The following is a 60,948-nucleotide window of genomic DNA, read 5'->3' as shown; positions in this document are numbered from 1 at the left end:
ACCCCTTTTTCTCCCCAATGAAGTCGTTATGCCAATTAATTCCTCCCCACACATTTGTGTGTTGTGCCAGTGAGGTTCCCCCACCGGGAGAACGTAGAGCCTTCGTCCTACTCTTCCCGCCCAACACTCCCTGCTGACAGGTGCCGCTCCCCCCCCCAGCCCAAAGGAGTACGACGTGCAATGACAAATATCTCACACTCTTCCCAGCTTATCTCCCCCGAACACGGGCCAATTGTGTTTGTATTGACGCTCAAGTTGGTGGAAAGTAACTAAGTACATTTACTTAAGTACTGTACTTAAGTGCAATTTTTTGGTATTTGTACTTTACTTGAGTATTTCCAATTTCCAATACTTTTACTACTCCACTACATCTCAAGAGGCAAATATTGTACTTTTACTCCACTACAATTATTTGAAAACTTTAGTTACTAGTTACTTTTCAGATGTAAATCATGATATTCTAAAACATACATTAACCACTTTAGCCCTATTTTATACCGAGGCTATTTGAAAAATAGCCGATCTACAAGCTCACAACGCGTCGCAGCGCAGCACGACGCGTTGTGATCTGCCATTTTCACTTTTGGTACTTTAAGTACATTTTGATACCAGTGCTTTTGTACTTTTACTCAAGTAAATTTTGAATTCCGGACTTTTACTTGTAACAGAGTACTTCTACATTGCAGAATTGATACTTTTACTTAAGTAAAACATTTGAGTACTCTTTCCACCACTGTTGACGCTCAACAAAGCCGGAAGCACCACAGTAGATTCAAACCCACAACCTCCGTGGCAGGCCACCCGAGCACAAAAGAAAATCGTGTTTATTTTGTTGTTGTTTTTTTTACATTTGAACAACACAAATCTTGGTATGTGAGTATCTGGCACAAATATTTTCAGATGGGGGGCCCTGATATGAAAACGTTTGAGAACCCACTGGTCTAGTGGTTTAGCACTTTGAGATTTCTAAAGATGTAAAGTGCGTTACCAAATCAAATGTATTATTATTATTATTATTATTGTCTATGTATACAAAGGACAATATGGACTCTATGGCTGATTCTGTGAATGCATAAGTCTACTTACTCAACAAGCTGTTAGGAGCACAAAAGCTTATCTCATATGACTTAAATAATACCAAACATATTTACATTAAAAGTAGATATTTTGGGTTAAAACAAAAGTTTTTTTGTTGGAAGGTTAAAGTTCTATAATCTGATAATCCTTAAAGGGATAGTTCACCCCCAATATGACTTTTTTTCTATGGATTACACACCCCATGGAGACTTGAATTCATGGAGATGTTTTTGTCTTTGTCGCATTCCTAAGTCAATGATTTGATGAGTGGAGGCTCCTCCGGTAAGAGACTTCAAAGTGTCAACTTTGAGTCTCCTACCGGATACATTAGCATCTTTCCGCTGGTCAAAATTATTGGCTGAGGAATGCGACAAAACCCAAAAAATCTCCATGAATTCAAGGCTTCATGGGGTGTGTAATTGATAGAAAATAAGTAATTTTTGGGGTGAACTATCCCTTTGATCCCAACAAAAACTACAGTACAGACTATTAGAGTATTTGTTCAGTAACAGGGGTCTCCCCATCTCTCTAGCCCCAGAATGTCTGTGATCTTACATACATTTCATGTATTCCAAATACACAGCCATAGATCGGTCCTATCCCCCCCCCCCCCCGCCCGGTTAGCAGACTGATCTGGGCGGCCTTTGGTGTGATTAATTACCCCACACCAATCGCAACGCACCTGTCAATTGTGTGCCCCCCAAAGGAAGTTTTGATGTGTTCAGTCCTGCACTCATAGAGCACCGAAGTCCTGACGTCACTCGTTCATCCCCAGGTTTGCGGAAGTAATTTCTCTATGGAGAATAACATTGGGTCATCTTAGAATCGTCTCATATAAGAATTGTGGTCCAAAAATAAACACCGCGTGTCGGCGTTATTGTCAGGGAGGAGGTTCTGTATAGTTTATGATAGTCAGTCACTTATATTTGATACAGTCTGTTTCTGGCGAAAATGTAACTAATTTGGCGGAAGTAACATTAGCGTTTTCTCACCGTCAGTTGATGCTTCATATCCATAAGAGTCAACCCGCCGTGGTCATTTGTTTATTTTTGGAACACAGTTCTTATTTGACGCGATATTAAATACGTCTATGGGATTCAGAACGGGGGTGGAAAACTGCGAACCAGGTAGACAAACAAAGGATGTGTAAATGACGTCAGACTTCGGCGGTCTATTCCGGGCCTCGTCCGTGTGCAGCTCGTGGAAAAGTGGAGATATTTTACTAGACCAGGGGTATAGGGCAACTATGATGATGGAGAGGGCCACTACATTTCCACACTCACTCCAGAGGGCCACATTGCATATACTGTCGGGCCATTCTATGTCACTCAAAAGTAGCAAAAAGAGCCGATCTACAAGCTCAAAACGCGTCACAGTACGACACGTTTTGAGCTTGTAGATCTGCTATTTTTGCTATTTTTGAATTGGAATCCTGAAAAGTAAATTTTTTATTTAATTTCAAATGCATTTAGTTAACTTAGTAACTTTATGAACTTAAATACAAATACATTGGACATAAAAAATATAGAATTTTAATACTAATCATTAAGCTACTAATATAGACTGAAGTAATTAAAGCGGGTCATGTTTGGAATTGTAACAGCTGAAATCAATAACATATCAGTAATCCGATATTAATCTGCGGGCCGCATTAAGTGAAGGTGGGGGCCGCATGTTGCCCATGTATGTACTAGACACACGTTTACTGCCAGAAATTTCAAATGGATATGAAACTAGAGGACAAGATCTGACTCCAAGTCTTCTTAGGAATTAATTATTGGGTGAGTACACACGCAGCGTGACACATTTAAAGGCCGCCCAGATCTGCAGTCTGCTAACCGGGCGGGGATAGGACCGATCTATGGCTGTGTATTTGGAATACATGAAATGTATGTAAGATCACAGACATTCTAGGGCTAGAGAGATGAGGAGACCCCATGTTACTGAACAAACACTCTAGTCTATAGGCTACTGTAGTTTAAGGCAGGGGTTCCCAAAGTTGGGGTCGCGAAATTATTTTGGGTCATAAAAAAAGAAAAAAAGAAAAAAAAAACTTTTTTTATTTATTTTTTATTTTAATTTAAATTCAACAGAATGGATTAAATACAACCTAAAATGATTACAAATAGTACATTTTACCATTTTAATACATTTTAAATGCGCACCGAACGTGCAAGTTTATGTGCATAAATTACCTCCAGGTTTGGGTGGGGTCGCGAGTCAATGGCCCCCTTATTTTGGGGTCGCGGGCTGAAAAGTTTGGGAACCCATGGTTTAAGGGATAGTTCACCCAAAAAATTAGTTATTTTTCATCAATTACACACCCCATGAAGCCTTGAATTCATGGATATTTTTTAGTTTTTGTCGCATTCCTAAGCCAATAATTTGATGACCGGCAGAAAGTTGCTAATGTTCTGGTAGGAGACTCAAAGTTTACACTTTCACACTGATCACAGACATTCTAGCAGTGGTGGAAAAAGTACTCAAATGTTTTACTTAAGTAAAAGTATCAATACTGCAATGTAGAAGTACTCTGTTACAAGTAAAAGTCCGGAATTCAAAATGTACTTGAGTAAAAGTATAAAAGTATTGATATCAAAATGTACTTAAAGTACCAAAAGTAAAAGTACTAAAATGTTTGAAAATAGCAGATCTACAAGCTCACAACGCGTCGCGATGCGACGCGTTGTGAGCTTGTAGATCTGCTATTTTCAAATAGCCTATGTATAAAATAGGGCTAAAGTGGTTCATGTATGTTTTATAATGTAATAATTTATATCTGCAAAGCAATGAGTAACTAAAGTTTTCAAATAATTGTAGTGGAGTAAAAGTACAGTATTTGCCTCTGAGATGTAGTGGAGTAGAAGTAAAAGTACTGAAAATTGGAAATACTCCAGTCAAGTAAAAGTACCCCAAAATTGTACATAAGTACAGTACTTGAGTAAACGTACTTAGTTACTTTACACCACTGCATTCTAGAGCTACCATCTCTCCAGCTCTTCAATACAAAGAAAATACATTTTCAGGCGTGAAACCAATTTCATAAATCAGGAGAGAGAACCCAATAATCAGATTTAATTTCATAGTGTTCTAATTCTGATTAAGTCTGCTCATTTTTTTTTGTCTCATCATTTCCAATTTCACTTGTTTATCCTATATCCTGTATGAGTTGAGTTCTCTCTTCTGATTGGGTGAAATTGGTATCCAGACCTGAAAATGTATTTCCTATTTTCTAAAGAGCTGGAGAGATGGGGGACACCTTATTTTAACATAAGTGTTTTTAAATAATTATATTTCTTAAAAAGCCATTTATATCATTTTGAGGCTCATAGCTACACTAGTTTTATTGTAGGTGGCCCAGATGAAACAATTAACTTGCTTAACAACAGCTTTATTATCATTATTATTAATTTTTAATGTTCAGATTCATTTTTTTTAATGTTAATGCCTAATTTGCCTATCACGAAATGTTGATACATAATGTGGAAGGAGGCACGGTCACAAGATAGTAATACACATGAAATGTGAGTGCACAGGTAATGAAATATATTCATCAAATCTATCACACACACACACACACACACACACACACACACACACACACACACACACACACACTCTCCCTCTCAGTCCTCTATCTCTCTCTCTCTCTCTCTCTCTCTCTCTCTCAGTCCTCTATCTCTCTCTCCCAGTTATCCCCCCCTCTCTCTCCCCCTTCTCTCTCTCAGTCTGTCCTAAATCTCTCTCTCTCTCTCTCTCTCTCTCTCTCTCTCTCTCTCTCTCTCTCTCTCTCTGAGAGGAAAGGTACCCTATTCTTAAAGAAGCGCGTAGTGCGCATGCCCAGTATCCTCATTTGGCCTCTTCATGGCGATGCGCTGAAAGGTTGCCGTGCTGCTGCTCTGCTTCTGGAAGCCCTCAACGCTCTCCAACGGTTTACTCTGTCCATTCATCTTCCGAGGGGGCTCGAACCGTCTCTACCGCGGTGACAACGAACCTCCTCCATGTGTGGAACACACCGGGAACGACCGTAAGAGACAATTCAGAGGCTCGTGTTTGATCAGACTGGTGCTTCAGCTCAGCAGGCTGACGTTATCTTTTAGCTTTAGCTTACATACACACAGCTAGCTAACGGTCTAGGACGGCGAGCGAGCCGAGGATGCGTCGGTGACGTCACAACCACGCGTCGTTTAGTATTGTGAAGCAGTGTTGCCAGATTCTGTGAGAGAAACAAGCAACCAGGTCTAGGAAAACCAGCCCAAAAAGAAGCGACTATGGGCCACATGAGCACTTTAACATAGACATCAGCTATTTGAAAATAGCAGATCTACAAGCTCACAACGCGTCGCGATGTGACGCGATGTGAGCTTGTAGATCGGCTATTTTCAAATAAAATCTTGCGGGGAAATTATAATAAGCAGATCTGGCAACCCTGGTGGGAAGTGAAAGTGTTTTTCACCCCAAACCGAAAAAGGCGTCTAGTTGAAAAAATGCTCCTTTTTTGTTACTGTTAAATATATTGTTTAATGACGTTTAATATTCGCTAATTTATTTATTTTTAAATCAAATTCAAAATGATGTTGTTGTTATGGTTTTTGGTGGTACATACGTCACTTCTCAGTTTGACAGTGATGGAAAAAGTACTCACATTTTATACATAAGTAAAAGTATCAATACTGTAATGTAGAAATATTGTCACAAGTAAAAGGCATTGAATTCTTAATTTACTTTAGCAAAAGTATAAAAGTATTGGTATCAAAATGTACTCAAAGTACCAAAGTACTCATTATGTAATGTCCCATTTCACAAGTTTTCAAATGTTATAAAATCTTTTGAAAATAGCCGATCTACAATGCGTCGCGCGCATTGTGAGCTTGCAGATCTGCTATTTTCAAATGGCCAAAATGTATATAGGGCTGAAGTAGTTAATGTATGTGTAATAATAATCTAAATCATCTAAATCAACAAAGTAACTAGTAACTAAAGTTTTCAAATAATTGTAGTGGAGTGAAAGTACAACATTTGCCTCCGAGATGTAGTGGAGTAGAAGTAAAAAATATTGGAAATTGGACACAGTACAGTACTTGAGTAAATGTACTTAGTTACTTTCCACATAACGTTATGTACAGTTATGTACATTATCTGCGTCATGGCCTCGTGACACTACGCATTTCTTGCGGTGACGTCACCATCGCGTCCTTGATGTGTGTTCGATGCTAATCTTTAGCCACAAAGCTAGTATGTTTCTACTGCTGGAACAGCGTCCTCGCTTCAACTGCTAAACTAAACGGACGTAACGTTTCAGGTGCGTCAATGGCGATGTTGTATTGTATTAATTAAACGGCTAACTGCCCTGTGGCGCGATAGTGGCGTTATTTCAGTGTGTTAGCAAGATGTAGCTAGTCCGTTGAGCTAAAAGTGAAGTTGTACACAGGTGTCGCACAGGCATTAGTGACCTGTCGAATTCTGTGACGCCCAGAGGTCGCTGTTTGACGAGCCTTATTTCATGTTAAAATGCATGGCATTATTGGCATTATTGGGGGGGGGGGGAGAATGACAGTGAAGTGACAATTTAAGGACTCTTCAGACATTTTTAATACCTAAAAAAAAAAAAAAAGACCATTACTGCATCTAAAGTAATCAACTAACTATACTATAAAAACTGGTCAAACATTGGCCAAAGGGTCAAATAATATAAGAAAGTGGCTGAAATTGTGAAAATAGATGATCTACTTGCTACATTGTGAGCTTGTAGATCAGCTATTTTCACAATATTTATCTGGGGACCTGAGTCAAACTAAATGTTATCCTCCTCAAGGTTGAGAACCACTGTTCTATAACATATTAAAAAACACAATGGCAATGCAGAATGCTTTACATATGACGGTGTTAAATGGTATATAAAGGAGTAGTAAAGTTGACACCAGCGAGAGGATGGCTCAATGATTATTCAATTGATATTTGAGTTTGGCTTATAAGTTGTTGTTAGAGCTATTATTATTATTACAGTATATAAAGGTGGTTGTGGTGGTGGTTGTTGTTTAGTTTTATATGTAAGTTACAGTTACCGGGTGTTCTGTAAGACATTGGTTCTCAAAGTGGGGTCCGGGGACCCCCAGGGGTCCTTGAGGGGGTTCAAGGGGGTACCCAGCAAAATGTGTGAATATAGCATCAGAATAATTATGACCTTTTAAACTTTGGCTATTCAAAAATAGCAGATCTACAAGCTCATAAGTGCCGCGCTATGAGCTTTTAGATCTGCTATTTTTGAAAAATCTTGAAAATTTGTGCAAACCTTTGAGAACCACAGCCACTGCTGTAAGAGGTGACCTGTGCGCGGTCACATATTTCGATAGCTCGCCACTTTCCGTGTGACACCGGAACTGGACATTACGGCCAAGCTAACGCCAACGGTTAGCGCGGCCGTCGCATCGCCATCCATTTTTACACCTTTTTAATAGATACATCAGCTATAGTGGTTCATAACAAATGTGAACACTTAATTTACCATGTGAAAATGTTTCACCAACGGTTTTAGCCTTATAGTACAGTCAGTGGTGGAAGAAGTACTCACTTGTTTTACATAAGTATCAATACCACAAATGTTTACACTCACTCTGTTACAAGTAAAAGTTCAGTATTAAAAATGTACTTGAATAAAAGTATTGGCATAAAAATGTACTGAAAGTACCTAAAGTAAAAGTACTTATTATGCAGAATGTACAATTTCGAGTTTTCAAATGTGTAAAAAATCTTTTGAAAATAGCAGATACAAGCTCACAACGTGACGTGTTGAGAGCTTGTAGATCTGCTATTTTCAAATAGCCAAAGTATGTATATAGGGCTGAAGTGGTTAATGTATGTTTTGTATAATATAATAATCGAAAGTAAAAGTACAATATTTGCCTGTGAGATGTTGTGTAAAAGTATTGAAAATGGGAATTACTCCAGTAAAGTAAAAGTACCTCAAACTTGTACTCAAGTACAGTACTTGAGTAAATGTGCTTAGTTACTTACCCCACTGTACAGGTATAAACGAGCTTGCGTGTAGCAGAGGGCCTGGCCGGTCGCACAAAACCTCCTCAGTACAAATGATTGGTATTTCACATTAGGCAATTATTGAATATAATCTAGAAGTTTCTACAAAGTAAATCTAAAAAGTGATTTTTAAGGGAAATCTTGATTTAACCCATTAAGACCATGTCATTTTAAGATGTCTTTGACTATTCAAAAATAGCAGATGTACAAGCTCATGAGTGCCGCACTATGATCATTAGATCTGCAAAAAAAAAAGTATCTTGAAAATTTGTGCAAATCTTTGAATATATATATTTTGAAAGCAAATATTTGTAACTCAAATCTTTCCTTCTGGGGGGTCCCTGGAACTGAATAACTGATACATAGCAACATACGTTTTTTTTTTAACTGTTAGGATTTAGAAGACATTTGTAGAATCCCTTGAAGCAAAGATTTGAGTCACAAATGTTCGGTTTAAAAAAATATATGTTCAAAGATTCACACGATTTTTCAAAAATAGCAGATCTACAAGCTCATAGCGTGGCAGCTTGTAGATCTGCTATTTTTGAAATGGCAAAGAAATCTTAAAATGACACAGATGTGTTCCCAGTCTTTATGGGATAAGTAGCTTCATGCAGTAGGTAAAATCTTCCTGTGCTTTGCCATGTTTTGGTCGACTGTTCTGTTTTGGGAAGTGGCACACAGTGGGTAAAACTTTTGGCTAATCCTTTATGGATCCTCAGAGGGTAATTCAGGTGTCATAGCTAGCACCAACAGCAGTGAAAATGAAACGCAGGCGAACGACGTACCAGTCAAGAAGCAAACCCAAGATGAATGAACAAGAATGAAAAATAATAATAAATGAACTGTCTGAAGGCACTAGTTATCTGCACTGGATCTTTGAATGGGTTTGAATGGGAACATTTGTACAGGTAGACTGTCATCCCCAAAACATTACATTTATACATATTTTTTAAATAAAATAAAGACTTAATGTCTGATCTTGCCATCTGCATTTGGACTGATTTTGCACAATGTATAAGTTACATACATGTGCAAGTGCACCATGCAGGAGTCGCTATAGTCAAACGTCAGTAACACACAGACAGTACAGGTCTTAAAGTTCTAATATCGGAGTCAAGCTTGAGTGTGTTTTTCCATTGGACATTGGAACACAATTTCAGTTTGGCTTTTAAGGTTCATAAACAAAACTTGCACGGGGCAGATATGACAAATAACTTAAATATACAAAGAAATGGCTTTCCATGACGATATCAATAATAAATAAATAATTACTAGGGTTAGGCTTGTCACACCACCCTACGAAGCTCTTCACCGGGGCACTGTACTACAATGGAGGAGTCATCGGACAACTTCTGTAGGTGGCACACACCTGAGTTGGAGGTGTGGTGGGTGAACAGGAAAGGTGACAGTAAAATTCCTTGAGGGCTCCTCAAGGAATTGTACCGTCACCTTTCTTGATGTTTTTCCAGCACATATGGTCTATCTTCAAGTATGTGTAGTTCTCAACAATTACATTGTTTTATTTCTTTATTAATATTAGAATAAGTTAAATTTTTGGTTAAAACAAAACAGTTTTTTTTTTTTGGATTATTTATATTGTGACAGTAATCATTGCTTTATAGTGTTTGTTCAGTAACGGGGGTCTCCTTGTCTCTACAGCTCTTTAATAAACTGAAAATACATTTTCAGGTAGTTGCCAATCAGGAGAGACTAGTACCCATTTATCGGCTTCAATTTGATAGGTTCAAATTTTGTCTGCTCATCACTTCCATCACTTGTGCCATCACTTCCAATTTCACTTGTTTAATCTGTATCCTGATTGGATACTAGCCTGGCATGGCCAGACTAATATCACTGAGTAGATATGAGTCTGGAATCTCTGTGGAACCTGCATTTCCAAGGGGCGAATTAAAAAAATGCCTCTGGTGGTCCCTCACTACTTCGGAGGGAGTGAAATCCAATCACAACCGAGCGGTGCCAGACCAAATCTGCCGAGGGCTATATTCTTTTTTTGCAATGGCAGATTCATCTTCAGGTTTCCAGGCTAATGGAGATGTAGGGAGACTCCTGTTACTGAACAAACACTAAACGACTATAGAAATGAGTACTATCAGAATACAGATCTATTTGACACTTATTTTTTACCCCAAAATATCACTTACCCTAAGTGTCCGGGTAGCTCGGTCAGTAAAGCCCTCGCCTTTGGACCACAAGGTTCTGGGTTCGATCACGGGCACTGCCAACTCGGCGTATAAGTAGCATGGCATGGTTGTCTGATGTTTGGTGTTGCGCTGCACCTCAGCAGTCCATCTCCCAGGGGTCAAGCACATTTAACCCATTAAGGCCTGAGGCCGATTAACATTTTTTTTCCTAAATCCTAACAGTTTTTAGAAAAAAAATTGAAGAAAACTTTTTTCAAGATTTTTCAAAAATAGCAGATCTACAAGCTCATAGCTCATAGCATATGAGCTTGTATATCTGCTATTTTTGAATAGCCAAATAAATCTAAAGTGACACAGATGCGTTCCAGGTCTTGATGGGTGAAAAGGGGATAGACATCCTCGTTCTCGGGGCTGATACCGACAGTAAGCCACTACAAACTACTGTTTGTTTATTTATTTATTTGTTTATTTATTTATAATTATTCTATTCAGGTACAATCCCATTTGAAATCAAACATATTTTGCAAGGGAAACCTGTGGAAACGAAAAAGTCATGCATTGGAAATTATGTTGAATTTTTTAAGATTTTTATACAAAACATAAGCGATATGTTATGATCGTGGGAATTTTTGGGTGATTGGCTATAGCCAGGTAACATTCCATTTGGCTTGCTAACGAGCCAAATGGTTTGAGTTGACTAGACTAAAGTGCCCTTCACACCGAACACTAAAACCATAACATGAAATTATAGTTTTTTTAAAAAGTGACGTGGAATGCAGAGTTCACACCAACTATACAAAAATACAATTGTAAATGACAGGGTTTTCGGCAGTCCATTCGCCGGGCCTGACATTTTTACCGCAGAGCCAAACATTCTCTGGTGAAAATGACAGGGTTTCCGGCGCCGGGCCTGAAATCTTTACCACTGAGCCAAACATTCTCTGGTGAAAATGACAGGGTTTCCGGCGCTGGGCCTGAAATCTTTACCGCTGAGCCAAAAAAAATCTGGTGAAAATGTTGCAGTGCACGACTCAGGAATGTTTTTAATAAATAAAAATAGCCACCCATATTACAGTAAAGGCATCTGCTATTATATTTATTATTATATATTATATATTTCCAATATATTATGCAGCTTATAGGATTATATCCCCATAATATTATTCATATTATTTCCGCAATTGAGTTTGACGAGAAGCGTCATCGGAACGTGGTAACCGGAACCACGTTCCACGGCACTTGATGCCGCGCTATGAGCGTGTATATCTGCTATTTTATGCGTTCCCGGTCTCAAAGGGTTAATAGCTGACATTGTAGACACAAGTATTTGTATCGTCCTTATTGGCGTTGCTGTAAACTGCAGCACTTTACGTCGTCTACGGATGTATGGATAGTAAAAAGTGCCTCAGGGGCTCCGTATGGTGGCAGCCCTGCCAGAAAGGCTGAAGTCATTTGGGATAGGAGGAGTGGAGGAGCTGCTGTATAGCCATGCAGCCAAAAGTGTGTTCCTTTGTGTCTGAGGAAATGGAAACGGTACATTGTTATGGTTTGCTCTGTACCCCAACATTTCACTGGAGGCTTCTTTTTCTTTTCTTTTAATAAGTGTGTCTGCTTGTGTGTCATGTATGTGTGTCGACCCAATGTTCGTCGACTACCTTTTTTTTCACTGACGAAAACAAAAGAAAGACAAAATAAAAAACTAAGCTATACGATGACTAAAACTATGACTAAATATATTGACAATTTTGTCAACAAATAGACTAAAATGTTAAGGAGGGACTAGTGGAGAAGAGATCCAGTAGAACTAAAAGGCAAGACATTTTATGTTTGGTTGCACTCGGGTGTCGCGCTGCGACGCGTTGTGAGCTTGTAGATCGGCTATTTTCAACCGAGTGTAAAATCAGCCATTACGACGCCATCAAGGCACCGCCAACATACATTTCAGTCGACTAAATCAAATGTATATTTAGTCGACTATAATCTTATGATATTTAGTCGACTAAAACTAGACAAAAACTCAAACATTTTAGATGACTAGAATATGACTAAAACTAAATGGAATTTTTATTCAAAAGACTATGACTAAAACTAAATCAAAATTTGCTGTCAAAATCAACACTGGTGCCAGGCAGTGCAAGCTCTGTGCAATCTGATTCTGAGCCCGATCGGTATGCAACTCGGATGGCGCTGAATCGACAGCGCGGCCGTCGCAATCGCCTGGAGCATAATCTAAAAATGTTTTCTAAATCCTATCAGTATGTTGCTATATCAGTGGTGCTCCAACTTTTTTCATATCAAATATTTGGCCGCGGAACCCCATCTCAAAATATGTTGTTCCGGGGACCCCCAGAGACTTTAAAGCTTTTTCAAAAAATAGCCAAAGAAATAAAAAAATTACAGATGCGTTCCCGGTCTTAACCCATTAAGACCTGGGACGCATCTGTGTCATTTTTTTTACACTTTGGCTATTCAAAAATAGCAGATATACAAGCTCATAGCGCGGCACCGAGTGCCGCGCTATGAGCTTGTAGATCTGCTATTTTTGAAATATCGAATCGAATTTGTGCACATCTTTGAATATATATATTTTTTAAAGCGAACATTTGTAACTCAAAATTTTGCTTCTGGGGTCCCTGGAACAAAATATTTTGAGATGGGGGTCTGCGGCCAAATACATATAATTTTGGGGTCCTTGACATTAAAAACTTAGAAAACCACTGACATAGCAACATAATTAAAAAAAAAAAAAACAGTTTTTAGAACTGATTTTAGAAGACATTTTGTAGAATCGGAACCTCAGGCCTTAATGGGTTATTGGTTCAGAGTTTAGGCACCCCCTGATGACTGGGTTGCTATCCATGGCGGGTTCCCGATGACTCGTGAATCTGATTAGTCGTGCTTGAGGGTGGTTGCTTGCGCAGCCTGGCAGGCTGACAACAATCGTCCAGGTCGCTCCCCCCCTAAAGGCAACTTCACCCTACAGCGTCTGGCTGTCTGTGCAGTCTTCTAGAGTGAAGGATGGAGAGTGTGAGAGAGAGAGAGAGAGAGAGAGAGAGAGGGGGAGGGGGGGGAGCGATAGGTAGAGGAGAGAGAGGGAGCGAGGCGCTGGGTGACCTGTCAGGGGAGACCAGGATTGTTGACGGTGCATTTTTTCCCTCATGTGGAAAGAAGGAAGGGATTGGGGATATGCAGGGATATCTGACAGCCCAGAGTGTGCAGAGGGGTATAGACAAGACATTTAATTTCACAGCCTGCCTCTCAGGCTCAATCTGGGGGGGGGGGGGGGGGTGTGTGTGTGTGTGTGTGTGTGTGTGTGTGTGTGTGTGTGTAAAATCAGAATCTACTTTATTGTCACATCACTGGTTTACAGGTGTAAAGAAGTTGGTGACATTTGTTTTCTCGTAAGCGCCATCATTTTTGTTGTTCTCCATAAAGGGAGAAGAAGAAACGGGGTAGGGAGAGCAGGGGGAAAAAAAATCTAACATTTAAAGGAGTAGTTCCTATCTATCAATTCCATGAACACATCCCATGGACCCCATGAATTGGTCAATAGGAGACTCTTTGACTTTGCCGGTCATCAAATTATTGGCTCAGGAATGCGAAAAAAACAAAACAAAACATGAATTCAAGGCTTCATGGGGTGTGTAATTGATAGAAAACAAGTACTTTTTTGGGTGAAGTACTCTAAGCATGTCAAAGAGAACACAAAAAGATCAAGATATCTATGTACAGTACATACACATATATATACACCAGCAGAAACGGTATTTTGGCAGTTAGAGTTACGATGTAGATTAGAAATGTGTTCATGGTGTACCAACCTGTAGATGGGGTAGGCAGTGTAACGTAGCAAGACCTTTATTTCCATCCTGAATTACTTATTTCCTGAAAATAATTCTAAGCACATCTCTGCCATGCACTAGATTTAACCCATTTAAGACCTGAGGCGATTCTTTAAAAAAAAATCTAAATCCTAACAGTTTAAAAAAAAGAAAAAAAAAAAAGATTTTTCAAAAATAGCTGATCTACAAGCTCGTAGCGCGGCACTCGGTGCCGCGCTATGAGCTTGTATATCTGCTATTTTTGAATAGCCAAAGACATCTAAAGTGACACAGATGCGTTCCAGGTATCAATGGGTTAAAGAGGTCATTCTGTATTGCATGAAGGAAAAAAATCTGTTATGAGTGTAGTTTTGAGTTTCTTTGTCCCTGTTGTCTTTCCAGACATGCACTGATGTAGCGGGTGTCACACCAAGTCGGAGTGGCTGTCCCTCTACCTCCAGCCCCCACCCCCTCCCTCCCGCAACTCTTCACACAGAGAGACCCTCAGACAACTGTTCGACGCAAAGGGGGGGGCGCACGCACACGGCGACCGACAAACCTCAGTGCCGACCGCCGCCACCTGGACTCTCAGCCGCAGAGAGGGGCTCCGTTCCGAACCTCTGCTGACCTCCAGGAAGGAACGCACGAGACGAGACCGAAAGACAAGCCAGTCTTTCTGCCTCTCGTCTGACCTCACCGTCATTAACAAAAAAAGGAGCTGGTTCATTTAGGGGCAGCTCCCCCCGCCCCCACCCCCCAGTGAAAGCTGTAAACGCCTCCACTTGCACCAGTGGAGGTGTTGGTGTCACTTCCCCCCCGCATCCCTTCCCCCCCCTCCCCCAACCCCCCTTTTTTTTTTACTTTTCTCATCTTCATATAATATAATTATTTTTTCCTGCTCGTGCGTGAGTCCGGTTTCTTAACCGGCGGCGAGACCTCTGTCCAAACCTGGGGCGGGATTCATGGGACGCGACCATGTCGGATGTAGGTGAGCGCCGGCCGGTCAACACGGACTACGCCGTCTCTCTGCTGGAGCAGCTCAAGTTCTTCTACGAGCAGAAGCTGCTCACGGACGTGGTGCTGCTGGTGGAGGACTCGGAGTTCCCCTGCCACAAGATGGTCCTGGCCACCTGCAGCTCCTATTTCAGGTGAGATTAACTAATGGGCCATGCCACATAAAGCGCTAATTGGCTCTATGCACAGCTGTACATATTGGAAAGAAATTGGGCCTCTTCCTTACTTCCTTCACAGGTGTTACCAATGATACTAATGAAGGCTCTGTTCCATTCTGGTCAAACAGAGTCAGGGTGCTGATGTTGTGCATGTTGGCTCACTGGAAACGCATTCCAAACGGTCCCTTACGGGTGTGTAACTCTAATGGAACCAAATGGACCCGTGAGGTTCCATTTGGTTCCATTTGTACACTCTCGCAGTTATGGGGGTCCTTGAAATTTAAGAGGATTGAGAACCACTGTTCTACACTAAATGGAACAGAGCCTTCATTGGTCGAGGCCCAATTGGTCGAGGCCCAATTTCATTCCAATATGGCTGCTGTGCATAGAGCCTTTTGGGGCCGGGCAATTAACCGACAATATATCGAAACAGAAATTTTGAACCAATAACAGACAAGTTAATTGATTAATTGGGAAGCAGGGTTTTTTTTTTGATCACTTTTTAAAAATCTTAAGTCTTATATCAACGATATATATATCGACCTAGTCATATCGCCCAGCTAAACGCTATAAAGATATTGTTTTTAAAATCATTCTGACTCAAGTGAATTGCAGAGTCCACACCACAACTATAATAACCACGACAGTGGTGAACAATATAGTGCTTGGTGTGGACGCCCTTAACCTTGAGTTATACTTTGTTGGGCATCATGTCACGCGCCTAAAAACACAAGCTACAAGCTATGAACTCACAATGCGTCACACTGCCATGCGTTGTGCGCTGAGCTTGCAGATATGCAGTTTTCGGTTCGCAAAACACCCATGGGCAACTAAGTACGATTCAGGCTTCAGTGTGACAGCGTGACGTCTGGGGAAGAATGGCCCGTGCTCTAATTAAATTCTCCAATTAAGCACTAATTAAATGCTCTAATTGGCTCAATCGTTAGGGTATACTAAACCTTGTTGCATTCCACAGTGCCGTAATAGTGTTGGCTGGTACTTCAATTGTTTGTCTGACTGTAATTAGTCCTGGGTGAACTGTGGCTCCTATTGCAGTTAGGTGTGCCAGAGGATTGTCGCCATGGTAACGGTTATCATAATTGTCAAAGCATGGGCCCTGCCGTCTTGAGTGTCATTTGGTCTGAGTGCATTGTACAGCTCGTCACAGTGTTATGATCATCCAGGCTTTACCTCCTACAGTTGCAATGAATAATGTACCACGTCTTAGAGAGAGAGAGACACATACGCACGCGCGCACACGCACACACACGCACACGCACACGCACACGCACACACACACACACACACACACACACACACACACACACACACACACACACACACACACACACACACACACACACCCCTCCCCCTGAGTGTGCTAGTAGCTATCCTGCCTCTGATATGTGTGTATGTGCATGACCAACTTAAACCTTTTTATCGTTTGCTACTAAAAAATAGCAGATATACAAGCTCACAGCGCATCACTTTGTGCCGTGATGCGAGCTTGTACATCTGCTATTTTTGAAAAAACATTTCAATAATTTTGAATTAAGAAAAAGTTTGAGAACTACTGATTTTAGAAGGCATTTGTAGAATGTTGCCTCAGGTCTTATAATGGGTTAACCTGTACTGCGATGGAAGCATCCCCTGTTAGAACCTGGGGCCTCATTCTATGGAAGGATCCCCCGTAAGAACCTGGGGCCTCATTCTATGGAAGGATCCCCCGTAAGAACCTGGGGCCTCATTCTATGGAAGGATCCCCCGTAAGAACCTGGGGCCTCATGTTGTAAGCAGGTGGTTGCATAATGCGACGTGTGCAGGGCCAGTTCTAGCTTGTATGGCGCCATAGGAAAACCCCCTTGCTTCAGCATTCAGAATTCCCACCCCAAATACATGTGTTACACAAATGAATAAACATGTCTTTATGTACAATTTATCAATCATTCAGAATGGCTATTTCTAGTAACAAGACTTGATATATCACAAAATATACAAAATATCAGCGTGATATAGACTGCTTTTAAGTTGGCCTACAGCATTGGAAATTAGTTTTACTGAGCTCAGGACTCGGTCAATACAATCACAGAAAACTTTTACAATGTCAACTCAATGAAAGTAGCTGGTTGGGTTCTAATCTACAAAATAGACGCGAGGCACCCACTCCAACAAGGCTAATTGATCCACATAGTGACACAACGTGCAAATGAGCTAATATAGAAAACCCATCACACAAGTGTCTCGCCCCTATATCACCTGTAGGAAGTTTCAGCCGTGGGGGTGTGTCAAGAATGGGACGTTACCAAAAAAAAATGGTCCAAATGCCCATCCCTAGTGTGTGTTGGGTGGGGTTCCATCTGTACATGACAAGAGCTCAGTCCTCTCCCTCTGTCTCATTCTCCCTCTCTGCCTCATTCTTTCTCTCCGTCTCCCTCTCTCTTTCACTCTTAGTGGCTCTTTCTCCATAATCCCCCCACTCCTTAATGACTTAAGCCCCATATACTTTGTGATATGACGAATAGTAAACATAGCCGATCTGCGACGCGTTGTGAGCATTTACAGTAGGTCTGCTATTTTTTTTTATATGCGTCTTTCGTAGAAAAACATTGTGAACAGTCAACACCTCTCTCATCCACCTCTTCTCTATCTCCAGTTCTCCCCGTAGCGTTTCCCACACACACTCTCGTTATCCAGCAAGAGCACGCCAAGCATTTCCCCTCCTGGGTTCATAGGTGTCCCGTCTCTTCCTCTTGGCACCCTCACACACTCGCACTCTATTTTCACTCCTCTGTCACCCCCTCACTTACTTCCTTTCCACTCTCACCCCTTCCTTCCTCCCTCACCCTCTCTCTCTCTCTCCCTCTAAGGATAGAGAGCTGTCCCTCTCTTTTTAAATGGAGAGAGATGGCAGCTGCAGGTCTGTGTTTAGTAAGGAAACCTGTGTGTCATGTAGTTCTGCTGAGACAGGAGAGAGAGAGAGAGAGAGAGAGAGAGAGAGCTATGCTTGTGGGATTCCGTAATAAGGCTTGGCTCTGGCTGCAAACCCTATACAGGCCGCCTATACTAACCCATTCAATCTCTGTCATTTTAGATTTCTTTGCTTATTCAAAAATAGCACATCTACAAGCTTAGTAGCTTTTTTTTCATTGTGAAAATGTGTGCAAATCTTTGAATATATATATATATATTTAAAGCGAACATCTGTAACTCAAATCTTTGCTTCTGGGGGGTTCCCTGGAACAAAATATTTTTACAAATGTTCGCTTTAAAAAATATATATTTTTAAAGATTTGCACAATGTCAAGAGTTGCAGATCTACAAGGTCATATTGTGGCACTCTGTGCCGCACTATGAGCTTGTATATCTGCTATTTTTGAATAGCCAAAGCAATCTAAAAATTACAGATTATTTCCCGGTCTAAATGGGTTAATACGCATACACACAGAACACTATGGGTTTTGGGGGACATTATATTGTTATAATAGCAGATATACAAGCAGATATAATAGCAGATCTACAAGCTCATAGCGCGGCACTCGGTGCCGCGCTATGAGCTTGTAGATCTGCTATTTTTGAAAAATCGTGGAAATTTATTTTTTCGATTTTTTTTCAAAAAAACTGTTACGTTTAGAAAACATTTTTAGAATCGACCTCAGGTCTTAATGGGTTAAAGAACAAAAGTGACTGGTAGAGATCAATTGAAGTTGAGTCAAGGTAGAAACGGTTCCATAGTGTGTGTGTGTGTGTGTGTGTGTGTGCTGTACGTGTGTGTAGTGCATACTCATATGAGCGCGTATGATGGTCATGCCTGCATGACCTTGCATTTAATGACAGAACTGGGGGTACAGGAACACAGACTGGAGTATGAAGGAGAAAAAGGTGGTGAATGAGAATGTAGTGTGTAGTAGAATGGGAATGTAGCGGTTTGAAAGAACAAATGTTAATGTTATTCAGATTGCTGAGATGTTTGTGGGCAGATGCTAGGTTGCTAGGATGCACTGCACTCTACTTATGACTATTGAGCCTGTTTGTTGACTAAGATTCATGCTTTACTCTGATCTCACGCTGGATCATTGTAAAGGCGTAGAAAGACTGTGTGACTAAATAATAACTACATTGGAGAGAATTTATCTTAAGGCACTAGAGCAGGTCTAGACCGTACTCTTTAATTAAAGCAACAAAACATGTTTATCTAATTTACAAGTATGTGCATTGTGCACCCATTTCATTTAGGAGTGTCTATTGTGTTTGTCATTACAGTCACGCTGTGTTTCTGTCCTCTTCTCCTCTGCTCTCTGTTTCTCAGCAGACAACTGACTTCTGGTTCTTCATATTTGTGCAATTATAAAATGTGAAAGACAATAACACTGTCTCCCGCTCAAGCCAAGAACTGGCAAAGAATGTGTCACGTATATGATGACAAATATCACAGTGATCACTAATTGAACATACACAGTGATCAATAATATTGAACATTCATACAAGTCTATTATACGGACGCTGGCTCTAATTATCTGATGTATCATCAAGACATGTTAAAATAAACATGGAATTGATTGATTGACTGACACCCCCCCCACACACACACACACACAGGCATAGACACTTGTGTACACACATGCACAACTCTCACAGTTTACACACACCTAGCTCTCAAAGGACCACAATGGAAATTAGTTCTCAAGCTAGACATGTACAAATAAATATGTTAAAGCATTTTGTCCAGTGGTGGAAAGTAACTAAGTACGTTTACTTAAGTACTGTACTTGAGTAGAATTTTGAGGTATTTGTACTTTACTTGAGTATTTACAATACTTTTACTTCTACTCCACTATATCTCAGAGGCAAATATTGCACTTTTACTCCACTACAATTTTTTGAAAACTTTAGTTGCTAGTTACTTTTCAGATGTACATTATGATATTATGAAACATACGTTAACCACTTTAGCCCTATTTTATACATAGGCTATTTGAAAATAGCCGATCTACAAGCTCACAACGCGTCGCGAGCTTGTAGATCAGCTATTTTCAAACTTTTTAGTACTTTTACTTTTGGTACATTTTGATGCCACTACTTTTGAACTTTTACTCAAGTAGATTTAGAATTCCAGACTTTTACTTGTAACGGAGTACTTCTACAATGCAGTATTGATACTTTTACTTAAGTAAAGAATTTGAGTACTTTTTCCACCACTGATTTTGTCAATTGGTTAAAAACATGGAAGCAATTCACCGTCGCTATACAGAATAAGAAAACTCTTCTTTTTCTCTTTTTTTGTTACCTCTCCTCCATCATCAGGGCCATGTTCATGGGCGGCCTCAGCGAAAGCAATCAGACCCACGTTCACCTGCATAACGTGGACCCCGTCACGCTGCAGGTTATCATCACCTACGCCTACACGGGGAACCTGGCCATCAACGACAGCACCGTGGAGCCCCTGTATGAGACCGCCTGCTTCTTACAGGTCAGTTCACCTTAGGGCTGGGCGATGTGACTTCTTACAGGTCAGTTCACCTTAGGGCTGGGCGATGTGACTTCCATTTGGGGGGCCAAATACATATCATTTTGGGGTCCTTGACAAATATGAAAAAGTTTGAGAACCACTGATATAGCAGTTTTTTAGAAAACTGTTGGGATTTAGAAGACATTTGTATTGGGTTAATGAACGATTATTATTGCTATTTTTATACGCCACCATTTTACAAGTGTAACACAGGGTTAAGTGGTTAATCAGACTATTGAATTTAGTCCATCATAAAAATCTATTACTATAGATTTTTTACGGGGGAAAAAAAAAAAAAAAAAAAAAAAAATATATATATATATATATATATATATATATATATATATATATATATATATATATATATATATATATATATATATATATATATATATATATATATATATACACATATATATATACATATATTATTTTTTTCCGTCTGTGTGCTTGTCTCTCTGATCCTCCTGTCTTTTTAACCACCCGTCTTATCTGTCTGTCCTTTACGGGGCGGCCATAGCTGAGTGGTTAGTGAGCCCGCCTAGGGAACCAGCTGGCCCTGGTTGCCCCAGGTTCGATTCCAGGCTATCCCAGCATATGTGCCGATGATATGAAATTTGTCCCTGAGCAAGACTCTTAACCCCAATTGCTCACAGGTTCTCATTGGAAACAAGACCGCAAGGACTTTCATGAACGACCTGTTAAAAGGAATTATCCTTATCCTTATCCCCTCCAACAGGTGGAGGACGTGCTGCTGCAGTGCCGCGACTACCTGGTGAAGAAGATCAACGCCGACAACTGCGTGCGCCTGCTGAGCTTCGGCGACCTGTTCAGCTGCAGCGAGCTGAAGCAGTGCGCCAAGCGCATGGTGGAGCACAAGTTCCCCACCGTCTACCGCCAGGAGGCCTTCCTGCAGCTCTCGCACGAGCTGCTCGTCGACGTGCTGAGCAGCGACAACCTCAACGTGGAGAAGGAGGAGACGGTGCGCGAGGCGGCCATGCTCTGGCTGGAGTACAACATGGAGGCGCGCTCGCAGCACCTGTCCTCGGTGCTCAGCCAGATCCGCATCGACGCGCTGTCCGAGGTGTGTAACAGTGTTGATTTCGTCGACTTAAAACTATGACGAAAAATGTTCATCGACTACCTTTTTCCACTGACAAACTAAAGAAAAACTAAGCTATGATGACTAAAACTAGACTTAAATATATTGACAATTTCGTCAACAAATAGAAACTAGACTAAAATGTTAGGGAGGGACTAGTGGAGAAGAAATCCAGTAGAACTGAAAGACGATGAAAATAGCAGATCTACAAGCTCACAACGCGTCGCAGCGTTGTGAGCTTGTAGATCTGCTATTTTCAGCATGCCACCAAGTGTAAAATCAGCCATTATTTACGACACCATCAAGGCACCGGCAAAATACATTTTAGTCGACTTAATCAACTGTAGATTTAGTCTACTATAATCTTATGATATTTAGTCGACTAAAACTATCTTTCAGATGACTAAAATATGACTAAAACTAAATGGAATTTGATTCAAGGGTCGATTCAGTTTTATGACTAAAACTGAATCAAAATTGCTGTCAAGAGATGCAGGACTGCAATGTCAGGAATCAAACGTCATACTTTATTGTAGATCTCATCACAGCAGAGAGTAGACTGAGAGAACGAGCCCAATCGATGGTCTTGAAGGGCGGATCCAAACCCAGCCGCCCGGATTCGTGCGGGGCTTCCTATTGCTTCACCAATCTATGTCCCCGCCTCTGTGCACGGAGCACGCTCATAGATATTAGAAACCTAGATACCTCATTGGCCTCTGCAGTTCATTGGGGCGACTTGTATCGCAATACACGGCGGCTCTTCCGTCTTCCGCAGGGAACCTGTCACTCAAAGTGACTACTGGCCAATCACAGCGCTCACAGTGCGTTGACTACTGGCCAATCACAGTGCGTCTTTTCCGGGACTTGTCAGTGCAATGGTTCTCAACCAGTGGTCCGGGAACCACCAGTGGTCATTGAGGGGGTTCCAGGTGGTACCCAGCTAAATGATGGAGAGTTGATAATAACCAAATGGACCCTTATAGATCTTTAAATCTTGAGTATAACATTTCACACTGTCAAGAGTCAAATTGTTAAACATCTGCATTACTTACTAAACAAGTACACAATTAGAGAACGTAAACAATTGTTATTTTGACAACAGCTTATCGAACGATAACATATTCTACGTTTTGGGTGTGAGAGGCTAAAGCTTATCAAACGGTGTTCCGTGACTCAAATGCTGAATAAATAATGGACCTTGATATGAAAAAGGACCAGTCTCTTATTTGAATTTCACAAATAGAGTGTGGAGTTTGCCAAGTTCCAACTAACTAGATGCTGCGCACAGCTGTCAGCTGCTGCCTCTCAAAGGGTTAAGAGCTGGGTTACAAAAAGACCCGCCCCCACCTGCCTCTGATTGGCCTACCGAACTTCCGCGTGTGTGACGCACACGGCAGCCCTGCGGAAGCAGGAAGCGCGCCCGAGATACAGACGCTTCAGAGCCGAATGAGGCGTCTACCTTTATATGTCTATGAGCACGCTGACATCACCAAATTTAGAACGACGCCCCTCTGCACTCTGATTGGTTAGGAGATAACAAGGTCCTAAGACCATCGTTCCTGCATGGCTCTCCCAGGCTTTTTTTCTTTTGTAACAAAAAAAAAAGCATGGGTTTCCGAGGCTAAGCAGAGAGAGACTAGTGTCTCCCTCCACAGCTTCCCCCAGCACCCCCAACACCAATGTTCCACACATCTTTATACTGTCAGGAGAAGTACACAGAGGTAACAGCAAATGGTCACTCCTTACATGGGCTTTATTCTATAGCTGACTCACACATAGTCGGCATGTTTGAAATAGGTTTGCATGAGTCGGCTGTTTGTGAGGAGTTTGTCAGGGAGAGGATTTTGACAGGGAAGAACGGGTGACTATTGTTGCATCTACTAATACATTCAATTAATCAATACCACGATGACCGAATATGATGAATTTTATCCACCACAGGTGACGCAGCGCGCCTGGTTCCAGGGCCTCCCGCCCAACGACAAGTCCGTGGTGGTGCAGGGCCTCTACAAGTCCATGCCCAAGTTCTTCAAGCCCCGCCTGGGCATGACCAAAGAGGAGATGCTCATCTTCGTGGAGGCGGCGGCGGAGTCGCCCAGCGACTGCGGCCACGTCATCAGCCACAACCACACGGTGGCGTGCTACAGGTACTTGTGTTAAATATGTCGATAACTGGTTTGTTTATTTTTTTTCTCTTTGTTTGATCTCCTTTCCCACTTTGCAGTGGTGGAAAAAGTACCCGAATGTTTTACTTAATAATGCGATGTAGAAGTATTCTGTAAAAGTAAAAGTCCGGAATTCTAAATTTACTTGAGTAAAAGTACAATAGTATTGGTATCAAAATGTACTTAAAGTACCAAAAGTAAAAGTACAAAAATGTTTGAAAATAGCCGATCTTTAGTTGTCTTTTGAATAAAATTCCATTTAGTTTTAGTCATATTTTAGTCATCTGAAATGTTTTAGTTTTTGTCTAGTTTTAGTTGACTAAATATCATAAGATTTTAGTCGACTAAATCTACAGTTGATTTAGTCGACTAAAATGTATTTTGGCGGTGCCTTGAATAGGCCGATCTACAAGCTCACAACGCGCCGCAGCGCGACGCGTTGTGAGCTTGTAGATCTGCTATTTTCAGAGCGCAACACCCGAGCGCAACCAAACATAAAATGACTTGTCTTTTAGTTCTACTGGATCTCGTCCAGTGTTGGAAAGTAACTAAAGTAATATGTAACTTAAAGTAATATTATTACCTTTTCCCAGTAACTAGTAACGTAACTAATTACTTTCACGTTTTGAGTAATATTATTACCTTTACTTTTTTTCAAAAAGTAACTTATTACTTTTTTTCACGAGCCTTGGTGGTACTCTGGGTTTGAGTGTGTTTATTTGATCCTGTGTTGTTTTTGGTCAATAGAGCATCGCAGTTCCCGCCCCTTCCGGGTTCCACCGCAAAATACTCAATGCATTTTTCCCATTGACATTTCCAAAATATTTATATCAATTAATTTAAGCTTAGAATCAAGCCATAAAATCATGACAGGAATCATGACCATAAAACGTTTGATTCTGTGTTGTTGTTTTTTTTAAACAGCAAAACAAAGGGTATTTATTAAATATGGTATATCATATAATTAAATATAAAATAAAATAAAATTATTAGAATACATTTTGTTTAATAAACAACAGAAGTTGTTCAAAGATTGTGTCTCATGATGAGTCATTATCTGTTTGAGCCCAGGTGTTTGAATTTTAATGTTTTTTTAGGCAAAAAATACATGAAATACATTTAAAATACTTCCAAAAAGGTCCTTGCGGTCTTGTTTCCATTGAGGTCCTTAGTATTCAATTCATAGTCAAATGGTTTTCATTTAGTCTGTAAGTTATGAATTCATACACAGTAAAAGTCTTAGTGTTAATATAATTGAAATGAGTGTACAAATAGAACCAAATGGACCCGTCATGTGTACAGAACACTTTTCAGAGTTAAATCAACAATGAGGATTTTACAATGTAGGCTGCAGAAAAGAGGAAAAAAAAAACTGCTAATGTTGAAAATGCAAAGTCAGACTTTTGGGGAGAAAGGATGCAATTACTGGGGGCGAGGAAAAAAAAGTAACTAAGTAATAAGTAACTAGTTACTTTTGGCAGGGAGTAATAAGTAAAGTAACTACATTACTTTTTAAACAAGTAATATGTAATAAGTAACATATTACTATGTTGTAGTAACTATTCCAACACTGATCTCGTCTCCACTAGTCCCTCACTAACATTTTAGTCTAGTTTTTATCTGTTGACGAAATTGTCAATATATTTAGTCTTAGTTTTAGTCATCATAGCTTAGTTTTTATTTAGCTTTTATTTAGTTTTCGTCAGTGAAAAAAGGTAGTCGACAAACATTTTTCGTCATAGTTTTAGTCGACGAAATCAACACTGTCTGTGATGTGACAATAAAGTTCTGATTCTCTTCCAGCCCGCAGGCCGAGAAGGTCTACAAGCTCAACAACCCGCCGGGCGACCTGCAGAAGGTCGGCACGCTGGTCACGCCCGACAACGACGTCTACATCGCCGGCGGGCAGATCCCGCTGAAGAACACGCTGGCCAACCACGGCAAGACGGGCAAGCTGCAGGCCGTGTTCCGCTCGGTGGACAGCTTCTTCTGGTTCGACGCCCAGCAGAACGCCTGGGTGCCCAAGACGCCAATGCTGTGCGCGCGCATCAAGCCCTCGCTGGTCTGCTGCGAGGGCTACATCTACGCCATCGGCGGCGACAACGTGGGCGGCGAGCTGAACAAGCGGACGGTGGGGAATGTTTAACGATTCATCTATAATCCAGGGGTCTTCAACGTTTTCAGGCCAGGGACCCCCCTAGCTGAGAGAGGGATGACGCAGGGACCCCCTCTATATAACTTTTTTTTTTAAATTAGGTCTGCTCTTTTTGGGTGGTGTAGCCGCCCCTATAAGTGGGGTTGGGACACCTCATTAGCTGTACTGTGATTGGCTCATTAGTACACCCCTAGCTGTACTGTGATTGGCTGACTCTATTGGCTGACTCTATTCAGCACTGTGATTGGCTAGCGAGACACATGATGACATTAATAACCTATAAAAAGGATTATGCACACAAAAATTTTTTTTAAAGTGAGCTTCCATCACTATGATGACCACTGTGATGACCACACCGCCCACTTCAAACTGGGTGTGATTTTTTTCCCCCTCTACACCTATACCTCTTTGCCAAAAATAGCGTATTTTTGGCTAAAGTTCTCCTCAGAAAAGGGATGTTAGGGTTCAAGTGGTTAATGTAAAAAAAAGAAAATCCTATCACACAAAGATTTGGGCGACCCCCTGTAGTAACTCTGAGGACCCCCTAGGGGTCCCGGACCCCCTGTTGAAGACCCCTGCTATAATCGATTAACTACCGTTAAGAATTTATTCGATTGAAATGATCGATTTTAAATTATTTGAAAACAAAAATAAAATATATTAAAAAAAAATTGAAAACCTTTTTTTTGGGGCTAGTGAAAGTTACAGGTATGGTGTGTGTGATATCAAATGTGAGTTTACCATAATCACAGAAATCCTTAATCATATTCCATCATATTCAAGGGCTTTTGGAGAGAAGTGAGACAGACTCCATAGATAGAGCACTGCAGAGGGGAGGTGTGTGTGTCTGTGTCCAGCTGATGCTCGTTGACGCTCGTTAATGTTATATACATCAAGGCAATTATGTTTCTGCACTCATTTTCGGTTTCGGCTTAATTAATTGTTTAATCGATCAATAAGGTTATCAATTATCAATTAATGAATTAATCGGTAATTTGCATCCCTAGGTGGAGCGCTACGACTGCGAGAAGGACGAGTGGAGCATGATGAGCCCGCTGCCCTTCGCCTGGAACTGGAGCGTGTCGGTGGCGGCGCACGACTGCATCTACGTCATGACGCACGACCTCATGTACTGCTACTTCCCGCGGGCCGACACGTGGGTGGAGATGGCCATGCGCAAGACGAGCCGCTGCTTCGCCTCGGCGGCCGTGTTCGGCGACCTCATCTTCTACATCGGCGGCCTGCACGTGGTCAGCAACTCGGGCGTGCGCCTGCCCACCAGCACCGTCGACGGCTCGTCCGTCACGGTGGAGATCTACGACGTGAACAAGAACGAGTGGCGGCCGGCGGCCAACATCCCCGCCAAGCGCTACTCGGACCCGTGCGTGCGCGCCGTGGTGCTGCTCAACTCGCTGTGCATCTTCATGCGCGAGACGCACATGAACGAGCGCGCCAAGTACGCCATCTACCAGTACGACGCGGAGCTGGACCGCTGGTACCTGATGCAGCCCGTGTCGGAGCGCGTGCTCTGGGACCTGGGCAAGGACTTCCGCTGCGCCGTGGGCAAGCTCTACCCGTCGTGTCTGGAGGAGTCGCCGTGGAAGCTGCCCACGTGCCTCTTCTCGCCCGACGGGGCGGAGGAGTTCGAGATGGTGGACGGGGACATGGTGTCTCTGCCGCACGTATAGCTCTTATGACCCGTTAAGACCTGAAACACGATTCTACAAAAATGTCTTCTAAATCCCCAAAAGTATTCTGGAAAAACTTATGTTTCTATATCAGTGGTGCTCAAAAAAAAATTCATGTCAAGGACCACCCAAAATTATATTTATTTGGCCGCGGACCCCCATCTCAAAATATGTTGTTCCAGGGAACCTCCCAGAAGCAAAGAATTTGAGTTACAAATGTTCGCTTTAAAATATATATTTAAAGGTTTGCACAAGTTTTCACGATTTTTCAAAAAATAGCAGATCTACAAGCTCGTAGCGTGGCACTCGGTGCCACGCTACAAGCTTGTATATCTGCTATTTTTTAATAGCCAAAAGTGTAAAATACTGTTTTTTTTGCTCAAATAAAAAAAACTTACATGGATACGTTCCAGGTCTTAATGGGTTAAACCTCCTCGTTTTTACCTCCTCCTCGTTTAACCCTCTCCACCTCCTTCCTCCTCACCGGGATGGAAGGGGGTGGATGGGGGCCCGTATTGTGTTGTTATAGCCTGGTAGAAGGGGTTTCCATGTTGTGTGCATTCTTTTGGAGAGGTATCTGAGGAACTCGACAAGGCTTACAGTTTGTTTCACTACAGTTGCTGCAGCCGTCGCTGTGGAGAAAACCCCGATGCAGAGCCTCCGAGATGAGCTTGGAGGGAAAACGAACGCACCCCCCCCCCCCCCTCCCAACCCCCAAAACTAAAAAAAATATATTAGTAATCTGAAGAGGAAAAAAAAACTCTTTGTTTGTTCTTTTCTTTTTCTTATTTTGTCCGATGTGTGACATCACATGTCATGAGATATTAAAAACAGCTCTGATACATACCGTGTCTACAATGTGATAATCTAAACAACAACTGATTTGTGGGGATGATGATGATGATGATGATGATGAAGCACTTATACTGGGAAAAACACAAACCACCTTGGAATGACAATGGCAACTGTACCAATCCCCCCTCCCTCCCTCATCCATCTCTCTGTCGTCCACTGCCTCTCACCACTGTCAGGTTCATTGTCTACTGCACCTTTCTCTCTCCCTCCCTCCCTCTCTCTCTTTCTCTTCAGTGCTTAAATCTCTCTCTTCGGTGCTTAATCCATTAAGACCGGGAACGCATCTCTGTCATTTTTAGATGTCTTTGGGCTATTCAAAAATAGCAGATCTACAAGCTCATAGCGCAGCGGCACCGAGTGCCGCGCTATGAGCTTGTAGATCTGCTATTTTTGAAAAATCTTGAACGTTTGTGCAAATTTTTGTGTATATATATTTTTAAAGCTAACATGTTGTTCCAGGGACATCCGGAAGCAAAGATTTGAGTTACAAATGTTTGCTTAAAAAATATATATATATTCAAGGGTTTGCACAAAGTTTCACGATTTTTCCAAAAATAGCAGATCTGCAAGCTCATAGCACGGCACTCGGTGCCGCGCTATGAGCTTGTAGATCTGCTATTTTTTTAACAGCCATAGAAATATAAATATAAATGACATGCGTGCTGCGTTCCCGCCGGTCTTAATGCGTTAACAGATGCTTTTCTGGGAAGTACCATTAACTACTCTCTATATTTAAGTCAACAACTGTTGAAACTCCTATTCAGAGAGCGTGGCGTTCTTTTCCTGGAAAGTTGATTCGGTTTAACCAGTAGGGGGGTGGGGGGAGGGTCACGTGCGGTGGAGGAACTTTCAACGATGCGTCCTCTTAGTTAGAGCAAATTCATGACAGACATCTTGAATACCAATTTTTTTTTTCTTCTATGAAAGAGTCACATTGCTGATTTTAGACATCTGAATCTGTTCACTCGTCATGTGGAGCGTAACGTACCGTTTGACAAAGTCTAGAATAGGGATGCCAGGGGTTCAAATGGTTGATCAAAAGTCTTAATATTAGAGAAGAAACTCTGTGCCTCTTCGAGCCACTTGATCCATAGGCCTGCAGTATGTTATCAGACCTACCGTAATGTGAAAAAGTGACAGCTATTGAAAGTAATAATAGTAATTCACTGTCACTGTCACAGATCTCAGACTTCATGTGTCCCTCATTGTGATGGCAGTCGTCTTATCACGTCATGGACCTTCACCACGCACTCATCTTCTGTCATGTCATACAGTCTGCCAACTTGTCATGAAGCTGGTATGTGAGCAGTGGGGATCCCAACACAGTGGATGTCCTGAATGTAGACCTCTTTTAATGAGATCTGGTAACATCTCATTGTCGATAATGTAGTCTCTGGATACTCCAGAATGTCTGTAGATTCCATCCACAACTCCCATGTTGTTCCATGAACTCTGAACAGCACCCATGAGGCACTTCCAATCCAGAGTTCAGTAGATGCTCTCCCCCAGGTCACATCCAAACACTCTCTGCTTCTGCTTCACATTCTGTTTGGCCTGGACTTGATGAACCTCCCTTAGAAACCCCAATAACTTCCCATGCTTCTTCTTACTCGCTGGTGTAGTGAGGCGGCGGGTCCAGGAGATCCAGTCCCCAGAGACTTGGAGCTGACTTGGTCCTGCAGTCTGCATCTGACTTTTCCCGCTGGATGCACGTTCCACATAATGTGGGGGAGGTCTTGAGTTAATGGGTTCCACGCATTCACTGCGGAATAACCCAACCTGAAAACCATGTTTTCCTCCTCCACCAGCTATGTCTATGACATAACTATCTATGATGTATGACTCCAAATGTGGGCACAGTTTCAGCCCGATATGAGCACTATTGACTTCCATAAAAAAAACTAAAGTTATGTCAAAAAAATGGAAATGATGGAAAAAGAATATTGGTACTGACCGACACTCTTACGGAAGGCTAACCTTTTGCTGTAAAAAGAGCCACATGCTCTCTTTTACTACACACGACGAGTAAACATATCTGGATGTCCAAGACTGGTACAACATGGCCCCTCTTAACTCTTTGAGACACGGGAACGCATCTGTGTGTCATTTTTAGATTTCTTTGGGCTATTCAAATATAGCAGATATACAAGCTCATAGCCGCGCTATGAGCTTGTAGATCTATTTTTTTTTAAATCATGAAAAGTTTTGCCGACATTTGTAACTCAAATCTTTGCTTCTGGGGGATCCTGGAACTAAATATTTTACATATGTTAGCTTTAATAAATATATAATCCAAGATTTTGCCACGAATTTTCACGATTTTTCTAAAATAGCAGAGTGCCGTGCTTTGAGCTTGTGTATATGCTATTTTTGAATAGCCAAAGAAATCTAAAAATGACACAGATGCGTTCCCGGTCTTAATGGGTTAAGCACCAGTGGAATGGACTTTGGGTCATATTTTTTTCTTTCCCAAGGAGCATGTGGACGGAGGAGGAGGGGTGAAGCGGAAGCGAGGGAGAGGAGGTTCAACATGGGGGGGTTTTAGGAGGTGACTGCAGGTCCAGTCGCTTAACCCCCCCCTCCCCATACTCCGTTACAGCACCTCCCCTCCCTCTTAACCTCTCTGTCCCAGTCACTTCTCCTTCCATCCAATCCACCTCCTTTCGTGCCTCCTCCCTCCTCATCTTGAGCCCTGCCGCAGCGCAATCCTTCAGCCCTGATTTATACTCCCGGCGGTGTTGCTTTGCCAAAACGTAGTCTCGCGCAGCCAGACGATCGCAGATAGTCCACCTATTGATAATGTCTGGGGGGAAATCTAAATTCAATATGGGTTTGAAGGGCGAACGACTCTACGCGCGCTGCTTTGAAAACCAATCGTGACGCCGTACCAATATGAAGGACCGCCCTAAGTCCACCCAAGTCTTTGCGTTGGTACTGGGATGCAAGGGGGGGGGGGACCTGACACGAGATGCGTTTCAGATGCGTCCCACGGTCCCAGTATTGGCGAGCATGCATACTCCACTAAAAAACGTGCCCGTTCCCTTTTTTCTGCATGCCACTCGGGGGGGAAAGCAGCCAAATAGGCGGTGAGAAATGTGTCAGAATTGTCATCATCCATTATAATATCTAAGCTTAAAATAGATTTTTCTAGGCCCAGTCATTAGACGCGTTCTTGATCCACCACTGCGGTTATGCTGCTGTTGTTTTTTTTGTTCGTTTTTTTTCGGACTGGTTTCCACCCACTTTTTAGCCCATCCATTGTATTTTGACGTCACCAGATGTGTCCGTAGGCGGAGATCGATCTCTTGATCGTCTGGCTAACCGAGACTAGACAAAACGGTTGCCAGGCGTCGTTAGCCTGTTAGATCAGTTTGTTTTGGCAAGCGACACAGTCGTAACCACAGAGTATAAAGTAAGCTACAGTGTTCCTTTTAACAGTGTCAAAAGTATAGAAGGGTCCATTTGTACACTCTCTAAGAGTTAAGGGTCCATTCTCCATTAATATGAACATTGAGGACATTGCTGTAGTCTACACAGGTCTTCCACACGTCTGTCAGTTTACACACTTCATTCCATATCACCAGCATCATAATGGCTTTGTTTAGATTTTTGCCAGCTCTCCTCCTTTTGCTCTATGCCCCCAATCTCTGTCTTTTTCTCTTCTTTTCCGATCATCTTTTTGTTCTTTGTCTCTGCAAGAACGCAACACAACCACAACTCCACTCTCAATTACAAATACCATAGTTTTGGTTTTTCTTTTCCTTTTTTTTTTTGAGGGGGTGGGGGGCGCTCATGCATTTTTATTTCCAAGCTGCTGAGATACATATATAAATATAAAATATATATATTTTTCATATGTTGAAAAGACAACTGTTCTAGTGTGAGGGCGGGGGGATAACAGGTCTATTTTTTAGTAGTCTTTTTCCCCCTCTTTTTTTAAAATCTAATACCAGACATTACTGTAGTGTGACTGTGTGTAGAAATCATTCTCTTTCCTGTCAGATTTAAACTTATTTTTCTTTACTTTTTGAGTTTTATTTTATTTTATTTTTTTGGAGGAATCTTTGCTGCTGATTGGGTCTTGAGAGGAGAGAGGGCTGGCCCAGAGCTTGTTGCTATGGAAATCGTCCTGGCAACCACTAGCAGTCGTGGAGTGGGTGGGTTTGGTGGGTGGGTGGTAGGAGGAGGGGTCTTCCTCCAACCTTTTAAAAGAACAAAAAACTAAAACGGAAAAAAAAAAAAAAAAAACACATGAGCACAGGTGCTTCATGGGTAAACTTTACTAGCATGTTTGGCTGCATCATATTCCTTTGGCACTGTATTTTGAATGAACGTTAATTTATTAAAAAAAACATACCAAAAACGTTCCTGAAACTGACTCCTGTTGTTTTTTTTTTTGTGCTGATGCAAAATGGTTTGGAAATGGTGCTGCTGAAAATGCTCAGATATTCAAATTGTATAATTTCTACAAGCTCACAATGTGTCGATGTAGTTTGTAGATGGGCTATTTTCACTTGTACTTGGTTAAAACAAACTCTTTTTGTTCATCCTTTGAACCCCAGCCTCCATATTTTGGGGGGACCATTTAGCCAAAAATAGATCTACATGACGTGTTGGGAGTTTGTATGGAATATTTTTGGCGAAGCGATGTGGATGGGAATAAATGGTCCAAGTACAGTTCCAACTCGGGCTAATGTACAATTCTCCAGAGAGGGTTTAAGTGGTTGAAGTTAAAGCTCTATATTCTGATGGAGTAATCTTTGCTATGTGTTTGAGTAACAGAGGTGTCCCTGTATCTCCAGTTCTCTAATATAATGCATTTTCAGGTGGGTTACACATTTCATCCAGTCAGGAGAAAAGGAAGAAATCCCACAAAGAATTTTATCAGCTTGTGTTCCAGCGCCAATTACAAATTTCAATTGTTTAGCCTGTATCCTGTATGAGTTCTCTCAGTCCTGTTTGGGCCAAATTGGTATCCTGAGGTCCAGACCTGAAAATGCATATTCTGTTTAGCTACTATAGACAGAACCAAAATGTACTTAAAAGTAAAAATACTAATTATGCAGAAGGTCCCATTTAATTTGTTTTGTTTACAAAGGTTTTCCAAATTTGCCAAGATATTTAAAAAATGCAACACGTTGTGAGCTTATAGATCAGCTGTTTTCGAATAGCCTTAGTATACCGTAGGCCTTGATTGATAAATTATGTTTTGTAATAATGTAAATCTGCCAAGTAGCAACTAAAGCTTTCAACTAATTGTTTTGGGAGTACAAAGTACAATGCCTATGAGATGTAGTGGACTAGAAGTATAAAGTATTGACAAATGGAAATACTCAAAGTAAAACAAATACCTGAACAGAACTTGATCAGTTTACACGAGAAAGAATACCTGGAACTGTTATGCCCTCTACAATAATCACACCAACATGATATGATCATGTGCTTATTGTGTGTTTATTCCAGACCTATAGCCTATTATATAGTCTTTAGTCGCCCCACCTAACCGATTTGTCGGCATGGCAACATATTCAGGGCGAATAAGATTCATTCAGTCAATTATTTTCCTAAAAAAAAGTATGCTGCCAAAGTATAGGCAACACCCTTCTCCAGTTTCAAATGTTTTTATTTATTTAAAGTGAGTGGCTGAAATTATTTGTTTGTACAAGCTCTCAACGTTTTGTAGAAAGAAAAGTCACAATAATATAGAAAGGAAATAAGAAACATAAGGGAAACAACAATGTCAATAAAATTGGCCTACCGGTTCATGGTCAAATAAAATGAGGCAGAAATAGGCCTCTGCCCGTTGTCTTACATTTGTACGTCACGTTATCAAAGAGGTCATTGCAGTGACACTGGATTTCAATGTAACACTCAATACTGCCTTTGGACAGTATTGTTCCTCCAGTATTGACCATAGTTCCTCAGTTTTCATCGATCCTCTCTCCACCGTTGTGTGAATATGGGTTAAACTTTAACCGTTAAAGTAGGCCTAATGCGCACACAAATGCACCATATATGCTACTGTACAATTTATTATATTTAGTTTAACCTGAGTTGAATTGTTAGCCTACATATAGGGGGAAATATGTGCCTCTCACAAAATCAGTGGTGTAAAGTAACATTAAGTACATTTACTCTTGTACTGAACACATTTTTTACTTTATTCAGTAGGCCTATTTCCAATTTTCAATACTTTTACTTCTACTCCACTACATCTCAGAGGCAAATATTGTACTTTTTATTCCACGACAATTATTTGACAGCTTTATTTACTAGTTACTTTGCAGATTTCGATTATTATTATAAAACATACATGCAGGCATTGTGAGCTTGTAGATCTGCTATTTTCAAAATATTTTATATACACTTGAAAACTTGTGAAATGGTACACACTTTTGGTACTTTAAGTACATTTTTATACCAATACTGTTATACTTTTACTCAAGTAAATTCCGAATTCCGGACTTTTACTTGTAATAGAGTACTTTTACACAGCAGTATTGATACTTTTACTTGAGTAAAAAAAATGGGAGTACTTATTCCATCACTGCCCAGATTGTCTTCCTCCTGCAAAGGCGAAAGGCTGCCCTCTGGCGAACAAAACTAGGAAACGTCAAGTGTTGACGCTGTGGGCATACAAACCCATCATTGATTAATTGACCTGCAGCTCACACAGGTGTTACACATTATCATTGATGGGCGTTCAGGTAGACTGGCGTTTCCAACCAAACCAAACCATACAAAGAATTGTCCTTGTTTATTTAGATACTGACATGGGAACGTAATTTTCGGTGTTTGAGGTAGCTATTGCTTCTCATTCTGTGATGTTTTAAGAACCCACTATAGCCTATAAACTCGAGAGAAAGTTTCATCACGCACGTGTGAGAAGATGGACGGTAATGGTTACTTAAGTTTCCCCATTGCAGATTTGTTTTTTAGCAGATTAATGTTCAATCAATGTAGGCATATTAAGCTACTCAGCTAGTGTTGTCAGTGTTACTAGTTTATTGATTTATTACATTGTCCATCGATTATTAAGGACTTTAACAACCTAAAAACTGTAAAACCAACACTGATTGTCCAGCCCAGTGTGGGTTTTACAAAGTTTTAGGTTTTTAACATTGAATGTTAGTCCTGACTCAACATAACTAACCTGTATTCAACACTGGTTTATTCCAAACATCAGGCTACTTCATTTTTTCTGTAATAGCATTAATATCTGGCTGATATACATGCACTGCATGGTTCCTTTAAGACCTAATTAATAAGACTGCCATTGACTAATAATAACCCAAGAATTGTATCAATGATATGTTGGGTGATTTAATTGACAAATCTGTAAGTTTGCCAAGTGCAATAATGTAAAAGCACTCCTTTAAATCTCATACTTAGAAATACGGTATGCTGATTATGTTTCATTTAATTAACTCTGTATAGCAAGTGGGAAAAGCTATAAAAAAAAACTGAGTAACTGACTTAAGTCAACTAACACCAAACCGATTCATCTTCTATGAGGGGGAAGCCCTACAATTGGCTATTTTCCCGTACTTGTAACAGTTAAGCGCATATATATATATATATATATATACTATACAGTATAGTTTGTTCTATAGTTTTTTTTATAAAGATCATGTGAAGATATTTTGCAAACCACCATGGTTGGTGTTGATTAGTGACACCACATGGTTGACATTGACAGAGGAAGACCAGCATGGAAATGCATAATGTTGTTATGTAAAGTTGTTTTGGGTCAGAATAATGGCTCTGACAAGATAAAGATTTCCTTTCTATAGAAAACTATGGAATGGTAAAGGCCACTGTGAGCCCAGTTCGCTTAGATAACGGTGGCTTTGTGTTGAGTACTGAAGTGCATGCTCGGTTGTCACAAGTAGGGAGATTTAAGTAACTGTGTGGACAGATTAATGCAGTGAATGTCGGCTAGCCTGGATTAATGCAGACTTCAGGGCTTCAGCCAGGGGCCACCAAACACCTGGGGCAAAAAAAGACCAGACAATTGCAATAATGCTGCTGAAATGGGGGGCCTGCTGAAATGGTGCTAAATCTGTGCTGGAGCACCCCCCCTCCCCACCCCCTGCTAACGACATTCTGTCCCGGGGACACCGAACCAAGGTCGTAGCCCTTGGCACCACACCACCGGGTTATTCCGGCCCTGAATATCGTATCTGACCGCCTGGTCTGTTATTGTGGAAAACATGTTGCCACAGGGCCTAATTAATACCTAATGTTTGGAATAAATCAGTCTTGAATGCAAGGCACTTGTTTCTGACAAACTTAACTTGTTGCACACTGTAGATCAACCACACTCAGCCGGGAACGGACAGCAACGGCATACCAGACCTTTCTTCTACGTTCAGCCACAGTCTCAGCCATACGTACCCTACCAGCAGTGGCAAATGCCGCAAATGCCCCAACACAACCCCTATCTCTACGGACTGCCTGGAGGTAGGTCTATTGCTGCTGTTGAGTATATTTACAAACATTGGCAGTGCTCTCATCTCTCACTTCGAAACACTACAAGCCACCTCACTGGACTAGAACGCCAGATATATTGTGTATAAACCACCCAAGGTTCGAGGGTGTGGATAACTGGTTTATCCTGGGTTCAGTCATTATGCTGTTTGTACTATTTTTCTTTTCCCCCCTTTTCTTTCTTTTCTTTTTCACGGTGGGGGGGGGGGGGTATTTGGGAGCAGGGGGAAAGTTGGGAGGGGACATTAACATTTATTTTTTTAATCTACAAGAAAGCACTGACCTGTATTGTATTCACCTGTTTCCTAGGCTGTGTGTTTTCCACTTCCTGTCGATTTCATTGGATATCATTGGTCATCTGACCAGTTTCATTGGATTTCATTGGATCAAATCGACAGGAAGTGGAAAACACACAGCCTAGGAAATAGGTGAATTAGTAATATAATATTGCTGGTAATTTTACCTGTGCTGTGTCTCTGCAAAACTGTGGAATAAAAATGTATAAAAAAGAGAACAGCAGTTTAGTCAGTGGGTATCTTATGTGATGGAGAATTATAAGTCGTAGAACAAGTCTGAAGGCCATAAAGGGCAATGGTTCTATGGCGAAGACATGGAAATCTGACACCGATTCAGGATTGTTGTTGTTGAAGACAAATTGTTTGGTTTTTGTTCCTCAACATTGCAACATCAATCATCAATCATGAACAATAACAATAATAAAGAGTAGCAGCAATAGTAAGAAATAAAGTATGTATGTATGTAACATTTACCATGTTTTGTGTATTGACAGCACTGGCAAATCTAAAACAACGCATTTTACAGTATTTTGTTAAAGATTTTGCCGCCCTCCCAATAGAGCACTAGAATTCAGGTTAAAATTGCCTGTTAAAATGACCCATTATTCATTTCCACCCTTTGTCTTGTGTAGGTTATAACTTTGGACGTCCATACGTACCCCCGTATACATATGCCAACCCCCAATACATGCAGTACCCAGGGTTTGTTCTCCCGCAAGGCCAAATGCATCCGATGGACTACAGACGGATGTTTGAGCCTCGTTTTCACCTGCCTCCGGCTGGCGATATTCCGTTTCGCCACCAACAACATTATCAACATCAATATCCCCCCCAGTCTCATGTGCACCGCGAGATGGCCTGCTCCGAGGTTCAAACTGACCCCAGTGATGCCATCGCCAAACTAATCGAATGCCTGGGGAAGCTTGGGACTGGAGAGCTGGCTGCCGAGAGGGACGGACGCGAGAAGGAGCTCGACTCGGGTGTGGCATCCCAGTCCTCTGGAATCTACTCCCCAGAAGAGGAGAAGAGGAGCAAAGAGCAGGACGGTGCCCTACATGGATCCCCCTGTGGTGCCAAAGATGGCAGCGATTTGCAGTCTCCGACCGGGATGTTAAGTGACTCCACCGCAGCGGTCTATGACGGAGAGTCGAGCCGAAGGAGCCTGGAGGATCTCGGCCATCGGGGCTGCTGGTCAGTGGGCTCTGAAGAGGACATGCCCCTTGATAGCTCATCTGTCCACGAGGAGCGCCATGATGCACTGCAGACGGCAGTCGGCGACAATGAAGTGTTTCAACTACGTGACGCTCCTGAGAAGCTGTACCCCTCTGCATCGCTGCCGGAAAACCCCAAAGCAGAAGTCTTGGACAAGCAGTCGGACGAGTCGGACATCTGCAGGCGTGACACTGATGATCTCTTGAAATGGCTCGTAGACACTTCTACTCAGCAACCGCTCTCTCGCGCTTCCTCCGAACAGCAGACTTGCAAAGGCGTGACTACCAACGACAAGTTCTCAAACGCAGAAGGTCGCACAGGCTCTCCGGATGAAGTGGGCGATGAATTAAGCAACCAAATCCTCAAGCTGCCCTTTGAAAAGGCCCTGACAAGCGGAGCGCTGCAGGCTGACAGTCCGGCGCTTTGCGGAGGACCACCGAAGTCCGTCACGTCGGGCCGCCTCTCCTCTCCGGTGTCCCCGTACTACTACCCCTACCTGCTGCGCACGCCCTCCACCCACGGGCGGCTGAGCGTCCTCAGCCCGTCCCTGGACGAGCTCTCCTCCAGGGACGAGATGTTCTCCACCGACCTCGAAGAGCTGGATCTTTTCCCAAAGCACGTGTATCCGAGCAGGATGCTTATGGAAGTCACCGACCGGTCCCCCCATGTAGGCCACCTGTCGCAATTATTACATAATCGTCTAGTCGCAATTATTTGAGATAATCGCAATTATTTTGCATAATCGTTTCCATGTTGAAATATGTTCATATATTTTCAAAAATAGCAGAAATAGCTGATCTACAAGCTTACAAAGTGAAGCGGTGTAACTTTGTAGATCAGCTATTTCCACTATTCTTGATAGTTTAAAATGATTTATTATGTCAGTAATCTGCCCTGTGCAATAATTCGTGATTACGAAGCCTAAAAGGCAAACGGAAATGACGTTTTTATGCATAATTATATGTTCCAATGTTCAATGCTAAAAGCTCAATTACGTAGTTAATCGCAATTATCTGTGTGACAATTAATCGTCAACTGTCAATTTGTAATCGTGACAGCGCTACCCCATCCATGTCGTTAAGGGAGCCGGGGACGCGAGGCCGGCGTGTTCCACAAAGTTCCTGTGCGCCTGCTGCGGTACGAGCATCGCAAAGGGGACGACCGGGGGCAAAGCTCACAGCCCCAAGTCGTACGAAGACGAAGCCGCCGACTCGGACGAAGAATGCCGATTGGACAGAAGCTGCGAGCGTCCGTCCAGAGTGTTTGTGAGGAAGCAGCACGCCGTGCCGAGGAAGGCCCATTCTCTCTCTCAACGACAGGCATCATCACAGCATCATTCCTGTACAAGAAGCCAGTGCCAAGAGTCCTCAAACACGGTGAACCAGCAGGGGCGGTCAGACCTCTGTGGGGGAGAGATGGCTGAAGACATCGATGAAGTCACTGACGGTGGTCCGCAGTGTAGAACCTGCCAAGGTAAAGTCTGTTTGGTGGCGATGGCGAAGAAAACGAGCGCTCCTTTTTCAATCTGCCGCATATCCAGCTGGTACAGTATGTGCAGTGTTGATTTTGACAGTACATTTTGATTTAGTTTTAGTCATAGTCTTTTGAATAAAATTCCATTTAGTCATATTTTAGTCATCTGAAAAGTTTTAGTTTTAGTCTAGTTTTAGTCGACTAAATATCATAAGATTTTAGTCGACTAAATCTACAGTTAATTTTGTCGACTAAAATGTATATTGGCGGGGCCTTGAGGGCGTGGTAATGCCTGATTCTACACTTGGTTGCATGTTGAAAATAGCCGATCTACAAGCTCACAACGCGTCAGTCATTAGTCATCATAGCTTAGTTTTTATTTAGTTTTCTTCAGTCAAAAAAGGTAGTCGACGAACATTTTGTCCGTTTTTAGTCGACGAAATCAACACTATTGTGTCGCATTGTGAGCTTGTAGATCTGCTATTTTCCATCAGTGTTTGCCACTTATGACATACCCATAATGGGGATCCTAGATTTGATGTGATACCCATAATGGGGATCCTAGATTTGATGTGGTTGTAATCAGTCAACTGGACAACTGCTATGCTTTACCAACACGGTGAAGGCAGTGGTGTAAAGTAACTAAGTACATTTACTCAAGTACTGTACTTAAGTAGGGAGCGCGCCAAGGGCTGTTAAAACGCAGGTTGTGCGCGGCCACAGTTTTTTGCAGCCAGCGGATTCAAAAAAACGCGGTGACGCACCTGTCACTCACATTCAAGACCGTCCCCGTAGACACGTAAACACAAGGTCTGCGCGACAAGCGGAAAAATCTGCTCTTGCGTGAATCCACGCATTTACATTGACAATGCATTGGCAGATTCTGCCCCAGAGGTAAAATAAAAGTGCGGTGGGAGCGCGCCCTAACAGAGTATTTCTATATTGCAGTATTGGTACTTTTACTTAAGTAAAGAATTTGAGTACTTTTTCCACCACTGGGTGAAGAAGGTCAGGTGAAGCCTTTGTTCTCTCTATTAGATGGACCTAGCAGAGACCATGTGGCCACTTCAGACCATGCTTCAGACCATGGCAGGTGGGAGTACAGTGATGTGAAACCCAAAAGGAGACCACAGACCCCTCTGCAAAGACAAGGTAAGATACACGCACGCAGTAAGTACATTTACTCAAGTACTTTACTTAAGTACAATTTTGAGGTACTTTTACTTTACTGGAGTATTTCCAATTGTCTATACTTTTACTTCTACTCCACTACATTTCAGAGGCAGATATTGTACTTTTACTCCACTACAATTATTTGAAAACTTTAGTTACTTTGCAGATATAAATTATTACAACATGAAACATACATTAACCACTTTAGCCCTATTTTATACCTAGGCTATTTGAAAATAGCCGATCTACAAGCTCACAACGCATCACGACGCATTGTGAGCTTTTCAAACATTTCACTACTTTTACTCTTTTACTTTTACTCTTCAGGAAACACTACCCTTCCTCTCTGCCTGACCTACTTGTTGTTAACTAGTTGTACGAACGCTTGTTTTCTATTGCTGTATTGTTTATTGGATTGTCTATTGGATCTTGTTTAGTCGATACACTTATTTGTTTTAGCTCATGCTCATTTGATTTAGCTATTTTGTCTCATCTGTTTAAGGAAATAGGTAGCTGATATATTGCACTTTTACCTTAGCGCTAGGTATACTCTTGGTTGCTTGTTTTTGCAGAAAATGCACTAAAGACTTCTGGTGATTAGTAGTTTTCGTTCCCTACCTATGTTGAATACACTTATTGTAAGTCGCTTTGGATAAAAGCGTCTGCTAAATGACTGTAATGTAATGGTACTTTTAAGTACATTTTGATTCCAATACTTTTGTACTTTTTTGAATTCTGGACTTTTTCTTGTAACGGAGTACTTCTACATTGCAGTATTGATACTTTTACTTATGTAAAACATTTTAGTACATTTTCCCACCACTGCATGCACGCTATGCTCAGTTGCTCAAGTCTTTCCTCAGTCTGAATATCGTCACCCTGCTAAACTAATGGCTTAAGTCATTTTTTGAGGAAAATTATATTTTTGCCTAAGTCAGCTCCTCATGACACTGGCCACCTCTGGTAAAATCTTAGGCCAAAATAGGCAATTTTTTTGGCCTAAGTCACATGGTTTTGTGACTTAGGCCAAATTATTTACTTACTATTATTTTTTGGGCCTAAGTCAGATTTAGTCCTATTTAAACCTATTTAAACCTCTTATGTTACATAACTGACAGACAGTGTTATTTCTATTTAAATAGTCATTATTTGTTATAAACATTTTGGGTGAAATGATTAAGAAATATCATAGTTTTGTTTTGGATCAGTTTTGTCATTTTCCTGAAAAACTTTTAAAAAATGACACAGGCCATTAGTTTAGCAAGGCGACGATATGTGTGATCATGTATCTTTATCCACAACATTAGTAGGTCATTGTTTCAGGGCTGAACTAATTAATTGAGCATTTATTTGTTTAGAAAGGATTCTGGGGCAGAATATAAGCAACTTTGAAATAGAAAACACCTTGAGGCAGATGAAAATGATCACCGTTTATATAAAATAAACATTTTGTTTCTGATATGAAGATGAATAGCCATGTTTAATTTGTCAGAGCATTATGGTTATCAATAGATCATAATTGTGCAGCACCAGTTAAACCCTTGTTGATTCAGGTGTGGTCCTTTACACTGCAATAGAGATGCTGAGGAAAGTGTCCTGCAAGCCAGTGACGCACCACCGACAACGGGATAAAGAAGAGGACCACGATGGCGACGATGAGGAACCACCATTTCACAGGGAGAGAGGTTGTACAATTAACAGTTTCTAGAACTTTGAAAAAGAAAAAGATCTTTAGAGGTTTAGTTTGACTATTATTATACATCATAGTATTGTTTAAATATTTTATGGCACAGGTTTTCAAAGTGGGGGCCACCAGGGGGCATCAGTGGACCAATTGGAAAATAAGAGAAAATGCATGTTTTAAAAAAATGTATACAATCATTCACATATATATATATATATATGTGTGTGTGTGTATGCACACACACACACACACACACACACACACACACACACACACACACACACACACACACACACACACACACACACACACACACAGATTATTGTGCTAATGTAACAACTTCAAACCTGTTGTCCCTATTTTGTGCATGCCATTGTCAGTTTTTCAAAAATGTGCACAAGCTTGTAGACTGGCTGTTTCTTTAGCCATTTCACAATAGGGGGGAGGCTGCAGGCAGAGTCTATGGCTAATTGGGGGTCCTTGGCATGGAAAAGTTTGTGAACCTCCTGGTTTTATGGCACCTTTATTTTAGATGGTTGGTGTATGATTGGTTTTATTTGAAGAAAATGTCTGAAAGTGGTATATTATCTTTGCTATTATTAATGCTACTCTTTATGTGTTTTTTTGTCTATCAGGCTCCAACAGAGGCGAACCAAGGTGTTAATATATGAAGAAAATATTTTGACCACGTGGTGACATGCACATTGCACTGCACAAGATGTGGAGACCTTTAGATTTTTGTTAGAAAATGGGATGTATGGATTAATTTTGAGATTATTTGCACTGTTGAGCATAACAAAATTGCACACACACCAGCAGATGAGGCGCTGGCTTATTTTGCAGATGATGATTTGCCACTGTTGCGGGACCAGCCCAATAAAGTCTTTATTTCATCTAAGTCTTGTATCAGTCTGACTTCATCTTTTGCTTTCCCAAAATTCATGAGTAAATGTTTTCAAGGTGTTTGCAATGTGTACTCTATCTATATCTAGATGGCACCCAACATTGAGAGCCAGTGGTGTAGTGTAAAAGGTTGAGTATGGTGCATTGTTGGAGGAGGGTTTTTAGCAGCTTGCTAGAGCTGCTCTAGGAACACCCAGAGGAACGTGGGTGTTACCTTCCTCTATATATATATATATATATATATATATATATATATATATATATATATATATATATATACATATATACATACATAGGCAGGCAAAAGCTGCTATAAATTATTTTGTATCGTCTAATTTCTTGAGCAAAAGTATTGGTATCAAAATGTACTTAAGTACCAAAAGTAAAAGTACAAAAATGTTTGAAAATAGCAGATCTACAAGTTGTGAGCTTGTACAGTAGATCGGCTATTTTCAAATAGCATAGGTATAAAATTAATTTTAATTTGCAAATAAACTTGTAACTAATGTTTTCAAATAATTGTAGTGGAGTAAAGGTACAATATTTGCCTCTGAGATGTAGTGGAGTAGAAGTAAAAGTATAGACAATTGGAAACGCTCCAGTAAAGTAAGAGTACCTCAAAATAATACTTAAGTACAGTACTTGAGTAAATGTACTTAGTTACTTTACACCACTGTCGTCGGGCTAAACGGTGTCGTCACCTGATATGCAGCTGACCACCGCGGTGTCATCTGAGAGCTTCTGTAGGTGACATGTCTTGGCGTTGGAAGTCAGATGTGTAGAGGGTGAACAGGAAGAGCGACAGCCCTGTTGCTCACCAGCACCTCCAACCGAGGTGCTTATCTATCACCCGTCCCACACTGAAGAAACGGGCATTATATTTCTGTTCTCTTACAGAATAGGACAATGTTGTATGATTACAATGTTGAATTTTGATTAATCACAACCATGTGTGATTTATGATTCACTTATTTGAATGCATATCAAAAAAAGGTATTAATAGACATACACCTTAAAGGGATAGTTCACCCCAAAAAGATTTTTTTTCTATCGATTGGTCACCCCACAGAGACTTGAATTCATGCATATTGTTTTGTTTTTATCGCATTCCTAAGCCAATAATTTGATGACCGGCAGCGGTTCCGGTAGGAGACACAAAGAGTCTCCTTTTGTGTCTCCTACCATGGTCATCAAATTATTAGCTTAGGAATGCGACAAAAACAAAAGAATATCCATGTATTGAAGTCTCCAAGGGGTGACTAATCGATTTTTGGGTGAACTATCCCTTTAACCTGTGTGATGTAAACCTGCAGATCTTGACTCATGTACCCTTAAAGACCTACAGTACAGAAGTCTTCACCTTATCAGGGTTCTATAGGGATCAAAGTGTCAATGTTATTGTCTCTTCCCGGTATAGCCCTTTAACCACTTAAGCCATATTTTACACTGAAATAGATAATAGAAATGTGTCATGCAGTGAAAACAGCCAATATACAAGCTCACTGCATTGCGATGCGTTGAGCTTGTAGATTGACTATTTTTGCTATTTCTGTCACCCATGAAAGTGGTTAATTCCCCACTGGATTGATTGATTACTTGAGTACTTTATTTAGTAAGACATGAGAACAACAGTACATGTTGTAATACATTGCTGTACATTGCAGTATTGACACTTTTACTTAAAGTATTCTTCCATCACTGCATACACAACCAACGGACGTCCATAAGACGCCCATACGACGTCGATACGACGCTCTGCGCCAACCGACCCGACCTCAGCAGCTAGCGTTGCAACAGGACGTTGAAACGACGTGGACACGACGTCCAAGTCGCACCCTCCGTAAACGTCACAATATGACGTCTCAAAAAGACGTCCATACAACGTCCATACGACGTCCAAGTCAGACCTGTCACAAAACAGACGCTGATGGGATTAGTGACTGAAAATGAATTAAGAAATGGTAGAAATAGAATTACATTCCTCCTCCCCCCTCTAAATAAAAACAGCAACATTTGATTGCTATCTTAGGCTTAACTACCATAAAGAACATAAAGCAGGCTAAAATAATTATGTCAACAAGGACTCTTTTTTTATTAAACATTGATCACCAGTGGTGGAAAAAGTATGAAAATTCTTTACTTAAGTACAAGTATCAATACTGCAATGTAGAAATAATCGGTTACAAGCAAAAGTCTGAAATTCAACATTTGATTGATTGATTGATTGATGTACTTTATTTAGTAAGACATGAGAACAACAGTACATGGAAGTACAAATTCACAATACAAGGTCTACTAAACTGGAAGACTCATAAGCACTGAGCTTGTTTAAAATGAGATCCCCATGCACACAAATCATGATGACATATAAGAGACAGACAGATATACACACTACTATACAGAACGGATCAGTGTTTGACTCAATTATAGGTATTGTTGCACATAGTGTGAAGAAATCTAATGCAAGAAGCACCTTCAAAATAAAACACCTTAGGATGAAAGCACAGGTTCATGTACATTGTAAGCTTTGTATTATAATGAAAGCTTTGTGTTCACACACACACACACACACACACACACACACACACACACACACACACACACACACACACACACACACACAAGTAGCAGGTATTTTCACTTAAAGCCATTGCCCCTCTTCTCTGTCTTCAAATTACAGAACATAAAATCAAGTGAAGCTTGATTCAGCTTCATTCAGCCAGAGGTGGTCTCTCCTATAGACCATATTCACACGGCGGCCATGTTGCTATTAAGTCAATGAAGTGCCACCCGGTTTCCATGACAACGGGGTGGCACTTTCAATGTTAAATTTCAATATGGCCGCTGTGTGAATATGGTCTATTGCCTTGTCAGGTGACCTGGAACATCACAGTCAGTGGTCCAACAAGAACCAGCAAAACATGTTCCCATTGGCTTGTTCAGGCCAATGAAGTGTAATTGGACGGCTAATCACCTGTCCTGTGGACTAGCAGCTGATGTGAGTTCAACCTCTGATTTGTCTGTTTTAAGTGATAGCGTGGCAGCTGTGCCGGTTTGATAGTCGCACTGTTCAGTTTTCATGTATGTACGAAGTTCACAACCTACTGCACTCTATACATGCTTTTGTACTGTTACAGAGTAGCCCTAAATGCACTTTCAATTACTGTAACTTAGTGATGCAAAATGCTCTTGACACTAGATTTAGCTTGAAGCTATTTGATGGTCAACCATTTTACTCTCTATCTCTCGCTCTCCCTCTGTTCCTGTTGTGACGTATTTGTTTTGTTTCAGACCTGTTGTAACTGATGCATTTCTTTTTCTCTTTTTAAATTTTTTACAGGTATGGAAGCTACTGCGTCTACATTGCATCAAACGTTTGCCATGGGACCTCGTGGTCCAAACCTACCCGGAGGAGGCCAACAGCAGCAGGCCCAGGGACCCCACCACCAGGCTTCTCAGGGGCCGTACGGAGCGAACCCAAAACCCCAGGAGCCTCACCAGGCTGCTCAGGGGCCATACGGAGCTCCGCAGGGGCCCCAGGATCCTCAGCAGACATCTCAGGGGCCTTACGGAGGCCAGAGAGCCCAGGATCCTCCTCCGCAGCAGCACTACCGGCCTCCGCAGAACCACAAGCCCTTCTTCTACGTTCAGCCCTCTCAGCCATACATGCCGATGCATAATCTGCAGTGGCCTGTGGCCATGCCTATGTCTATGCCCATGCCCTACAACCCCATGGTACCCTGTGGATACCCAGGGCTAGGTGAGTGAGAAGATCGTTTGATAACATGTACTCAGTGGTGGAAAAAGTACTCAATTGCTTTACTTAAAGGTATCATGACATTCATTTTCACTTTTTTTATTTTCAATGTTTTATTTGGGGTTTTATGACCTCAATTACACCCAAAAAACCTGAACTTAAAACATTCAGTGGATTTTCTGTGGTCTGGGGTTTTCTGAATAATTAGGCTGAAAAGTAATCTGAGCTTGGCCCTTCGACAGTGAGGTCACTGTCGAATAATCCCGCCCACTCTCCTCCTCGCCCCTCCCCTCCCCTATCCTTTCCTTTGGGGGGGGGCGGAGCAGAGGCGATGATTGACAGGCAAAATCCCTCACCAGCGACACCCGCAGGCAAAGATTTATTTTTTCATTGCAGTTGAAAAGGCTTTAGAAATGTGAGAGAAAAACACCTGCCATTGATCACTGGAATGGAATTTTCACTTAAAACTTTTTGTACACTTTTGAAGGACCAGGACAAAGACTTTGATTGTGGTGTAAAAGTGAATGTCATTAAACCTTTAAGTAAAAGTATCAATACTGCAATGTAGAAGTACTCTGTTACAAGTAAAAGTCGGGAATTAAACATTTTACTTGAGTAAAAGTACAAAAGTATTGGTATCAAAATGTACTTAAAGTACCAAAAGTAAAAGTACTAAAATGTTTGAAAATAGCAGATCTACAAGCTTACAATGCGTCGAGCTTGTAGATCTGCTATTTTCAAATAGCCTATGGATAAAATAGGGCTGAAGTGGTTAATGTATGTTTTATAATTTATATCTGAAAAGTAACAGTAACTACAGTTTTCAAATAAAAGTAGTGGAGTAGAAGTACAATATTTGCCTCTGAGATGTAGTGGAGTAAAAGTATTGTAAATACTCAAGTACAAATACATTAAAATTTTACTTAAGTACAGTACTTGAGTAAATGTACTTAGTTACTTTACATCACTGCATGTACTGTCCACACAATAAGAGCCAGAGTTAGTTTAAATGTGTTTTAAAAGTGACATTTTGAATTAAAGATGTGGGGATCATAAATTGACTGCATGCGTGGATTATCCCCTTAAAATGTATTCCATACATCGCATGTGTCCCATACAGCTACTGCATAATGGAACATTTAATGCATTTTTGTGGGGGGATTAATCTCGGCAGCATTCTAATTTGTAGCACTCACCCAATTAATTGCTGCGACTTGGGGTCAGCTTTTGTCATTTAGTTTAATATTAATTTGAAAGTTTATTGCAGAAAATATGTATTTAGTATAATCTATCCACTTTTCCAGAAGATTCAGAGGGACCGAATTCACTGTATGTGACTGGACTGCATTCACAAACAGCACTAAACACATGCAAACTTCCTTCAATGAACACATGGCTGAGGCACACAACTCGACAGTGTGTTCCGGTTGGTGTGGGCCGGTAAAGACACTTGTCAAATGTGTGTGCCTTTTATACTTATGTACTCATTGAAGGAAGTTTACATGTGTTGAGTGCTGCTGCGAATGCCGTCCCAACGTGTACAGAGTGCTGTCCGTCTGAATACTGAATATCATGGAAAAGTTGCCTTTATTGTATGAAATGCAGGTTTCCTGCCGAACTACCAAATTGATATCATGGTAGATGAACAGAGCTATGAACATTTTGGAGATTTTCAAGTGGGCTCTGATTCAGAAAAGGTTAGGAACCGCTGGTGTCCAGCATTGAAATGCTTAATTGCTGATTTATTTGTTATTCACAACCTCATTAATCTAAATATCCCCTTTGCCTTTCTGATATACATTATTGCATGCGAGTACTATGTGCCATGAACTTGTTAATCAAACAAATCTAATATGTAATGACACTACAGACAGTTATTTCTCCTGCACACTGATTTTATTTGGTCTCCGTTGCGTTGTGCTCTGTTTTTAATCACTGTATTATTGTCATGCTGTAAAGTAATTAACCAAGTCTTTAAAGGACACGGATGTCCTTGGGCTTGCGAATTAAACTACAATTTAATTATCTACAAGTTGCAGGCCACCCAAGCCTTCTTTGGGTTGTGCCCTTGTGTTACTCTACTCTTACTCTGTGCACATTTATACATTTTGTTTTTCTCATCATTAAGGCTATGGCATGCAGATGATGCCACAGTATCAGCCCAGTCCCTACATGGAGCCGCCAGGCTACGTTCTGCCCCAGACCCACCTTCATCTGATGGATTACAGACGCATGCTCAACCCCCACCACTACCAGACTATGGCGTACCACTCCCGCCGGATGCGCTACCAGCACAACGGCCCCGCCAGAGAAATGACCAGCTCTGAGGTTCAAACCGAGCCACTGACGGTGCCCCACAGGTCCAATACCCCACACCCTGATGCTGCTAAAGCCTCCGGTGGACTTCCCGTCTACAGTAACAACAACGACGACAGGAAAACTGCTACCAGAAGCCCTGCCACCTGCCATCCTCTCTCTCCGGCCTTGGCTGTGAAGGACAAAACGTGTCCAGCAGACCGCCATTGCTCCGCTGCTCCTGCTGTGAAGAGCAGCTTTGTAATCCAGACAGAAGAGGTGATGATTGAATGTTGCAGTAGTACCCCAATGGGACTCGAGACGGCCGAGTTAGTCCAGCAGTACTCTCACAACGTGGTCCAGTGCAGCTCCATCAGCGAGGGCCACGTGCCAGAGGAGGGGGAACCGGTGGAGAAGGGCCTCCAGGCCTATCCTGACGTCGTGCTGGTGGCACCGCCCTCTGGCAGCAGTGCCGAACAGCCCCCTGCTCTGGAGGAATCCAAATCCCAGAGCGAGCCTGTGAGCGTGGCTTTGGACAGTGCACCACTGGTACCCGATGATGACCAATTGACAAACGGCCCAGGTCTGAACATGACCACCGGGACTTCCAAGAAGGTCCATTTTAAAGTCCTCCGTCTGCCCTTTGACACAAAGCACCCGGAAGAGCTGCAGAAGATGGATTCGACCTCGTGGTCGTTAGAAGTCTCTTGCACCCCCACACTCGATCACTCTTTTTTCCCCTCACTGGATCACTCTTATATGTTCGCTTTGGAAGACTCTTGTAACCCCCCTCTGGAAGACTCTTGTGTCCCCTGTTTGGAAGACACTTGTATCCCCTTTTTGGAAGCCTGTTGTGTCCCCTCTTTGGAAGACTCTTGTATCCCCCAATTGGAAGACTCTCCTGTCACCTGTTTGGAAGACTCTTGTGTCCCCTCTTTGGAAGGCTCTTGTATCCCCACAACCAAAGACTCTGGTATCCCCTCACTGGACGAGACCTGGATCCCTTCATCCGAGTGGTTGATCCAGCTAGAAGCCCCTGCAGAGGAACCGACCTCTGTTGAAGCGGTCCCCTTAGCAGAAGAGCTGGCGGCAAGAGAGGATGTGCCAGTGGAAGAGCCAGCCCCCTGGATCGAGATTTCCCTATTAAACGAGGACCCCGTGATGGAGATGGGGCCCTCAGCAGGTGATCCTTTGGGTGAGATGGACCCCCTCACAGGTCTGTCTCTCACGACCGATGTCCCTGTTACAGAAGCGGTTCCTGCTACGTCAGAAGTTGGCCCCACAGCGGAGGTGACACTTGCACCCAATTCATTGTGGGTGGATAATGATCAGCTCGTCACAGATCTAAGCCAACGGAGAATGGAACTGGATAACCAATACCACCAGGAGAGCTCATTTGAGTCCCTCCCTGCCTACCTACCCTCAACCCATGGCCTGGCTGACTTTGAACGTGCGTACTGTAACGACAACGTGCCGCGAACTCCGCAGATGCAGCATAAAACCCCGAGCGGCCGAGCCCCGCAGGTTCCTGGCAGAGCGAGGAAACTGGACCTGGAGTTTAAGGAGCATCACGTCGCCCATAAGCCCAAAGGAGAGCTGATCAATAATAAAGGCATGGCAGACCGGAGAAGCCTCTCTGACCATGAGTGCTTCCCCAAACGAAAATTCGATGGGAACATGTTGACCCCCTGCGCCTACAGGGGGGATCAAATGTGTGCTAGATGTCTAGTGAAACACAGGCTCCGCGTGTCCACAGGCGCAGGACTGGACGCACGGCTGTTAAAAAGAAATAGCCTCAACTTCCAGCCATTGGATGACGCCCTGTTGCCAACTTGCGAAGCCTGCAAAGCTCACTTAAAGAAACAACGGGTGGTGAGACGAGTTTCCGGCCCGAACGTTCCCGGTTCGTGCCGACGTGAAGACGACACGAGCGGAGAGACCTCCGAGAACAGCTATCACCTGACCGGGCCAAAACGGAGAGGCGTCGTGGACCACAAGAAGCCCCTGAGCTGCAGGCCGCACTTCGAGAAGTGTCCCGTGGCGATGTACCCCAAGCTCGGGGAGAAGAACTGTATCTGTGACGAACTCCTCCAGCACCACCCAGTGGCGTTGGACGGCCTACGTCGACGTCCCCAGACTCCCTACAGCAACGCCATGAGGGAAATGAACAGGGAGAACTTCACTGTGCCCGGTCCCCCCAAGGACCAGAGGAGAAACGTGCAGCCACACTATCTGGCACACAAGTGGCCAACTGGTAAGTTTAATTGTTTTAACCAATTGGACCCCATAGCACCCGCTATTCTGGGGCTAACGTTCACCAGACATAGCCAATCTACAAGCTCACTACGTGTTGCAACGCGACCCGTTGTGAGCTTGCAGATTTGCCATTTCTGGCTGAGCTTGTAGATCTGCTTATTTGGTGTAGAAGGCAGACCATGTACAGAGCCAACTCGATCCGTTTTGCTAAGTAAAGAGGGTTTAACTTTTTAAATATACTTTGTTGTACGATAGAATAGCGAAAATAGCCGATCTACAAGCTCCCAATGACGCATTGTGAACTTGTAGATGGGCTATTTTTACTATTTTAGAAAGTCTTTTAAAGTTTGCCCTATGATCTTGTATCTCGTTGCAGTCGGGCGGAAATCTCCATATTTCAACTTTTTATGTCTTCATAAATGAATGCCCTACTTCATCATACAAGTGTGTCGAGCACAAAAGTTGTGAAAATGGCAGATCTACAAGCTCACAATGAATCGTAATGTCACGCGTTGAGCTTATAGACGCTATTTAATTATAAATATAATAACAAATAAATTATAATAAAAAAATTAACTGTTTTGGACAAGGTTTCCACCCGAAACTGGTATGAACTCTTTCAGGGTTTTGGCATTAGTGAACATAAGCTTATTAATAGCATAGTAAACACAATTTGCTTGATCAATGGATTCATGTGCAGTTTTCTAACTATTTCCCCCCAATGTGTCGTCCTCCTTCAGAGAGGTCATGGAATGCTACGGAGGTTCTTCATGACACAGAAGGCAGGAAGAATGGAGTCCGATCACAACACTTGATCAAGCACAGGATATCACAATCACAAGGTTCAATTCAGCTCTTTCTCTGCTTATTGCACGCCACAGTATATTGTAAAATTGAGTGAAACTGTTGGGGGGGGGAAAAATAATCATGCTGTCCATGCAGAAGATGAATGCACATCATATCATATGTATTTAACCCATTAAGACGGGGAACGCATCTCTGTGTCATTTTAAGATTTCTTTGGCTATTCAAAAATAGCAGATATATAAGCTCATAGGCACTCAAGCACTCGAGCTTGTAGATCTGCTATTTAAAAAAAATCGTTAACATATTTTATATTCTTTGAATATATATATATATATATTTTTAAAGTGAACATTTGTAACTCAAATCTTTGCTTCTGGGAATTCTACAAAAAAAACTTGTGGTTCTCAAACTTTTTCATGTTAAGGACCCCCAAAATATGTATTTGGCCGCAGACCCCATCTCAAAATATTTTGTTCCAGGGACCGGTAAAGTGTCCATTTACATTTGTTCACTCTCTTGTTACAAAGGGATAAATTCGTGGATAAATAGCCTTGTACTTGAACTGAGGATGGAGAAGACATGATGGCTTTTATGTCTATTGTATTAATGATTTGTGAATAATTCCGTCATTCTTTTTCTCTGCAGGAATTCACGGAACAGACACAAGACAATGATTTGCACTAGAGCACTGATCAACCAACACTTTTAAATTATCTACACGTGCATAACTGCATATACATTTCAATCTTAAAATCACTATGTTCACTATTTATTGAATAAATAAACACCGCTTTATAATAGCTCCTTTTTTGTACTGTACTTTACTGTTTGTGTTTTTCCAAAGGAGACTTAAATTATTGTGGTTTCTATAGCCTAATTGGATTTATATACTTTGTAATGGTGCAACGCACTGAAAATGGCACAAGCTCACAATGTATCAGGGCAACACAGTCCTTATTATCCTTAACCTTTCATTAACCAACTAATGTGTGGCAGATGCTCTTGTCACACATGTTGCATGTGGACAAGGAGTATTTATGTACAGTTCTGAGATTTTGCGTTGTGAGCTTGTAGATGGGCTCTTTTCAGCGAAGATATTTAATGTAGAGTGAAAACTGAAAACACACTAGTATAGAGCCCAGAGGGACTCTCAACGGACTCAACAATGTATGCGGTTATGAGGTTTAAGACCCGATTTCCCCTTAACTAGGATTAATAGACTTTCATTGATGACTTCATAAACTTGTGTAGTAAACGTGATTGTCCAGTACCAGTAGGTGGCACCATTTTCACATGGTACGGCCATTAGTAGGTTTCCCATTGCAATGCATTCCCTCTTCAGCAGTGGTAAAAAGTACTCGAATGTATCAATACTGCAATGTAGAAGTACATTGCAGTATTGATACAGTAAAAGTCTGGAATTCAAAATTACTTGAGTAAAAGTACAAAAGTATTGGTATCAAAATGTACTTGAAGTACTAAAATGTTAAATGGCAGATCTACAAGCTCACAACGCGTTGCGACGTGTTGTGTGCTTGTAGATATGCTATTTTCAAATAGCCTATATATGAAATGGGGCTAAAGTGGTTAATGTATGTTTTATAATGTAGTAATTTATTATTGCAAAGTAGCTAGTAAGTTTTCTAATAATTGTAGTGGAGTAAAAAGTACAATATCTGCCTCGGAGATGTAGTGGAGTAGAAGTGAAGTATAGACGATTGGATATACTCCAGTAAAGTAAATACCTCACAATTGTACATAAGTACAGTACTTGAGTAAATGTACTTAGTTACTTTGCACCGCTGTTCTTCAGTCAGAATTCACTTCTCAGAAACGTGAAACGTCTGAATCACACATGAGGGCAAGACAATTTTGTTGATCCCAAAGCACAAACTGGGTTATTACAGAACAGCCAGCAACAGCACTAGACCACAAAGTAGTCCATGAGCCAGACAAGATTTCATTATCGAAAGAGTGGGCAAAACCATACCTATATTAAATTGTTTATAGGGTCAATAGAAGTAAATAAATGTATGATAACCTTTCCACAGGAGCAGCTTTTTCATATCTATCACACATTTTGTTATTTTCCCCATACGTACAGTACATGACAGGTGAAAAAATAGTTATCATAATGAAACTTCCCCAGTTGATTACTTGCATGAAGAAAATGATTTATCGTATTACAGGTTTTTGAAATGTTATATGTAAATATGCAAATTAGGCATTAGGAAAATATGCCCGGATTTGCATACATGTCCAGAATCAACATTGGAACATTGGACAAAGCCAGAGTCAATTCTTATTTCATTTTGTTAAGTTGTTGGAGTCGAAGGTTTTTAACGAGGGAATATTCAATATCTGGCTCAATTTTGGGGCTCTGGCTCATGGACTAAATGTGGATTGTGGATGAAAGTGAACTCATATTTGTGTGTGTGTGGTACACATAGCAAAGAAAACAGCTGGTTCCAGTCCGATTGGAACATTTTGGAACAAATCCCTCTGTGGAGGAATTCCTTCTACAAAGGCTCGTGGAGTGTGTGTGTCTAATTAGTATGTTAGACATGGACATGACAATAACATTGGAGCAATACACAATTATGCCAATTATTTGCAGTGAAACACATGAAAGCATTAGCTTGCATTACTTTATTTTCAGGCCTGTGAGGGTAGACAGTTCGTTACCTATAGAAAATGGATTGTACAGTGGCAATGCAACAATCACAGTTTTCTGATTACTTTTATATATTAATTTTATTATTTATTTTTCATTTATACAGGTGAGTCACATTGAAATCTCTTTCACGAGGGGGAAGCAGTACAAAGGTTAGTCTACGCTAGGCCAATGAAGACCATCCAACTCTGATAAGCATAGGCGTAATTTAAGGGGTTTTAAAAATAAGCCCCATTTCCAAAATAGTGGATCTACAAGTTCACAACGCATCACGTTGCGATGCGTTGCGAGCTTGTAGATCCGCTATTTTGGGGAGGGGGAAAGAGAAAATGTTAACCCATAATTGACATTTCAAAAATATGGATGCAAGGTTGAAAGTGATTGATAAATGTAGATGGTGGGCATGGATTGAGATGCACTCAGAGTTTCAGAGTTGGGGAAAATATGCGTATAAAAGAACTGAATTTCTGGTTAATTGTGAACATCAATTGAGGGGTGGCAATTGCCATCCCCCTGAGACCCCAAATGACGCCCCTGCATACAAGGTACAATGGTGCGTGAGAAACCTACCTGGTGTCTTAATATTGATAAAGTCTGTAGATGTGCCCTGTCTGTGATCTCAGTAATCTATGATGCATTTATGACATATGACTCCATATTTGGTTAGGTATCAGCACTATACCTACTATTTATGAAATAAAAAAAATATTCAAAAGTTTAAAAATATATGTGAGAAAAAAAAAGCGAGGAGTGCTACAGTGACTTAAAAAATATAAAATTGGTCATTGTCCCCGCCAGGCCGAAAGGCATGGCCGAGACTATGTTTTGCACCCTGTCCGGCCGTCCGTCCATCCATCATTCTGTCTGTGGACAGAATGATTGGAATAATTGGTAAGCTAAAAGCAATAGGTTTTGATGATATGTTGGTGAGCTAGATGCAAATCCTATCTGGAGGGGAGGGAACTGGTGGTGGAGGGAACCCTGCCCCCCCTCCCAGTAAGCTGTGGCGCAAGGAACCATACTAGGACCTTTACTGTTCCTAATATATGTGAACGACATGTCATCAGCTTGCGACTGCAACCTGTTCCTGTTCGCGGATGACTCGGCTCTGCTGGTCTCGGACAGGGACAGGTTGCACGTTGCAGGTTGAAAAAACTCTCAGCTCCGAACTCGATACGATCCGCATCTGGCTCACTGATAACAAACTATCATTACACCTGGGTAAAACTGAATCCATTCTCTTTGGGTCTAGTGTTAACCTCAGCAAGGCTGAAAGCTTCACAATCAAAGTGGGTGATGATGTTATCACAAGAAAATTACCTACCTGGCTTCCATCTTAGAGGCAAACCTTTCCGGTGATAAAATGGCAGCAAGAGTCATCAAAAAGGTCAACCAAAGAACACGTTTTTTTGTATAGGATTTTCTCTCTAGTCAGTAAGAATACCTTGAGGATTCTTACAGGGGCCCTCATCCAAGGTCATTTCGACTATATATATATATTCAATCAATCAAATCAATCAATCAATAATCTCCGGCCCCGTTGGCTTGATGGCAGCGAAACTGTGCACACACACTCCCTGGATGCCAGAGCAGAACCTCTGCCCCAAATCTTTCACATGGGCTCATTATAGCGCCACCAGGAGGACGATTTTTTTCATGGTGGCGCTATAACAGACCGATTCATGTTTTTACCTATATCTGTGATCTGTATAAAACTTTGTATGTGCACTTGGAGGCCAAGTGCACTGCATTTTTCACATCTACGCCCAAAAATGTGGACACATTAAAGTTTTTTTTTAAAGAGAAAATCCAAAATGGCCACCAGAAATGACCCATGATTCCTAAAAGGTGATATATAATTCTGATATTTTGGCTGATTGTGCTAAGTATAACTTTTAAATATATAGTAGGCTACTACTACTATTTTTAGTATTTTTACTACAACTTTAAATGCCAAAAATTTAAATTAAAAACACTCGGAATGAGATGACCTTCCACATTAATCCTTTTCTGAGTGATATATTGTCAGTGCCAAATATACACAATTTAAAAACGTTTAAAAGACCCTATGAATGATTACCAATAGGTAATATATTGTAAAAAATCTTCATATGACCAGAGATCAAGCCCTCTAGGGGCAGAAACTCCTTAGTGTTTTAACGTCCAAAAACGTAGAAATGTTGTGTAATTGCAAACAAGACACTGGACTAGACCTAGACTGACCCTTGGGGTTCAGTCAACTTTACATCGCTAGTAAGTTTAGAGATGTCAACCGGGATGAGTTCTTCTCTCATGAGAATGCTATTTATCCTCCACCATGACAGTTACTGCTATAATGTCACTCCTGGGTAAAAACACTGTGTGTTTGAAATAGACACTAGTGCCTTCTAGGGTATGATTTAGGGCCCTAAAGATGTAAACACTAAGAATATCAACTGTTTTATACTTTCCAATAATTAGATGGTTCCAAACAACAGCCCATACCTTCTTCGGTAACAGGGGGGTAGGCGTTGACTTTTTAAAGGGGCCAGTTCTGAATTGCAGCCACCTGTAAATGCTCTTTTAGGGCGCGCTCTCACCAAAAGTTGGCTGGCCGCTGTTAAACGCAGGTTGTGCGCGGCCACAGATTTTTGCAGCCAGCGGATTCCAAAAAACGGGAGTGACGCGCCTGTCACTCACTTTCAGGACCGTCCCCGTAGCCCGCACCGCGTGCTGCCTTGAGCACCATGGTGCTTCCTGAGTCTTGGGACGGTCCGCCTTCCACTCACCCGATTGGACAGAGGGGGAAAATAAGATCCTGCCTCCAGCAGTTTTCTGCTTCCAATGGACAAGTCGTGTAGAGCAGATAAACGCAAGGTCTGCGCGACAAGCGGAAAAGTCCGCTCTTGCGTGAATCCACGCATTTACATTGACAATGCATTGGCAGATTCTGCCCCAGAGGTAAAATAAAAGTGCGGTGAGAGCGCGCCCTTAGAGCATTTTTTAAGGACTTTTTTATGACGGTTGTGTGGTGCGGCCAGGCTCCTGACAAAGAAACAGCAAGGATTTATTCCACTATAATGAGGCGAGGATGCAGACATCTGGGTTGCCTATAGATATTGGATAATGTATCTAAAGACACCTCTCATGTTCACACACTGTAAGACAAACACCTGACCTATTATGATCAGTGGTGTAAAGGAACTAAGTACATTTACTCAAGTACTGTACAATTTTGAGGTATTTTTTTTACCTTACTGGAGTTATCCAATTTTCAGTACTATTACTTTTATTCCACTACATCTCAGGGGCAAATATTGTGCTTTTACTCCACTAGAAATATTTGAAGACTTTAGTTACCTTGTAGGTTTTGATTATTATTACTAAACATACATTAATCACTTCAGCCCTATATTGCCTACATTTCGGCCATTTGAAAACAGCCGCTCTACAAGCTCACCTGTCAAGTTCTGGGTCTGTCCCCTGCCCTTCCCTGTTCTCCTGTGTAGCAGGGTGTTGTCTCCCACTTTGCCCATCCTCCGCCCACTCATCAGTGGGCTGATTGGTACCAGTATTTAAGCGGCACATTCTATACCTGTGTAAGGTGTCTCTCCTCTTATGGGTGTGCGTTTCCTCAAGCTGTCCCGTTGGGCTTCAGCGAGCCACGCTTGTCCATGGCGTGTACGGGTCCTCTGACAATGGTGTCCTCAACCAAAGCTGGCCTGTTGGGCTTCAGCTTTGTTGTCCTGTTATCATTCATCGCAGGTAAGTCTCACTATTTGTTGTTTGTTTTGTTGTAGTGCATGCCCTCTAGTGCATATAATTTATGGTCATGAACTTGACCGGTTGTTTTATGTCGTTTTTGTGTGTGTGTGTGTGTGTGTGTGTGTGTGTGTGTGTGTGTGTGTGTGTGTGTGTGTGTGTGTGTGTGTGTGTGTGTGTGTGTGTGTGTGTGTGTGTGTGTGTGTGTGTGTGTGTGTGTGTGTGTGTGTGTGTGTGGCACGCACGCGGTTTCTTTGTGTCATTGAGTTGAAGCAAGTATTTAATAGTAGGCTAATACTGCCGCTTGTATCTCCAGGGTGAAGACGAATACAACGCTGCTGTTTTGCCTTTGCCTGGATATAGTTTCAAACCTGACCGACAGCCCTCATTTGGTCTTATTACAATATGTGGACTGAAACCCCTCCCCAGTCGCCTATAGTCTAATGTGAATGCACATTATTCTAATATAATGTATTTTACAGGTCCTCATTGTCTCCGCCAGAGGTGGAGAGTATGCTTTCGTTCTTGTCCTTCCGTGTGTCCCCCCGTCTCAGCCAAGCTAACATTGGTCAAGCTTCGCGTGACACGTGACAATATTGTTGTCACCAATGCTCTGATTGGCTAGCGAGACGCATGATGACATAGAAACCTATAAATAGGTGTGTCACTTCAGAAAAACATTTATATTTTTTGAAGTGAGCTTCCATCAGCCAAGCTAACATTGGTCAAGTGACACGTGACAATATGTAATATAAATAGGTAAGACAGGATTAATCAGGAACAGTACTGGCGGAGACCTAGTTAATTCATTGTTCCGTTATGTCTCTGTTTAGATCTGGTGCTGAGGCCCCAAGTCGGGATCAGGCGACGCCTGCTCCAGAGGTGGTGGTATCTCCTTTACTTTAATGTGCTGTTTGGTTAATGTTTTCGTGTGCTGTGTAGGCTGTCACAATTATTACATAATCGTCAAATCACAATTATTTGAGATAATCACAATTTATTTTGCATAATCGTCAATCGTTTCCATTTTGAAGAATGTTCACACATTTTCAAATATAAAAAAAAGCAGAAATAGCAGATCTACAAGCTTACAACGGGTCACGCGTTGTAAGCTTGTAGATCAACTATTTATGCAATAACCCATTTTGGGCGGGAACCCCTATCTGTAACTATACCTTTCAGGACGGGAACCCCTTTTTGGGGTTCTTGTTGTTATGTACACTAAATAGCAACATACATTTGTTGTAATTTTTGAATAAATATTTGAAGTTTTTCAGAAAACTTAGGTCAGGTCATAAATAATAATAATAATAAATAATGATGTCAATAATGTCTTTGTATATTTAAGTCATGTCATATCTGCCCTGTGCATTTTTTTAATAACAAAGCCTAAAAGGCAAACAAAAATAAAAAATGTATTCATATATTCCCCAATGTTCAATGCAG

The 60,948-nt window shown here is 41.6% G+C and overlaps 2 protein-coding genes across 2 annotated transcripts; both read left to right on the top strand.

Annotated features, from left to right (window-relative positions):
* The first annotated feature begins 4,948 nt into the window (after positions 1–4,948).
* On the top strand, positions 4,949–28,142 carry kbtbd2 (kelch repeat and BTB (POZ) domain containing 2). The gene is made up of 7 exons (XM_080417612.1): positions 4,949–5,104; positions 14,501–15,246; positions 20,572–20,737; positions 21,516–21,860; positions 23,820–24,025; positions 25,847–26,174; positions 27,206–28,142. Exons 2-7 carry the CDS (start codon positions 15,074–15,076, stop codon positions 27,884–27,886), a joined length of 1,899 nt encoding a protein of 632 aa, XP_080273738.1. The 5' UTR covers positions 4,949–5,104; positions 14,501–15,073; the 3' UTR covers positions 27,887–28,142.
* A 7,488-nt stretch (positions 28,143–35,630) lies between these two features.
* On the top strand, positions 35,631–43,093 carry buc (bucky ball; the record flags this gene model as incomplete). Its single annotated transcript, XM_080417397.1, has 6 exons — positions 35,631–35,637; positions 37,055–37,204; positions 38,160–39,406; positions 39,798–40,212; positions 41,251–41,364; positions 42,939–43,093. The coding sequence occupies 6 exons, from the start codon at positions 35,631–35,633 to the stop codon at positions 43,091–43,093; spliced, it is 2,088 nt and encodes a 695-aa protein (XP_080273523.1).
* Between the last annotated feature and the right edge of the window lie 17,855 nt (positions 43,094–60,948).

The sequence above is a fragment of the Gymnoscopelus braueri genome (genome assembly GCF_963280865.1).
Source record: "Gymnoscopelus braueri genome assembly, chromosome: 21".
Classification (NCBI taxonomy): Eukaryota; Metazoa; Chordata; class Actinopteri; order Myctophiformes; family Myctophidae; genus Gymnoscopelus; species Gymnoscopelus braueri.
Note: the sequence above shows the minus strand (reverse complement) of the source record. Positions and strands in the feature narration are given on the sequence as shown.

Bases quoted from the DNA above. Each gene is read 5' to 3' on its own strand.
- kbtbd2 (XM_080417612.1), top strand. From the start codon at position 15,074: ATGTCGGATGTAGGTGAGCGCCGGCCGGTCAACACGGACTACGCCGTC. The intron at 21,861-23,819 runs GTGTGTAACAGT...TATCCACCACAG, and splicing joins GCATCGACGCGCTGTCCGAG to GTGACGCAGCGCGCCTGGTT. The intron at 24,026-25,846 runs GTACTTGTGTTA...ATTCTCTTCCAG, and splicing joins CACACGGTGGCGTGCTACAG to CCCGCAGGCCGAGAAGGTCT.